Source organism: Engystomops pustulosus, chromosome 11 (assembly GCF_040894005.1).
Source record: "Engystomops pustulosus chromosome 11, aEngPut4.maternal, whole genome shotgun sequence".
Classification (NCBI taxonomy): Eukaryota; Metazoa; Chordata; class Amphibia; order Anura; family Leptodactylidae; genus Engystomops; species Engystomops pustulosus.
Window position 1 is genome coordinate 62,355,355 of NC_092421.1, and position 72,089 is coordinate 62,427,443.

General features: G+C 45.2%; 3 protein-coding genes across 7 annotated transcripts in view; all 3 read right to left on the reverse strand.

The window, feature by feature from the left end:
* Positions 1 to 12,768: 12,768 nt before the first annotated feature.
* LOC140106623 (glutathione S-transferase omega-1-like) lies at positions 12,769 to 27,284 on the reverse strand. 5 transcript variants are annotated; one of them, XM_072131152.1, is made up of 7 exons: positions 27,133 to 27,284; positions 18,924 to 18,983; positions 17,050 to 17,158; positions 15,654 to 15,876; positions 14,395 to 14,496; positions 13,504 to 13,610; positions 12,769 to 13,035 (listed from the first exon to the last, which is right to left on the reverse strand). In XM_072131152.1, exons 2-7 carry the CDS (start codon positions 18,952 to 18,954, stop codon positions 12,879 to 12,881), a joined length of 729 nt encoding a protein of 242 aa, XP_071987253.1. In that variant the 5' UTR covers positions 18,955 to 18,983; positions 27,133 to 27,284; the 3' UTR covers positions 12,769 to 12,878. The 5 variants fall into 5 exon arrangements, with proteins under 5 accessions (XP_071987253.1, XP_071987254.1, XP_071987255.1 ...); XM_072131153.1 differs by having other exon boundaries at positions 27,178 to 27,271; XM_072131154.1 differs by lacking the exon at positions 27,133 to 27,284 and adding an exon at positions 26,167 to 26,192.
* Positions 27,285 to 34,882: 7,598 nt separating this feature from the next.
* LOC140106627 (glutathione S-transferase omega-1-like) lies at positions 34,883 to 45,832 on the reverse strand. The gene is made up of 6 exons (XM_072131159.1): positions 45,589 to 45,832; positions 44,687 to 44,795; positions 40,923 to 41,145; positions 38,647 to 38,748; positions 36,697 to 36,803; positions 34,883 to 35,184 (listed from the first exon to the last, which is right to left on the reverse strand). Exons 1-6 carry the CDS (start codon positions 45,617 to 45,619, stop codon positions 35,028 to 35,030), a joined length of 729 nt encoding a protein of 242 aa, XP_071987260.1. The 5' UTR covers positions 45,620 to 45,832; the 3' UTR covers positions 34,883 to 35,027.
* Positions 45,833 to 66,044: 20,212 nt separating this feature from the next.
* LOC140106625 (glutathione S-transferase omega-1-like) overlaps positions 66,045 to 72,089 on the reverse strand; it is an 11,557-nt gene continuing 5,512 nt past the window's right edge. The window contains exons 2-6 of the mRNA XM_072131157.1: positions 71,690 to 71,798; positions 70,626 to 70,848; positions 69,845 to 69,946; positions 67,592 to 67,698; positions 66,045 to 66,381 (exon numbers count right to left, since the gene is read on the reverse strand). Coding sequence (XP_071987258.1) covers positions 66,225 to 66,381; positions 67,592 to 67,698; positions 69,845 to 69,946; positions 70,626 to 70,848; positions 71,690 to 71,798 — 698 coding nt within the window. The 3' untranslated portion in view covers positions 66,045 to 66,224. The remainder of the gene's footprint in view (positions 66,382 to 67,591; positions 67,699 to 69,844; positions 69,947 to 70,625; positions 70,849 to 71,689; positions 71,799 to 72,089) is intronic.

A 72,089-nucleotide genomic window follows, 5' to 3' on the forward strand; every position in this document is an offset into this window, starting at 1 on the left:
CGACCGCTGTGTTCTGCGCTTAGTGGCGCACATATCCATAGCAAAGGCTGAAGTGGCAAAATTCAGTAGGGGTTGGATTTCTATTAGGCAATAACTCAGTGTCATCTCATCTGGCATAGTACTGTGCTTCCTTTGATACTTGGCTAGAAAATAGCCATAGGAGAATACAAACAGCTTCTTGAAGCCTACAGTAGCGTTCTATATATTTGATTTCTGGTTGATCTGCTGGTGGCTGTAGTTTCTGCAGTGCATGTACTTGCCAATTCTGAGCAATTTGTAGTGAGACTTGCGACCGCTGTGTTCTGCGCTTAGTGGCGCACATATCCATAGCAAAGGCCGAAGTGGCAAAATTCAGTAGGGGTTGGATTTCTATTAGGCAATAACTCAGTGTCATCTCATCTGGCATAGTACTGTGCTTCCTTTGATACTTGGCTAGAAAATAGCCATAGCAATAGGATAGCATTGTTTGGTTTTAAAAACTCAAAAAAAAACAAAAAACACAAAAAAAAAAAAAAAAAAAAAACACAAAAAAAAAAAAAAAAAGTAAAAAAAAAAATAAAGTTATAACTCTCATTTTAAAAATGTTTAACCCGAGGGCTAGGGGTAGAGGACGAGGGCGGGGACGTGGGCGTCCAACTACTGCAGGGGTCAGAGGCCGTGGTCCTGGGCGGGGTGAGACACCACCTGCTGATGAGGGAGCAGGGGAACGCCGCAGAGCTACACTCCCTAGGTTCATGTCTGAAGTTACTGGGACTCGTGGTAGAGCACTGTTGAGGCCAGAACAGTGCGAACAGGTGATGTCGTGGATTGCTGACAATGCTTCGAGCAATTTGTCCACCACCAGTCAGTCTTCCACGCAGTCCACCCATGTCACCGAAATCGCCACTCCTCCAGCTCCTGCACCTCAGCCTCCTCCCCCCCAGTCTGCCCCCTCCCAGGAAAATTTGGCATTTGAACCGGCATACTCTGAGGAACTGTTTTCTGGACCCTTCCCACAGTCACAAACCACTTGTCCGGTTGCTGCTGAGCAATTTTCCGATGCCCAGGTTTTCCACCAGTCACAGTCTGTGGGTGATGATGACCTTCTTGACGTAGTGGAAGTGTGTAAAGAGGTGTCCGACGATGAGGAGACACGGTTGTCAGACAGTGGGGAAGTTGTTGTCAGGGCAGGAAGTCCGAGGGGGGAGCAGACTGAGGGATCGGAGGATGATGAGGTGACAGACCCAAGCTGGGTTGAGAGGCCGGGTGAACACAGTGCTTCTGAGACGGAGGAGAGTCCTCGACCTGAACAGGTTGGAAGAGGCAGTGGTGGGGCCAGACGGAGAGGCAGGGCCAGAGCTGGTGCATCAGCGCCACTGTCAACTAGTGAAGCTCCCGTGGTGAGGGCTCTTGCGGCGAGGGCTAGATCTTCAGAAGTGTGGAGGTTCTTTAAGGAAACACCGGATGACCGACGGACTGTGGTGTGCAACATTTGCCAAACCAGGCTCAGCAGGGGTTCCACCACTACTAGCTTAACTACCACCAGTATGCGCAGGCATATGAATGCTAAGCACCCCACTCAGTGGCAACAAGCCCGTTCACCTCCGGCCGTGCACACCACTGCTCCTTCCCCTGTGTCAGCTGCTAGTCAGCCCCCTGCCCAGGACCCTGCCACAAAAACCCCATCGTCGCCTCCACGATCCTCCACAGCATCCACCAGCGTTCAGCTCTCCATACCCCAGACGCTGGAGCGGAAACGCAAATATAGTGCAACCCACCCGCACGCCCAAGCCCTTAATGTGCACATCTCCAGATTGCTTAGCCTGGAGATGCTGCCCTATAGGCTAGTAGAGACCGAGGCCTTTCGCAACCTCATGGCGGCGGCCGCCCCTCGGTATTCGGTCCCCAGCCGCCACTACTTTTCCCGATGTGCCGTCCCAGCCCTGCACCAGCACGTGTCAGACAACATCATCCGTGCCCTGACCAACGCCGTTTCTGACAAGGTCCACCTGACCACGGACACGTGGACGAGTGCTGCCGGGCAGGGCCACTATATATCGCTGACGGCACATTGGGTTAACTTGGTGGAGGCTGGGACCGAGTCTGACCCTGGGGCTGCTCATATACTGCCGACGCCGAGGATTGCGGGGCCTACCTCGGTCCAGGTGTTTCAGGCCTACTATGCCTCCTCCTCCTCCCACCCCTCCTCCACCTCCTCCTCCGAACTACCATCCGTGGGCACGGCGCCATCAGTCGGTAGCTCTAGGCACAGCAGCAGTGCCGTCGCTAAGCGACAGCAGGCGGTGCTCAAACTGCTGAGCCTAGGCGACAAAAGGCACACCGCCCAAGAGCTATTACAGGGCATCACGGCGCAGACTGATCTGTGGCTGGCACCGCTGAACCTCAAGCCGGGAATGGTTGTGTGTGACAACGGCCGTAACCTGGTGGCGGCTCTGCAACTCGGCAGACTGACACATGTGCCATGCCTGGCCCATGTGTTAAATCTGATAGTGCAGCGTTTCCTCAAGACATACCCCAATCTGTCTGATTTGCTCACGAAGGTGCGCCGCATCTGTGCGCATTTCAGGAAGTCCAGCCCAGATGCTGCCACTCTCAGGGCAGCGCAGCGCCGCCTCCAACTGCCCGCTCACCGACTGTTGTGCGACGTGCCCACGAGGTGGAATTCAACACTGACCATGTTATCCAGAGTTTACCAGCAGCGCAGAGCGATTGTAGACTGCCAGATGTCAACTTCCACCAGAACTGGTAGTCAGGTCAGTCAGCTTCCTCAAGTCTACAATGAGGAGTGGACGTGGATGTCTGATATCTGTCAGGTGCTGAGTAACTTTGAGGAGTCAACACAGATGGTCAGTGGCGATGCCGCCATCATCAGCCTCACCATCCCGCTGCTTGGCCTGTTGAAAAACTCTCTGGTCAGCATGAAGTCGGAAGCTTTGCGCTCGTCACAAGAGACGGGGGAAGAATATTCCCTTGTTGATAGCCAAAGCACCCTGAGGTCTGTTTCTCAGCGCATATCGGAGGAGGTGGAGGTGGAGGAGGATGAGGAGGAAGAGGAGGAGAATGTTGGTGAGACACAAGAGGGGACCATTGTTGAGTCCTTCACTGTTCAGCGTGTATGGGCAGAAGAAGAGGAGTTGGAGGAGTTGGAGGAGGAGGAAATGGACAGTCAGGCCAGTGAGGGGAGTGAATTCTTACGCGTTGGTACTCTGGCGCATATGGCAGATTTCATGCTAGGCTGCCTATCCCGTGACCCTCGCGTTCAAAGAATTTATTCCAGCACCGATTACTGGGTGTTCACTCTCCTGGACCCACGGTACAAGCAAAATCTTCCCACTCTCATCCCTGGAGAGGAAAGGAGTGTGAGAATGCATGAATACCAGCAGGCCCTGGTGCACAAGCTGAAACAGTATTTCCCTTCTGACAGCGCTAGCGGCAGAGTGCGTAGTTCTGCGGGACAAGTAGCGAGGGAGAGTAGGCGAGCAGGCAGCTTGTCCAGCACTGGCAAGGGTACGCTTTACAAGGCTTTTGCCAGCTTTATGTCACCCCAGCAAGACACTGTCACCTGTCCCCAGTCTCGGCAGAGTAGGGCTGATCTTTACAGAAAGATGGTGAGGGAGTACGTAGCTGACCATACCATCGTCCTAAATGATCACACAGCTCCCTACAACTACTGGGTTTCAAAGCTGGACATGTGGCACGAACTGGCGCTGTACGCCTTGGAGGTTCTTGCCTGCCCTGCCGCTAGCGTCTTGTCCGAGCGGGTTTTCAGTGCAGCTGGTGGCATCATCACCGATAAGCGTACACGCCTGTCGACTGACAGCGCTGACAGGCTGACGCTTATCAAGATGAATAAAGCATGGATTTCTCCTAATTTCCAATCTCCAGCAGGTGAAGGAAGCTCAACCTGAATAATTTATCCACTCCTCCTCCTCCTCCTCATTTTCCTCCTTCTCCTGCTCTTTGTACAGTAAAGCAGAGGAAACTGGCTATTTTTTGACAGGGCCCACTGGCTCTACCTATAGTACTTTATGCATTTAATTTTTCTGGAGGGCCACCTACCCGGTCCTCTGTTTGAAACAATTTTTGTGAGTGCCACATACAGGCACTCAATCTATTCCATTTTTCTGGAGGGCCACCTACCCGGTCCTCTGTTTTAAAAAATTTTTGGGACTGCCACATACAGGCACTCAATCTATTCCATTTTACTGCAGGGCCACCTACCTGCTCCTCTGGTTTGAACAATTTTTGGGACTGCCACATACAGGCACTCAATCTATTCCATTTTACTGGAGGGCCACCTACCTGCTCCTCTGGTTTGAAACATTTTTGGGACTGCCACATACAGGCACTCAATCTATTCCATTTTACTGCAGGGCCACCTACCTGCTCCTCTGGTTTGAACAATTTTTGGGACTGCCACATACAGGCACTCAATCTATTCCATTTTACTGCAGGGCCACCTACCTGCTCCTCTGGTTTGAACAATTTTTGGGACTGCCACATACAGGCACTCAATCTATTCCATTTTACTGGAGGGCCACCTACCTGCTCCTCTGGTTTGAAACATTTTTGGGACTGCCACATACAGGCACTCAATCTATTCCATTTTACTGCAGGGCCACCTACCTGCTCCTCTGGTTTGAACAATTTTTGGGACTGCCACATACAGGCACTCAATCTATTCCATTTTACTGGAGGGCCACCTACCTGCTCCTCTGGTTTGAAACATTTTTGGGACTGCCACATACAGGCACTCAATCTATTCCATTTTACTGCAGGGCCACCTACCTGCTCCTCTGGTTTGAACAATTTTTGGGACTGCCACATACAGGCACTCAATCTATTCCATTTTACTGGAGGGCCACCTACCTGCTCCTCTGGTTTGAAACATTTTTGGGACTGCCACATACAGGCACTCAATCTATTCCATTTTACTGGAGGGCCACCTACCTGCTCCTCTGGTTTGAAAAATGTTTGGGACTGCCACATACAGGCACTATCCAAATTAAATTGTCTCCATAGCAGCCTCCACACGTTGTCTCCATTGCTACCTCCAAAAGTCGTCCATATAGCTGCCTCCATACATCGTCCCTTTATCAAACGAGGTGTGTCAGGCAGAAATTTGGGTTGTTTTCATGGATTCCACATCAAAGTTGTTAACTTTGTCGCCACCCTGCTGTGTAATCCCCAAAATATACTGGCAAACTTTTACCATTTAGGGATATTATTTCAGCGCTTCTTGCGCATCTGTTTACATTCCCCTCACCCGGCATATCCTAAACTTATAAGAACGCTACTACACTTGATCTTATACAAAAGGTTCTTAGAAGTGCTGTTTGGGGAGTAGCCTAGAGACAGGGGCTTGGATTGGCGAAAGCTCGCCTGGCAGCGGAACGCCAGCTCCATGCGCATCATGCGCTTCTTGCGCATCTGTTTACATTCCCCTCACCCGCCATATCCCAAACTTATAAGAACGCTACTACACTTAACTTGGTGCAGGCTGGGACCGAGTCTGACCCTGGGGCTGGTCATATACTGCCGACGCAGAGAATTGCGGGGCCTACCTCGGTCCAGGTCTCAAAGGCCTACTATACCTCCTCCCACCCCTCCTCCACCTCCTCCTCCTCCGAATTACCATCCGTGGGCATGGCGCCATCAGTCGGTAGCTCTAGGCACAGCAGCAGTGCCGTCGCTAAGCGACAGCAGGCGGTGCTGAAACTGCTGAGCCTAGGCGATAAAAGGCACACCGCCCAAGAGCTATTACAGGGCATTCCACATCAAAGTTGTTAACTTTGTCGCCACCCTGCTGTGTAATCCCCAAAATATACTTGCAAACTTTTACCATTTAGGGATATTATTTCAGCGCTTCTTGCGCATCTGTTTACATTCCCCTCACCCGGCATATCCTAAACTTATAAGAACGCTACTACACTTGATCTTATACAAAAGGTTCTTAGAAGTGCTGTTTGGGGAGTAGCCTAGAGACAGGGGCTTGGATTGGCGAAAGCTCGCCTGGCAGCGGAGCGCCAGCTCCATGCCAAGATCCAACTAACATAGTTTTAACTGCAGCACCTTTAATCTACTACTAGTTCACTGCCTCCATACATCGTCCCCTTATCAAACGAGCTGTGTCAGGCAGAATTTTGGGTTGTTTTCATGGCTTCCATGTTAACTTTGTCGCCACCCTGCTGTGTAATCCACAAAATATACTGGCAAACTTTTATCATGTACCGATATTATTTGAGCGCTTCTTGCTCACCTCCTTTGGTTCCTCTCTGCCACCCATTGGTTTGAAGCCTGAGTCCATTTAGGGTATGTCGCCATGACACTCTCTAGCCTGCTGCCGCTGCCTCTGCATGCCGTCCCCTATAGTGTCAGGGTCAATTATTGGATGTTTTAGATGCTATCTAGCTTCATTCTGTCACTCTGTCATGGCCATGCTGTTGCCCATAATTTTGGCATAATGGTGCGATTATGCAGCCTCAGAGGCATCCATGCATGCTGCCCCTGCTGTTTCCTGTCCATTTCCGTGGTGTTTCCATCCTTTTCTGAGGTTCCCAGGTGTTTGGCCAAGCTTCCCTGTGCAGAGCCTTGGTCCCCTTGAAAAATGCTCGAGTCTCCCATTGACTTCAATGGGGTTCGTTATTCGAGACGAGCACTCGAGCATCGGGAAAAGTTCGTCTCGAATAACGAGTACCCGAGCATTTTAGTGTTCGCTCATCTCTACTCTTAACCCTTTCAATCCCACAAATTCATAGCTGTATTGTAGGGCCTGCGCCTGTCACAACAACAGGGAGAGCAATTGCACCAAAAGGAACCCATTGACCTGTGATTACTTTACAACTTCCCTGTAGGTTATCAGGCGGATTACAGTATAACCCAGGAATATGGATACAGTCATGGGATATAGTAGAGATGAAATTGTCATTTAGCGCTTTAATGTATAGATTTGTAAATATTTATCTACAAAGGACAAGGCCAATGTCAGGCTCGAGGGTTGTGGATCCTCTGGACCACTGCAGACGATGACACTAGCCACTACCTCCTAGTCCAATCCGGGGTCAGCAAGGGGGATCCAAGCAGATGGGTACGGGAACACGGCACACAGGACAGCAGCATGGAGGAACACTGGTACACAGGAACAGCAGCACGGAGGAACACTGGTACACAGGAACAGCAGCACGAAGGAACACTGGTACACAGGAACACGGAGGAGCTCATGTAAACACATAAACACGGAGGGACTCAGGAACGCATCAGACACAGGAATGCAGGAGACACAGGAACGCAGGAGACACAGGCAGGTAAATCACAGTAGAGCTTTCTCTCAGGCTGTGAGGCAAGGCAGTAAGGAAGGCGCTGGACTTTTATATTTCCTGAAGGTGCTCGGCAGAGAATCAGGAACAGGGAGAGGTGAGCCCGCAACCCGCGATATGGTTCGCGGGACCATCTGTGACAGCCAAGATACAAGTCTTGGCCTGTGTGATTGTATTTTTATTATATTTATATAATGTAATGATTGTTATATAATATATATTAATAAGGGCAAAGGAAATCTACCACCAGGATGAAGGATTATAAACTAAGCACACTGACATACTGGTGTGCGCCCCCTCTGGCAGGATCTGCTCTTTTTTACGCTAACTATGCCCTTGTTTTTAAAAAAACAAGGCTTTAAAAATTATGCAAATGAGCCTTAGAAGCACCTTATTCCCTTGGTACCGGAGTGGCTGGCTTGTTTGCAGCCTAGCACTTGACTGAGTCACGATCTCTTGATCCAGGTGGAACATGCCTCGTCTACTCTAAGTAGGTATCCGGCTGGTGGGTTACAGGAAAGAGGGAGATGGTAATTCCCTCTGGGGCACTCTCGGTACATGCATGTATAAGGGATCCCTGGTAGATAGTGGAGGGGAGGCCCTTGATGTTAGTGGGCTTGAGGGATCACACATAGACAAGAGATGTATAACATCAGCTCACAATTCCTTTATTCCTGAACAGCAAAGGTAACAGGCCAATCTGTTCAGGTTCACGGTAGCTGGTTGGATTATGTCGGGCAAAGGATGCTCACAGCCTAGTTTCTGTAGCTTTAGGCTGGAGAGGTCAGGGGCTCCTCTAGTGAGATGGTGTAGGCAGCCCCCATTAGGGATGAGGTCGCTGTAGGCCTTATATCTGCAGGCGTGTTTCTGGATTACATTCACAGACACACTCTCTCTCAGGAATCCATCTCACACTTGTCTAGTCTCAAGTCTCTAGAACTTTCCAGCCAATGGGTTTTATGAACTTCCCTTGGGGAGTCGGAGAGTTCAGGTGTCCAACCAGGGACCTTGTTACAAGCTTATAGGACTGTTCCTTCCCAGACATGGGGTTATGCAGCTGCAATATAGACAGAAGATGGCACACAGCAGTGATCAGGGTCTACGGACATTTGCTATCTAATATGAGTGCAATATTTCATGATGGTTACACTAACTGATCCATTACATATATACATATATATTACTCATAGCTATCCAGTCCTGTCCAAGGGCAGGTAGTCACAGTGACCAGCAATTATAGTGCAGTATATCATAGATTTTCATGATGAATAACATTAATAAAAAGCCAGAAGACTGTGACTTGACTTTAGCTCATCACAGATTGCTTTGGTAATCTGGGTTTGATTATCTTGAACCACAGGGGATCCAGCTGTAACACAGATGTTAAAGTGTGTCCACATTGTAATCATCTATTTGAGGTTTTCATTGCACAATATATTCATCTGTACAGACAGAGTTAGACTTAGCTGGTTTGTGGAATCCGTGAAACTGGGGACCCTAGACTGTATTTGCCCTGTGTGCTTTAACTGTATAGGCATCTAGTTGCTAATACAGTTTACAAGTACTGCAGGGTGAGGAGCTATAGACTCTGCGCTCTGCCCTTCTGACAGAGCAGAGGTGTGAATTAGAGGATTCCTTGGATCAAAATTTTGCTTTAGTCGCATTCCAGGAATTGAGACTTTTCATGCCCTCGATGTCAAAAAACTTGCATGGTCCCCACTGACTTCTACTAAAGGCACAATTATTTAGTCAGATGTTTAGAGTGCTGTGCATTGGATTGTATGATACACAGTGTTTATGTGTTATGCCAAATGTAATGCTAAATACTCTTGTTTATGGCTGCAAAATGCAATTTTTAAAGGAAACCTACCATGAGGAATCTACTATCAGAAGTAGATCTAATGGAAGATTCCTCCTGCCTGCCTCTGCCATAATCTGTAATTTAATAATCTTGGAATAATCTTAGTAATATGTAAATTAACTGCAGAGGCTACTGGGGCGTGGAGTAGCCTTGCCGGGGACTGGGGGCTAAGGCTACTCCACGCCCCAGTAGCTTCTGCAAGTTCTTGTACGGAGGATAAAGCCCTGGTTCTCATGTTTAAGTGTGGCCAGAGACTAGGACAGTGCTACAGAGACCTGGTTCCCACTATATACCAGGAGTTTTGTTCAAAAACCTAATAATCACCAAGACTACCAAAACTTGAGCCTCAGCTATAACTGAAGCAGTAAACTCATTAGAGACTTAGAATTGTCAAGCTGTATGTCCTTCACAGATTCCTACATAGGAATAGATAAGCAAAGGGAGCTTCCTCAGTGCATAGACCCTTGTCTGCAAAGGGGCTTTTCACTTTGGACAATGGCTACTTTTTAGAGTTCTGTAAAAAAAGAAACACATTTCGCACTCTGGATAAGAGATGGGAACCCCCTCTTAGATTAGAAACCTATTTCCACAGCTCAACAACCCCTTTAAGACATGTTCAGGTGTTTTTAAAGATAAATACAGAAAAGAAAGGCTCTTTATTTTGGCTACGTTGTCATTAGGATGGCCTGGTCTTTCTTTCCACGATTCTTTTGCCAGTTTCTCACCTGCGGAAAACTTACAACAATAAAATCTATGAAATGGGGAAAGAAGGGAAAAAGTAAAGAAATGACAGCATGGGTTATATAAGAAATGTACTTGGTGGTCACAATGGGGCAGTATTTCCTCATCCCCTTCTTATTGTGCCTCCATGGTGCGGACAACTACATCATCTCTTTCTACATGCAGATACTAGTGATAGGCCTAGATCAGTGATGGTAAAACTTTCGGAGACAGAGTGCCAAAACTATAATCAAAATCCATATATTTTTACCGTGAAGTGCCAACATTGTATTTTAAGCAGTAACTTATTGCTATCTGTTCTTCCACATCTTTCAATCGTATCGGCCCCCTGAGGCCACCAATACAGTTGAAAGAAGGAGGGCATATTCAAACTATCATTGTATCTTCTCTGCAGGGTCTCTCTGAACAGGAAGAATGGTGGGTCCAGCAGGATGACCTACAAAGATAATGCAGTTCTATCAACACTTTCTCACTTTTCCCGCAGTTCCAAACAGCCAAATGAAGTGTCGCTTTAAAATAGCGCAGCATCTCTTAAGTTGCCTGGGAAGATTCGGTGGATTTGGTCCTGTTTGGTGAACTCTGTCCTGGGGTCAAAGGCTCTGAGTGCCACCTCTGCCAGAGGTTCACCACCACTGGCCTAGATGAAGTCTAGATGCACCTTTGGGGACTATTTATTTTAAATTACTACTGTATTTTTCGGACTATAAGGCGCACCCGAGTATAAGGCGCACCATCAATAAATGCCTGCTAAAACGTCTAGGTTCATATATAAGGTGCACTGGAGTATAAGGCGCACCTGATTATAAGGATGAATGACCACCAGGTGGCAGACCTGTGCACAGTTCAAGGCAGCTGTTGTCTAAGTATGGTTCATATATAAGGCGCACTGGACTATAAGGCGCACCTTTGATTTCTGAGAAAAATCAAAGGATTTCTAGTGCGCCTTATAGTCCGAAACATACGGTACAACTATCAGGATTTAAATATTTTTTCCATAAAAGTTTTTAATGAGAACTTTTGCTCAGTTCTCTATAGAAGCTTTTCTGTGCACTTATTGCAGGGTTTTTTTTTCTCCTTTCAGAGAGATTCATCAGAGAAGCCATCTGACAGTTGGCTAAAGAGATTAGATACAGTCATTTAAGTTGAATTTTTATCAAATTTAGGAGAAAACAGGTAAAAAGGAAAAAAAAAAAAAAAAACACTGTGAGGTCAGGCTACTTCTCTGCAAAGTGTGGCAGAGACCGAATTTGCTTAAAAGTGTGGAAAATGTAACACTTCCAAATAGTTGAAGTTGTTGAACGTGTGATTCCTTCAGTGGTTACTCCAATTATCCTTCTATATCTTGGCTCAACATTTCTTTGAACCATTAGGAAAATACACTATGAATTACTGTTACTTTGTAATCAATGCTTATAATTCCAGAAGGAACTTCGTTAAACCCTTGTGATGAAAGAATAATAAGGACATTAATGTAATAGTTGGTGGTGAATGGTGTGAACGGATGTTACAAGAAAATTATATGGTAGACAATCGATTGGCTGATGGTACGGGACCTGAGAAGACCCAGCACGTCAGTTGAAATTTTTTTTGTGATCCTTTTATTCAACAATCATTTTCAGTACATTGGATTAAAAACACACAACATGATCAATGTGTTTTGGCCTGAGCCTTGTTCATGATCTAGTGCAGTGATGGCGAACCTTTTGGAGACCGAGTGCCCAAGCTACTACCAAAACCCACTTATATGTCACAAAGTGCCAACATGACAATTAAAGCAGTAACTGATTGATCCCTGCTGTATCACAGGTTTTAATCGTATTGGCGTCCTTAGTTCACCAATACAATAGAAAGATGATGGAGAAATTTGGATTGTGGCTTCCTACCAGGGTCCCTGAAGAGGAAGGATCAGGGGACCCAGAACAGGAGGTCCAATAACAATACATCTCTATCCACACCTTCTTGCTCCTCCTTTAGTTCTGGCAGCCAAATAGCGCTGAGCATGGCACGTCCTGGGCTGTATTGGATCACAGGAGAAAGCCTTTAGTCCTTGCTGGCAAACTCTGTGTTGGGGTGAAGGCCTGAGTGCCCACAGAAAGGGCTCAGAGTGCCTCCTCTGGCACCCGTGCGATAGGTTCGCCACCACTGATCTAGTGTATAGAAACGGAATGTAAGGGTCTGGATGAGTTGGTATTCTTAGAATCTTTCAATTAATTTGTTGAACCCACTGGGGGTGCGGGTGTTGTCGAGTTTGAAAATCCAGACATTTTTCCATCTAATGATTTGAAGTGTTCTTTTCTGGTGTGAGGCTGGGGTTTGTTTAATTGGGGCAAGTGAGAATAAGTTGTAGGGGTTATTCAAGGTCAGAACCTTCCTTTATCCACATCTGTTCACATTTGTCCAAAGATTACTTTCCTACAGTGTACTGTGTGTGCAGTTTTGATTCTTACTGAACTTAGGGCACGTGGTTTTGTTTTTCTGTAAGGCAATGCTGCCTACAAAAAGTCTTAGTGGCTCCCTGTTCATTTCAGAAAGGGAGGGATTTAGGAAAATCCATAACAAAACCTACTGTATTACTTAGTCATAAAGGGGATCCTCTGTGGAATCCAGAGATAAATCATGATGGAAATTCACTGTAAATGTGCATGCTTTTAGTCTAGATTTAAATTCAGGTATAGACAGTCCAAACCCATGTAGATGTACCATAGGCCCTCAATCGGCAGCACATTCCCGGGTTATATGTAATAAAAGTCTCTGGTTTCTTTAGCTTTGTCCCAACTATTTTCAGAGGTTTTATTTAGGATACAACACTGATAGAAGGTCCTCAGGTTGTATATTAACACACAATGACAGTTTGATAGCTGAAAAGTTCTTTTTATTAATTACAGCTTTAAGGTCTTTGAGGTTTACATAAGAAGTGTTTGAATATATTAAAAGGCACAAGATCACAGCTATTGGTGACATTAGTCAAGGCCATAATCCACTGCATCCACACTGTCCTGAAAATACAGTTTGATAAAGTTACTGAGAACCTCTGGATCTGTGAAGGTGTCTTTAACCACCGGGTCCTGCAGCATCAGACTGCGCCAGGCATTGATACGTGGTGCCTTCTCCAAATACCTAAGTGATTAGAGAAAAACAGAATTACCTTGAAACCCAAAAGCAAAACCATTTAAAATAACTAATTTGCTCTATACATGAAATGTTCTACAGCTACAACTGTACAACCATTTGTTTCTATATGTTCCATGTGCAGGCTACAGCCCCAATATCAACTATGGGTCTCCCCCTGTGTGAGGGCTCCTTCTGATTCACAGGACATCAGCATTTATTATATTCTAATGGACAGATCAGTCATATAGTTGGCAAGTTTATACAAGAATTAACTATGGAGTTATAAAACGCATGACTTCTGAGTGGAGTGTGTAGAATATCCAGTGAGACTCCGCTCAACTCAGCTTTTTTGCCTACTGCTTGTAAGATCTGTTAGAGAGAAACCTGTGATAAGCAGAAGGCAGGGAAAAAGACGGAAACTACATCACACAGGGTACTTGGACCCGTCATTTTTATATTTTTCCCTTTACTTACTCTAGAACATCAAAAATATTGAACCGTTCAATCCAGGGCCAGATCATGTAGTCAATCATGGACAAAGATTCTCCACCAAAATATGGAGTGTTCTTCTTGGTCAGTAGCTGCAAATTAAGTGAAGAGTAGTTAAGTTTTGTTAGTAATAGGAGTGTATGACTTGTGCACTGACTTCCCCTCCAGTGGAGAAGAAAGGGATATGGTGCTATGAACCAACCAATAGGAGTCCCTATGTATTATGTGCTCTATATGCCCATCTGTATGGATTCCTGTATATGGTGCAATGTGCAGGAGATCAAAAGATAATGCATACAGTATAATTATCTGAAGGCTACAATTTCTCTATTAGGCGAGCGCCTCTCACCTGATACACAGATTAGCACTGATGATGCCCCAAGATAGATGATTTCCTGGTTTTGGTTTTCTTTCTCATGGGGTTACATTATAGTCATGTTGTAAGATGTATTAAATGATCCGCTACTGAATTATAAGTTACTTTGCAACAGATGGCTCTAAAGGCCCAGATTTTACTAAAGCCAATTTGCATGATGTTAAAATAGTGCAAGTAATAGTGGACACTTAGGCCCCATTCAGGCTAATGTTTGGGCAGTAATGGGCGCTGGGAGCAATACGGTGGTGCTGCGCCACTCCATACACAGGGAAAAGATAGAACATGTTCTATCTTTCCCCGTGTGCATGGCCGGGCGCCGTGCATCTCTATGGAGAGGAGAGGGGTCACCCAGCCCGCCCAGCTATGCCCCACCTACGGCCAGGAAGTCACATGTTTGTGTGAATGTAGCCTTACTGGTGAATTTATACCAGGATAGAGAATATTATAACACATCACCAGGAACTTTTTAACTTGCATCTTATAAGATAAATGTATCTTACCTCTTCAAGTTTTTTAAACTTCTCAAAAAACTGTGCCTTTAATTCAGTTGTATCTTGATTATCTTTTTTGGCAAACATAATCTTATACATTGCGGTGGTGACCTGAAAACACAACAGAGAAATCTTTTGTTAAGTTTGTCAAGTTAGTCTGTTTATACCTCAGCCAAGACAAGGGGGCATCCTCTATGCCTAGAGGCATACCATCGCCATACACAGGAGACATGCTCTACAACTAGAGGAGAGGAGGTTCTACCATCACCATAGGGGACATCCTCTACACCTAGAGGAGAGGTGGCACTACCATCACCATAGACAGGGGGCGTCCTCTACACCTAGAGGAGAGGCGGATCTACCATCACCATAGACAGGGGGCATCCTCTACACCTAGAGGAGAGGAGGTTCTAACATCACCATAGACAGGGGGGATCCTCTACACCTAGAGGAGAGGAGGTTCTACCATCACCATAGACAGGGGGCATCCTCTACACCTAGAGGAGAGGAGGTTCTACCATCACCATAGACAGGGGGCATCCTCTACACCTAGAGGAGAGGAGGTTCTACCATCACCATAGACAGGGGGCATCCTCTACACCTAGAGGAGAGGCGGTTCTACCATCACCATAGACAGGGGGCATCCTCTACACCTAGAGGAGAGGAGGTTCTACCATCACCATAGACAGGGGGCATCCTCTACACCTAGAGGAGAGGAGGTTCTACCATCACCATAGACAGGTGACATCCTCTACACCTAGAGGAGAGGAGGTTCTACCATCACCATAGACAGGGGGCATCCTCTACACCTAGAGGAGAGGTGGTTCTACCATCACCATAGACAGGTGACATCCTCTACACCTAGAGGAGAGGAGGTTCTACCATCACCATAGACAGGAGCATCCTCTACACCTAGAGGAGAGGTGGTTCTACCATCACCATAGACAGGGGGCATCCTCTACGCCTAGAGGAGAGGAGGTTCTACCATCACCATAGACAGGGGGCGTCCTCTACAGCAACCAAGTACTTGAGATACCAAACACCAGAACTACAATCTCTCTTTTTCGGTACCCCTACCCTGACCCCTGCTGGTTTTAAAAACATTCCTGAAAACCCCCTTTTAAACGTTTAGTTACAAACCATATGTTGTTCATGTTTCCTGGACAAAACACTACTCAGAATTCCTCTTTGTGCAGAACTATTGCCCTACACTAAAAAGATGATCACAGTATTGGACAGTAGTCCATCCAGAAAAACATTCCACCTACCTGAGAGAAATGTTCCAGAAGAATCTTCTCTTGTGCTTTCTTATAGGGGTCTGCGGGGGTCAGCTTTTTCCCAGGATAGGCTTCATCCAGGTAATCACAAACAATTGGAGATTCATAGATAATTTTACCATCAGAGGTTTCCAGAGATGGGACCACTCCAAAAGGACTTTTCTCAAAAAACCACTCCGGCTTACTCTTTAGGTTAATGTTGATGACTTCATGTCTGGACAGAGAGAGAACCGGTTAATGAAAGAGAAATCTGGTTTCTAAATCCACGTTATATTCTCCTGTATTGTGTCCACAGCATAATACAAATCCATAAGATGCATATTTATTTCCTGGGCCTCAATGCAAAGTGTCCTATTGGACAACCAACTATTCTAGTGACCCAGATTAGGGGTCATTACAGATTCTTGCGTTGGGCCTTACGCGATACTGGGCCAGTCCTACAGGGCTTCCTGCATAAAATATATGCCTGTTCTGAGCTTATGTAACATAAGTGCCATCTATTGGCCAGAATGGGCCATGCTGCAATTTTTTTTTTATTACTATTATTGTTCAAACCCAGTGGTTACTGTTCATGTCCCCTGGCAGTGAGCAGGCTGTCCTATTGGCTGGCAGCCTAATACATTCCAGAGGCAGACTCCAATTAGTCTTTGGTCTGATACAGACATTGCGGATGATTAGCTGTGATAAAACATAGCCAAGATAGGTACAGAGAAGAACCCAGCCTGCAGTGATAGTGCTCTCACTGTAAACTGTCATTGCAGGGCTAAAGAAGAGATTTCCAGCCCCAGCATGAAAAGTGAAACTCTGCACCCTGTAGCCAGCTTTGCTATCAGCCTTGCCTGCCACCAGAGACTTATATTCAGTCTGCTGTTACTGGTGTTTGCTTTTCAGCAATAAACAGGCCGAGCTGAAACTTATGTGTCCCTGGATGGACATTCACCATCATTAGCAGAAGATGCCCCCCGGAACCTTACCAATGTGCTGTCCCCCTTCTTTCTTTGTCCCTGTCAGCCCTGACAGGTTTGGAGAAAGCCGTATACCTGGAGAGAGCTTCTGTGACCTCCAGCTAGACCCATACCCATCCAGCCACTGACCTCCTGGACTACTCTCATAGCCCCATACTCTGTTAAGCCCTGGTGGGCACCTCACCACAGATGGGGGCAGAGGACATTCTGTGGCTACTCAGACAGCAGGACAGAATCCTAGAACCACATAGACACTTTATTTCTGCTGTAGATTAATTTGGGTTATTTTTTTAAAATATGTCTACCCCTCCAAAAGTTATGACCCTTGGGAGGTTATATGCATTACCTCATGGCACCCTTGGCTTCTATAAACTAATTTTGTCATTTTCTTCTCCAGAAATATTCTAAAATATGGAACCTACTTGATTCCTTTGGCAGCCAAGACAAGTCTTGCTCTTTGAGCATAAGGGCAGAATCTCATGCTATAAACCCGGATCAGACCTTCTGGTACCGGTCCTGGGGCTGGGCAGCCTACAAGAAACAAATGAATATAATAAATAGTAATGATAATAATAATAAATCTTTATTTGTATAGCACCATCATATTCCACAACGATGTACAGATCATAGGGGACTATTGCAATATTATAAGGCGGCGTCCCTTCATAACACAACACTACCGCACAGGGCGCAGTCCTTGGCCTGGACGCACATTCTCTGGAAACGCATGTGCGTTCAGGCCGAGGACCGCACCCCCTGTGTGTTATGAACGGAGGCCTAGCGGTACGTGTGAAGCGGCCTAAGACATTACAGAGTAGTAACATGTCTTAGATGAAACAATAGCTCCCTAATCGCAAGAGCTTACAATCTAATATACATTACAGTGTGAAAGATAACTCTAAGGAAGAGGGTGCAGATCATATTTTGTAATTGGAAAGGACAGTAAAAAAATGTAAGTAAAACAAATGCTCCAACCGTGCACCATCGTAGCCTCTCCACGTACATACACAATTCTCTATAGGGACACGATCATAAGATGGTGACATGTAATAGCTTTCATTGTGGTTTTTACCAGAGACTTTCAAAAGTTTAAAGCACACCCACTTCTACAACAACAAAGGGTTAAGTCTTCCCTAGCCTAATCCTGACCCACCCAAGGCTTAAAGAAAAAACTGAGGTCCTTTGGTTATGTTGTAGGGCCTGGTAGGGCTTGGCTTCAAAAACTGCATTTGAAAAACTTAATGTGTGGACACACCTTCAGGGCGCATTCACACAATGCGTTTTTGACGCATTCCAAAGGCTTCATCACATGCCTTGATCACATGCTAAAGTTACATTGCGTTTCAACTGCATCTGCTAAAATACAATGTAACCTCAGCATGTGATCAAGGCAGATGCCAGCGGAATGCGTCAAAAATGCATCAAAAAACGTGGCGCAACGCATTGTGTAAAAGCGCCCTCATGGTGTAGTCACGCGGCTTTGCACATTTGCCAGGTGTTTGGTTGGTTTGAATGCTGTATTAACATTTTTCACAGCGCCTTCCACAAAATGAAGAAAAACGGATTCAAACCAGCCAAATGCAAACATGGTGAACATGCACCAACGCATGCGTTTTCGGTGCGTTTAATAACGCACCAAGAACGTACCGTGTGACAGTACCCACATTTTATAAACACGGTTCAAGCTCGGCAACCGCTGTGGATAGGAACTACTCGTATCCACACGTTCAGTTTTTGATGCCCAAACCAGGAATGGAGTTAAAATAGAGGAGGAGCAGCGCTTCTTAATGACAAGTCCTCACTCCTCACCCATTATGATCCACACCTGCTTTTGGCTTCAAAAACTGCATCTGAAAAACTGACTGTGTGGCTGCGACCTCAACATTTGCAGAAATATATTTGTCCTAACGCATCCGAATTTGGGAGTAGTTCCTATCCACAGCGGTTGCTGAGCATGAACCGTGTCTATAAAACACAATTCAAGCACCCTGTGTGAACATGGCCTTAGATGTCTTCCAATATGCGTTGCTTGTGACAGTAGGCCGTGAACACAAGTCAACAATTCTGTGTATTCGCAAATAGCTGCACCAAACCAGAGAACCGGCTCTGCTACATGTGTAGGAACAGTGATTCAATGTTATAAAAGTGTCTAAGATATGGAACCAATACAAATACAAACAAACAGTATGTAATCCATCTCACCTGCCTCGCAAACAACGTGGCGACTGTATATATGATTATTTCTGTGTATATTGGCATGGTTTTATTTATTATATATTTGCAGTCTGACACTTACCCTTGGCCAAGCTTCTCTGTGATCCGCTCATGGCTGCAGAGTGTCAGTCCCTGGAGATTCCTGTATAACAGGTAGAATATGTGGATGAGCTCTGTGTATACTGTATGTGTGTCCTGTGTATAAGAGCCGCTCGCCCTGCAGTCTATATCTGTGTCTGGAGCAGATCCCGCCCCTTCCCTCTCAGCCAATGAACAGTAGGTACATAAGCGTTTCATGTATGTTATACAATCCTATAGGCAATGACGCTGCAAAAACCTTTTTAGAAATGTAACACAATGTAAATATTCACTGTATACATTTCATTGGTTTTCAGTTAGGAGATAAGGGACCAGAGCCCAATTGTCTGCATTTCTATAGGGGGCTGGGGAGCGCCATGGAGATCCAGCAGCTAACGCTTAGTAATTGTGGCTTATTATCATTGATAATTGCTGATATATTCGCCTACGTGTTGCACTGTGGTACTTACATACATCTGATAGAGCCCGTGCACAGATAAGTTGTCATAGATCAGGCTAATTTTACAGAGCTGCATAGGGATTGTTTGAAATGGGCTAAAAAAAAAGGAGCAAAAAAGGCTTGTTTTTTGGGTTGTTTTAATGGCAGGCGTCACTGTACAACAACCTGGCAAAAGACAGGAGGCTCCACTTTATATAGAAATAAAATGGAGCACAACATTTAATATACAATATAAAATATATAACATTAAATAAACATGAGGTAAAGTGGCCAACTCCTTTAAGACTAAGGGTGATGCCACATGGTTCCAACCGGAATGCAAATCTGCCGCAATTCACTAAGATGGTGCGCTCGATATCCTGTATGTGTTGATTCCCCCCTGAGGGCGCGTTCACACGTTCCGCTAGAGCACAGTGGGCGGGGCTCGGGCCGATCGCATATGCGTTTCCCGGGAAACGCATGCAATTAATAACCCGGTCACATGCGTTTCTCTGGAAACGCATATGCGATCGCCCCAAACTCCGTTCCCTGTGCACTAGCGTCACGTTATGAACGCGGCACTAGCGGAACGTGTGAACGCGCCCTCAGGTCCGCCGGAGTTCACCTTCTTACTATATGTCCTATCTTTCCCCAGAATACGGCGCCATGCGCCATACATCACCATGGAGAGGGGCAACAGGCTGAGCCAACTCCTCCTCTCCTGGGTGCCGACGTGGGTGCTGCTACGGTACACCGGGCACACATTGTGTGAATGTAGCCTTAATGTAAGTTTTTTGCTGCCAATTTTAGACTCAATTGTGGGAAGGTTCCCAAAAGACATTTTTTTTCCAGAAAAAACAGCTGGATATACATTTTGCACTCTGTAGGATTCATACAGTACGTCCTCTCTGTTTTCTTTCTACTGTACAGTGACTCAGCATTATCACTGTATATACACATCCCCACTACTCACAGGTTTCTGGTCCCCTCCCAGAACTGGCAGTCACAGTGACTAGCAACCTACAGTACAGGATATCACAGATTTTCATTAATAATGGTAGTAATAGTAATAATAGGAAGCTAGAATATAATTTCTGTACAGGCGGTCCCCTACTTAAGGACACCTGACTTAGAGACAACCCATAGTTACAGATAGACCCCTCTGCCCACTGTGACCTCTCTGGATGTTACTATAGTCCCAGGCTGCAATGATCAGCTGTAAGATCAAAAAATTTTGAAACTCCAATTGTCACTGGGGCCAAAAAACTTTTTTGTCTGGATCTACAATGATAAAATATACAGTTTCGACTTGCATACAAATTCAACTTAAGAACAAACCTATGGAACCTATCTTGTATGTAACCCGGGGAATGCCTTTATTACGCATTTTCCAGATGGCTGTGAACCAAATTTAGCCCATTACAGTGATCTCTGGTTATCAGAAATTGGCTTAATAAACCACCACTGGTATGTTGTAGGAATCTGAGAAGCTTTTAGATGATGTCTCTTTCGTGCGCTGGTGGCATCATCCAGAAAATCAACTTTGAAGTGAGATGTAAATCGGTTTTATGAAGTCAAGAAGGCGGAGAGTTTAACACTGAAGTCAGGCTTTGCCAACCTTAAAACGCCCACTGTGCTCTAATTATGGTCCTGCTTCCAGGGACATCATTGATCAGATCTCTTGAAGTGTGACGCATGATGTCAATCACATAGGTGAAGGTGCTCTGAGGCAGGGAGAGCTTGACTTGTGTTCTACGCCTCTGTGACTTTATATAACCAATTAACATCTCACTTTAAAGTAGATTTTCTGGATGATGCCACCAAGCTGGGCCATGAAAGAAACATGAACTATAAGATGTTCATCTGCTTGACAACATACTGGTAGTGGTTTATTATTTATTTCTCATGACAGGTTCCATATAAACTATATAGGCATCTGAGGCTGCCAATACAATTTACAGGAGCAATTTACACCCTACTGTACAACTTTGAGCAGTGTGCAGTGAATTACTGGATCCAGGGCCGGATCAAGGTTGGTGGGGGCTCCTGGGCGCAAAATCTGGTGGGGGCCCCCACATATGTTCCACAGGTACACATACTCCTTCTCACTATCCCCCTAGTAACACAGCTACATACAGCCGCCTCGCCCCCAGTAACCCAGCTACGTACAGCCGCCTCGCCCCCAGTAACCCAGCTACGTACAGCCGCCTCGCCCCCAGTAACCCAGCTACGTACAGCCCCCTCGCCCCCAGTAACACAGCTACATACAGCCCCCTCGCCCCCAGTAACACAGCTACATACAGCCGCCTCGCCCCCAGTAACACAGCTACATACAGCCGCCTCGCCCCCAGTAACACAGCTACATACAGCCGCCTCGCCCCCAGTAACACAGCTACATAAAGCCGCCTCGCCCCCAGTAACACAGCTACATACAGCCGCCTCGCCCCCAGTAACACAGCTACATACAGCCGCCTCGCCCCCAGTAACACAGCTACATACAGCCGCCTCACCCCCAGTAACACAGCTACATACAGCCGCCTCACCCCCAGTAACACGGATACATACAGCCACCCCCCCCCCCAGTAACACAGCTACATACAGCCGCCTCGCTCCCAGTAACACAGCTACATACAGCCGCCTCGCTCCCAGTAACACAGCTACATACAGCCGCCTCGCTCCCAGTAACACAGCTACATACAGCCGCCTCGCTCCCAGTAACACAGCTACATACAGCCGCCTCGCCCCCAGTAACCCAGCTACGTACAGCCGCCTCGCCCCCAGTAACACAGCTACGTAAAGCCCCCTCGCCCCCAGTAACACAGCTACGTACAGCCCCCTCGCCCCCAGTAACACAGCTACATACAGCCGCCTCGCCCCCAGTAACACAGCTACATACAGCCGCCTCGCCCCCAGTAACACAGCTACATAAAGCCGCCTCGCCCCCAGTAACACAGCTACATACAGCCGCCTCACCCCCAGTAACACGGATACATACAGCCACCCCCCCCCCCAGTAACACAGCTACATACAGCCGCCTCGCTCCCAGTAACACAGCTACATACAGCCGCCTCGCTCCCAGTAACACAGCTACATACAGCCGCCTCGCTCCCAGTAACACAGCTACATACAGCCGCCTCGCTCCCAGTAACACAGCTACATACAGCCGCCTCGCCCCCAGTAACCCAGCTACGTACAGCCGCCTCGCCCCCAGTAACACAGCTACGTAAAGCCCCCTCGCCCCCAGTAACACAGCTACGTACAGCCCCCTCGCCCCCAGTAACACAGCTACATACAGCCGCCTCGCCCCCAGTAACACAGCTACATACAGCCGCCTCGCCCCCAGTAACACAGCTACATAAAGCCGCCTCGCCCCCAGTAACACAGCTACATACAGCCGCCTCGCCCCCAGTAACACAGCTACATACAGCCGCCTCGCCCCCAGTAACACAGCTACATACAGCCGCCTCGCCCCCAGTAACACAGCTACATACAGCCACCTCACCCCCAGTAACACGGATACATACAGCCGCCCCCCCCTCAGTAACACAGCTACATACAGCCGCCCCCCCCCCAGTAACACAGCTACATACAGCCGCCTCGCTCCCAGTAACACAGCTACATACAGCCGCCTCGCTCCCAGTAACACAGCTACATACAGCCGCCTCGCTCCCAGTAACACAGCTACATACAGCCGCCTCGCTCCCAGTAACACAGCTACATACAGCCGCCTCGCTCCCAGTAACACAGCTACATACAGCCACCTCGTCCCCAGTAATACATCTATATATTTATCTCAACCCCTACCAGCCATGCAATCCCTTGTAACACACATGTCTTATTTCAGTTCAGCTCCCCTGACATTACTTCAATCATCCTTCTTTCTTGTCAGGCCCCTCACCTCCATACAAATGTATACAGACACCGCCGGCCCCCTCACCTCCATACACATGTATACAGACACTGCCAGGCCCCCTCACCTCCATACACATTTATACAGATGCAACACCCCTGCTGATGCAAGGCAGAGGGGTTGTTGCGAATATATCCCAATATGCAGCTCGCAACCTGTGTGGAGTCTGATCAACCCCACAGCAGGTCACAACACAACACGGGGAACACTGCAGCGGTAGATCCTGCCTGGTAAGGCAGGAGTTAATTGTTTAATGTGATGTCATTCCATCAGCCAATCACACCTGTTCTAATGTTGTATTTTAAGCTGGGATGTAATTGGAGGAGTGTTGAGGGGTGAATGGTGAACTGTTTGTCTGTCTGTACCTTTTCTTCATTTTCTCCTCCTGCTGGCCAGCAAACCTTTGTCTCTGTCCACTATTGTTTCACCAAACAAACCAGTTCAGCAGTCACCACTCAGCATTACCTGATCTTACCTGTGTGTGCAAAACCTGAGCAGATGGTGAGCTGGGGTTATATAGCTGCACCTGATTACTGCCAGGTGATGCTGAGCTGAAGCCATGTGGTTTATGTTTGTATTTCTTACTTTGGTTACTTTGTGTATATTGTAAACTCCCCTTTATTTTTATATTGTGTATTATATTGTATTGTGGTGTTATACATATTAAGTAAGAAATATATATTTGTGTGATGTTTGTTGTTAAAGGTGCAACCCAGGGGTGTATCCCTTTAAAACTCAAGGGAAATAGTTGGGTATTTAATGACACCTGTGTGTACATGGATTTTCTCTAGGTCAGAGTTTCTGATCTGACCACAGGGGAGCTGCTTGTTCCAAGGTAGCTGCAATCTGTCCCCTGAATTATCTGCATTTTTGTTCTGTACATTTTATTTTTGTGCAAATAAATGCAAGCCTTTTCTTTGGGCCTGAAGCCTGAGTAAAGATTTATTTTTTTTAACAGCCAGAAGACCCCACATCTCAACATATGTGACAGTGTAACTTCTGCTGTGACCACAAGGTCTCAAGTTAAAAAGGTGTCTGATGCAGAATCTCTGGGTGACATATTTCCATTGCACGATGATGTTTTCCATGGTAGTGGCAAAGGTCACCTTTGGCCGGCGCCACACAGGGCGCTTTTGTCTGCGTTTGCAAACGCAAACAAAGTCGCGCCCACCGGGGCGGGCCTCGGCCCGATCGCATCGGCGTTTCTATGGAAACGCCTGCGATCGGGAACGATCTATGGAAACGCCCGGTGGGCGCGACTTTGTCTGCGTTTGCAAACGCAGACAAAAGCGCCCTGTGTGGCGCCGGCCAAAGGTGACCTTTGCCACTACCATGGAAAACATCATCGTGCAATGGAAATATGTCACCCAGAGATTCTGCATCAGACACCTTTTTAACTTGAGACCTTGTGGTCACAGCAGAAGTTACACTGTCACATATGTTGAGATGTGGGGTCTTCTGGCTGTTAAAAAAAATAAATCTTTACTCAGGCTTCAGGCCCAAAGAAAAGGCTTGCATTTATTTGCACAAAAATAAAATGTACAGAACAAAAATGCAGATAATTCAGGGGACAGATTGCAGCTACCTTGGAACAAGCAGCTCCCCTGTGGTCAGATCAGAAACTCTGACCTAGAGACAATCCATGTACACACAGGTGTCATTAAATACCCAACTATTTCCCTTGAGTTTTAAAGGGATACACCCCTGGGTTGCACCTTTAACAACAATCATCACACAAATATATATTTCTTACTTAATATATATAACACCACAATACAATATAATACACAATATAAAAATAAAGGGGAGTTTACAATATACACAAAGTAACCAAAGTAAGAAATACAAACATAAACCACATGGCTTCAGCTCAGCATCACCTGGCAGTAATCAGGTGCAGCTATATAACCCCAGCTCACCCAATGCTCAGGTTTTGCACATACAGGTAAGATCAGGTAATGCTGAGTGGTGACTGCTGAACTGGTTTGTCTGGTGAAACAATAGTGGACAGAGACAAAGGTTTGCTGGCCAGCAGGAGGAGAAAATGAAGAAAAGGTACAAACACACAGACAGACAAACAGTTCACCATTCACCCCTCAACCAGGAGTAACCACCACCTGACCAGTGGGAGTAATAAAACCGCTGGTCAGGAAAGTTCCAGAGGTTAGTCTGACAGGAGTCAGTCAGAGGAGAGAGACTGAGAAGAGTCATACCAAGCACCGTGACACTAGCATGCCTAGGCCGCAACCGCTAGCCACTCCGGTATCCCGGGCCCCGGCTGTCTCCAGGCCCCAAGAGAAAGAGGCTAGGCCCCGGTGGGGGATGTTGCACAGACACTGCCAGGCCCCCTCACCTCCATACACTTGTATAGACACTGTAGGGACCCCTCACCTCCATACACTTGTATAGACACTGTAGGGCCCCCTCACCTCCATACACTGGTATAGACAGTGCAGGGACCCCTCACCTCCATACACCTGTATACAGACACTGCAGGGACCCCTCACCTCCATACACCTGTATACAGACACTGCAGGGCCCCCTCACCTCCATACACATGTATACAGACACTGCAGGGCCCCCTCACCTCCATACACATGTATACAGACACTGCAGGGCCCCCTCACCTCCATACACATGTATACAGACACTGCAGGGCCCCCTCACCTCCATACACATGTATACAGACATTGCAGGGCCCCCTCACCTCCATACACTTGTATAGACACTGCAGGGCCCCCTCACCTCCATACACTTGTATAGACACTGCAGGGCCCCCTCACCTCCATACACTTGTATAGACACTGCAGGGCCCCCTCACCTCCATACACATGTATACAGACACTGCAGGGCCCCTCACCTCCATACACTTGTATAGACAGTGTAGGGCCCCCTCACCTCCATACACTTGTATACAGACACTGCAGGGCCCCCTCACCTCCATACACTTGTATAGACAGTGTAGGGCCCCCTCACCTCCATACACTTGTATAGACAGTGTAGGGCCCCCTCACCTCCATACACTTGTATACAGACACTGCAGGGACCCCTCACCTCCATACACTTGTATAGACAGTGTAGGGCCCCCTCACCTCCATACACTTGTATACAGACACTGCAGGGCCCCCTCACCTCCATACACTTGTATAGACACTGCAGGGCCCCCTCACCTCCATACACATGTATACAGACACTGCAGGGCCCCTCACCTCCATACACTTGTATAGACAGTGTAGGGCCCCCTCACCTCCATACACTTGTATAGACAGTGTAGGGCCCCCTCACCTCCATACACTTGTATAGACACTGCAGGGCCCCTCACCTCCATACACTTGTATAGACAGTGTAGGGCCCCCTCACCTCCATACACTTGTATACAGACACTGCAGGGCCCCCTCACCTCCATACACTTGTATAGACAGTGTAGGGCCCCCTCACCTCCATACACTTGTATAGACAGTGTAGGGCCCCCTCACCTCCATACACTTGTATACAGACACTGCAGGGACCCCTCACCTCCATACACTTGTATAGACAGTGTAGGGCCCCCTCACCTCCATACACTTGTATACAGACACTGCAGGGACCCCTCACCTCCATACACTTGTATAGACAGTGCAGGGCCCCCTCACCTCCATACACTTGTATAGACACTGCAGGGCCCCCTCACCTCCATACACTTGTATAGACAGTGTAGGGCCCCCTCACCTCCATACACTTGTATAGACAGTGTAGGGCCCCCTCACCTCCATACACTTGTATACAGACACTGCAGGGACCCCTCACCTCCATACACTTGTATAGACAGTGTAGGGCCCCCTCACCTCCATACACTTGTATACAGACACTGCAGGGACCCCTCACCTCCATACACTTGTATACAGACACCGTCACTTCTCCCCCATCCATCTGTAGTCAGAAGTTACAGCTTCTTTGCTTCCTCCATTGAGAAGAGACTGTCTCCGCCCCTTCCCGTGACATCACACCCTCCAGAAGCCAGTGCAATGTAGAAGTATCTGGCTGCATTCTGGAGATGTCTGCGCTGCCCTGTCCCTGTAAGTTGACTGTCAGTAGCTGGGAGCGATGTGCTGCAGCAGCTGCAGCACATTGCTCCAGCCAGAGACAGACAGCTCACAACTGTCTTTCACCGGGGACTGGTAATCTGGGATGGGGGGGGCACGGTGCCTTGTGCAGCTTGCTGATTTTGCAAGCTGCCTGTCTCTGCCTGACTGGGAGCGATGCTCTGCAGAACCTTATCTTTCACTATGTCCCCGTCTCTGATCCCATGCTGCCTGTCCTCACCTCCTGCCTGTCCCTGACTCCTTCTCTGCCTCACGATTCTGCATCTCATCTTGGCCTCCACCGCAGACAAAGTCACACCTGTGGAGCGACCTGGTGGTTTCCCACCGTAGCAAATCCAACCCGCTTTGCGGCGGGCTCTGGTGAAAGCCGGGTGCCACTTATACTCCGCTCCCAGGTGTTGGCTTACGCCATCGGCCACGGTGTTTCAATGGGTCCCCTACCCCTGAATCCTGACGTCATTTTGTGACGACCGATTCCCTATAACAGTGATGGCGAGCCTTTTAGCGATTGAGTACCCAAAATGAGACCCAAAAAAACACTGGCTTTTCCCAAAGTGCCAACATGGCAATTTAGGCAGTAACAAACTTATTGCTACCAGAATTTTGGAGCTCCAATCCGACCCTGTCCACACCTTTTCACTCTTCGGACAGGACCAACCAGCACAGGATGGGTCACTTTAAAATAGCAGGGCACTACTTGGACTGCCTGAGACTGCAGGAAGATGCCATGGGAGACAACCCGTGTGCCCACAGAGAGGCCTCCGAGTGCCATCTCTGGCACCAGTGCCATAGGTTCGCCACCACTGCCCTATAACTTGCAGTAAAGGTCATTGGATGTTGTACTACAGAATATTTAAGATACATATTTGCCATTAGCTGGCAATCCATCACGCTTCCAACAAAGTCAATTTCAAGATACAGATAAGCAATGCAAATAATCCAGCTAGTGCTGACTCTCTGTGATGCAGCAAGTCATTGAGCGGCTGTAGCAGGAATCACACTAGCTTTTAGTTCTGTAGGTCATCAACAACAGGTGGGGGTCCGATAGCAGATATCCCCACCACAGTACGGACTGACCACTCCAAGCGGATGGAGTCTTCTGCTTCCACCTCTGTACATTGTATAGTCCCAGGACAGAGCTCCGCATACTGGACTGTGTTGAACCCGAACTTTATTAACACACCCACCGTTGGGCACAAATCAGGCCACTCGTTCTACCGTTTTTTGGGACAAGGGTACACGATCTCCCAGCCAGTAGAACTTTTTGGGCTCTACCGGAGGCTGCAGTCCTTACGACTGAGGCTGCATTCACACGTCGGCATTAACGCATACGCTTGGAAATGCAATACAACAGTTGAGAAGAGGTGTGTTGTAAACACAAATATTAACTGGTAATTGTCTGGTGAATTTTGATGTCTGTAAATGCAATTTGTTGATATAATGGGGCTCATTTACTTACCCGGCCGCTGGAGTTCACCGAAAGTGCTTTGTACAATGACAATGCACTGTTTCACTAAGATCGTGCGCCCGATATCCTGCATGTGTGGCTTCCCCGCTCAGGTCTGACAGAGTTCACAATCATTTTAGTGGTGCATCTAAGTGCATGGGCTTGCAACACAATTTGAATGTTTAATCCCTCTTCAGTCCGAATCAGTAGGTTCGTCTTACGGCCCGCCCCCAATTTGTGTCGAGTGTACGCCGAAATCCCTGCGCATGGACATGTTAAATACCTGTCAAAGCCGTGCAATCCCTGAAAACGGCGAACAGTCCGATGAAAGTGCGATGCGCGACCCTTAGTAAATGAGCCCCTATATATATATATATATATATATATAAGGATGTGGATCAAGACTTGTGTTATATTATCACAGTGTGACATTAGAAAGCAAAAGCAAATCCTGGTCTGGCCTCTTTCCAGTTGGCTGATGGCGCAGGCTTGATGTCTTATTGTTTTGCTATTGTTGAGCGCTGTGGAGTGTATGTGGAGTGTGAATGGCATTAGGAATTTCGGGCAGCCATCCAAGCACATTGCATTACTTCATAGAGCTGTTTACATCGCTGGGAGGAGGAAACTATTCTACCCCATGTATCAGAGACGTAATGAGCATCAAGCCTATCATCCATATAAAGTAATAGGCAAACATATAAAATGATTTAGAAGGGTTTTATTTCGGTAGCTCACATTTGGAAAAGGGGCTGGTATATAAAACAACTTCAGCACTTTACCAAGTGCAGGAAAAAGTTATCTGACAATAGGGTCTCTGGATTGGGGTCTCCATTCAACCAAGTTCAAGGCTAGAGGTAGGTACTTGAGGAAATGCATGGGGGCGCAATCCTCAATAAGTAGAAAACAAAGGGCACATTTATCATACACTGGTGCTATCGTGTTTCCCCGAAAGTAAGACAGTGGGGGTAATTTACTAAGGGCCCGATTCGCGTTTTCCCGACGTGTTACCTGAATATTTCCGATTTGCGCCGATTGTACCTGAATTGCCCCGGGATTTTGGCGCACGCGATCGGATTGTGGCGCATCGGCGCCAGCATGCGCGCGACGGAAATCAGGGGGCCTGGCCGAACGAAAACCCGACGTATTCGGAAAAACCGCCGCATTTAGAAACTGAAAAAGTGTCGCTCGGGAAGCGCTTACCTTCACCTGGTCCGAGGTGGTGCATTCCGGCGCGTTGAGATGATTTTCAGCGCAGCAGCGCCACCTGGTGGACGGCGGAGGAACTACCTTCATAAATCCTGGCCGGACCCGAATCCTGTGCAGAGAATGCGCCGCTGGATCGCGAATGGGCCGGGTAAGTAAATCTGCCCCAGTGTCTTACTTCTTTTTACCCTCAAAAGTCCCACTATGTCTTACTTTCTGGGTATGTCTTATATTGGGGAAAAAAATGTCGATATCCCACACATCTCCCATAGGTTTACAGCCCCATACAGTATCCCACACATCTCCCATAGGGTTACAGCCCCATACAGTATCCCACACATCTCCCATAGGGTTACAGCCCCATACAGTATCCCACACATCTCCCATAGGGTTACAGCCCCATACAGTATCCCACACATCTCCCATAGGGTTACAGCCCCATACAGTATCCCACACATCTCCCATAGGGTTACAGCCCCATACTGTATCCCACACATCTCCCATAAGGTTACAGCCACGTACAGTATCCCACACATCTCCCATAGGGTTACAGCCCCATACAGTATCCCACACATCTCCCATAGGGTTACAGCCCTGTACAGTATCCCACACATCTCCCATAGGGTTACAGCCCCATACTGTATCCCACACATCTCCCATAGGGTTACAGCCCCATACAGTATCCCACACATCTCCCATAGGGTTACAGCCCCATACAGTATCCCACACATCTCCCATAGGGTTACAGCCCCATACAGTATCCCACACATCTCCCATAGGGTTACAGCCCCATACAGTATCCCACACATCTCCCATAGGGTTACAGCCCCATACAGTATCCCACACATCTCCCATAGGGTTACAGCCCCATACTGTATCCCACACATCTCCCATAGGGTTACAGCCCTGTACAGTATCCCACACATCTCCCAAAGGGTTACAGCCCCATACAGTATCCCACACATCTCCCATAGGGTTACAGCCCCATACAGTATCCCACACATCTCCCATAGGGTTACAGCCCCATACAGTATCCCACACATCTCCCATAGGGTTACAGCCCTGTACAGTATCCCACACATCTCCCATAGGGTTACAGCCCCATACAGTATCCCACACATCTCCCATAGGGTTACAGCCCCATACAGTATCCCACACATCTCCCATAGGGTTACAGCCCCATACAGTATCCCACACATCTCCCATAGGGTTACAGCCCCATACAGTATCCCACACATCTCCCATAGGGTTACAGCCCTGTACAGTATCCCACACATCTCCCATAAGGTTACAGCCACGTACAGTATCCCACACATCTCCCATAGGGTTACAGCCCCATACAGTATCCCACACATCTCCCATAGGGTTACAGCCCCATACAGTATCCCACACATCTCCCATAGGGTTACAGCCCCATACTGTATCCCACACATCTCCCATAAGGTTACAGCCACGTACAGTATCCCACACATCTCCCATAGGGTTACAGCCCCATACAGTATCCCACACATCTCCCATAGGGTTACAGCCCCATACAGTATCCCACACATCTCCCATAGGGTTACAGCCCCATACAGTATCCCACACATCTCCCATAGGGTTACAGCCCTGTACAGTATCCCACACATCTCCCATAGGGTTACAGCCCCATACAGTATCCCACACATCTTCCATAGGGTTACAGCACCTAGTACCGTAATGGCAATGGGATCAATTCCTCTGCGGTGCTGGGTAGAGGTGTGGCTTCTTCTCCCTCGTGCAGGAGCCACTGGTCCGATCAGAGGCTGCACATGAGGGCACGGAGGCTGCGTGTTTCTGTATGCCCCGGCCCCGCGATCTCCAGCGTCCGCCGGCATCGAGCTCCCGCCCACCCTTTGGCCGGCTCCAACCCGCCCCCCACATACAGTACCTCTGCTTTCCACCCCTCCGCTCCTGGAACCTGCATCATGCTTCCGCCCCCGCCGGCCGACATCAAACTGCCGCCACCAGCCACCAATCCCCCCTCCGTTCCCGGCTCCCCCCTGCTGTCCATGGTCCTGAAGCAGGTACCGTACAATTTGCTACCGGTACGTCTAACTTTCGGGGTACATCTTACATTCGGGTGTCTTACAATCGGGGAAACACGGTAATAACCCCAATGTATGATATTCGGCAGGAGGCAGCGCTGCGCTGGCAGGTCAGTTCTATGGCAAGTATAGTTTGTCATCTGTGTCCTTCCTGCGTGGAGGGGGCGTAAGGTGGGAAATAGGCATAATTACTGGTAAATGTGACCCAATGGAGCACATTTACTTACAGGGTCACCAGAGTTCACTGAAAGTGCATTGTCCATATATAATGCTGCGCGGGGCTATTCAATAAGATTGTGCGCCTGAAATCATGAATGTGCTGCTTCCCTGCTCAGGTCCGACAGACTTCACCATCTTTTTTGTGTTGCACCCATAGAGTGTGCGGCACAATTTTAAAGTTAAATACCGTGCTTGGTCCGAATCAGTTGGACCAACCGACGGCAAGCCCCTAATTCGTGTTGCATTGAAGCAGCGCAGATGCGCCACAAAAGGGTTGCGTGCCCCACAATCCCAGAGCAGACACTCCTTATATACCTGTGCAAGCCGTTTTAGCCCCAAAAACGGTGCCCAGTCCGACAAATGAGCCCCAATGTGTAGAGGAAGGAGCGCTCTACTACTGGCAATTGTTCTGTAATGGGAACAGGACTCCGGTACTAGAGCTCTGCTGCCATCTGCTGGCGACATTGAGAAGTGTTTACTCATGTCCCTTCTAATAGAAAAATAGTGTTCCATAAGGAACCAGTTTCTGGCTGTTTATTGATCTGTTAACCCCTCCATGTCGCAGCATTTTTATTTCATTTGGCTCTCCACCTTTAAAAATCCATAATTTTTTTAATTTTTCCGTGTACAGAGCTGTGCGAGGGCTTATTTTCTGCGTAACAAATTTTACTTCTCAGTCACGTTATTTATTATTCCATGCCGTGTACTGGAAATATTCCAAATGTGGTGCAATTGGAAAAAAAAACCCAGCATGTGCGTCACGTTCTCGTGGGCCCAGTTTTCACTGTGCGCTCCAAATAACACCTCTACTTTATTCTTTGGTTTGGCATGATCGCGGTGATACCAAATTTATACAGGTTTTAATGTGTTTTAATTAGAGATGAGCGAGCACTAAAATGCTCAGGTGCTCGTTATTCGAGACAAACTTTTCTCGATGCTCGAGTGCTCGTCTCGAATAACGAGCCCCATTGAAGTCAATGGGAGACTCGAGCATTTTTCAATGTGTCATTTTATTGAGAAATAATGTCTTCTGATAAGTTCGCAGATGTATTGAAACATCTGCAATGTGTTCTTCACTGAAGAACACATAGCAGATGTTTCCGTACATCTGCTAACTTATCAGAAGACACGCGTGCAGAACGGTGTTCTTTACAATAGTATGTGAAGAACAATATGTGTGAAGAACACATTGCAGATGTTTCCATACATCTGCAATGTGTTCTTAAGACATATTGGGGTTCATTTACTAAGGGCCCAAATCGCGTTTTACCGGCGGGTTACGCAAATTTTTCCGTTTTGCGCCGATTTTCCCTGTATTAGCCTGGGATTTTGGCGCATGCGATCGGATTGTGGCGCATCGGCGCTGGCATGCACGCGATGGAAATCGGGGGGGCGTGGCCAAACGAAAACCCGACGGATTCGGAGAAACCGCCGCATTTAAAAGTACCTAGGAGATGCAGGGCCCCATGGCAGACTTCTGAGTGAGACCCCTTAAACATAATATACATACTTGTACACTCATGACATATTAACACACATGCAGAGCATACACACATCACATTTACACATCCATAGATTTATACACTCATACACACATATGTATATACTTACTGCTTATCATAGGGCCCAGATGCTGCATACTACATGGGTGAAGTACAAATGAGAGACCATTAGTCCTGTAGTTTGTATGTCCCCTCCCCTAATATTTCGGAGTGCCTTGCTCAGGCACTGTGGATGATGTGGTCTGTTAAATACATATTAACCTGTAAAATGTGCAACATAATATGTATATAAAGACGCACATCCTCTATTCTTTAGTGTGCTGGGCGCCCTGACACTGTGGGCTACTACCACTGTAGTTATGCCCCTGGAGGACACTGTGCGAATGATTATTTGTTACTTCTCTCATTAGGCCGCCCACCTTATGCTATTCACTTCTTTCTGGTATTACCACCTGAAAACTATGTAATAAAACCAGGGAATGTGGAATGTGCTGTTATAAGTGTAAAGGTGCATTGACATGACCGTTGGAGCAACATATATCCCCCTGCAATGCGTCCCCCATATAGGGTTCAGTGGGCACTCCAACACTTGGCCGCAAAAATTATAGAGCATGTGGCATTATTATCTATGAAGAGGGCAGAGGACACCCTTCCTCCCAATGGGGGTCCCAACAGGTGGACCACCACCGAGCAGAATGTTACAGTATTTTCCGGACTATAAGGCGCATCGGATTATAAGGCGCACCATCAATAAATGCCTGCTAAAACGTCTAGGTTCATATATAAGGTGCACCAGATTATAAGACGCACCTGATAATAAGGATGAATGACCAGCAGGTGGCAGACCTGTGCACAGTTCAAGGCAGTTGTTATCTGTAAGTATGGATCATATATAAGGTGCACTGGACAATAAGGCGCACCTTTGATTTCTGAGAAAAGGATTTTTTGTGCGCCTTATAGTCCGAAAAATACGGTATCCTTGTTTGTAGGTATGTCGTAATGTTTTATAGAAACATGATGGGATGTGTCTGACCCAGTAATACAGGTATACCTCTTCATAAGACCCATTCATACTACACAGACAATAATGGAGCAATAGATTAAAATATTTATTGAAAGATTTTCCTGAAACGACAAAGATTTTCTATAAATCTATAGCTTAAAACATATACATTGCCATCTCTGTCACAATGAAATTTTCTATAATTTCCACAAAACCCTTTTTAAACCCAAAATAACTTTATTTAAGGCCATAATCAGTAGCATCTACGCTGTCCTTAAAAAATAGGTGGAAAAATCCGGTAGTCACTTCTGGTTCAGTATAGGTGGCCTTCACCCATGCGTCCTGCAGCATAAGCTTCTGCCAGGCGTTGATCCGTGGCAGCTTCTCCAGAAAACTAGAGACATAAATAATAATTTGTTTGTATTAATTTCCGTTGATGTCCCAATGTACACAATATTAATTTCTATAAGAAGCAACAGGAATAGATAGTATAAGTTTATTATAAAATATACATAATTGTTAGAATACCAGAACAGGTTACGTACAAGATAGGTTCCATTGGTTTGTTCTTAAGTTGAATTTGTATGTAAGTTGGAACTGGTATATTTTATAATTGTAGCTCTAGACAATTTTCTTTTTGCCCCAGTGACATTTGGGTTTTCAAAATTTTGTGCTGTCATAGAAACAAGGATTATCAATAAAGCTTCATTACAGACATAGAGAGCTCGATATCTGCTCCATTCATACTTATGACTCCCCCCCCCCCCCCCCCCATTTGAGTGATTGAGTTAGTTTAGTGGATTAGGTGGGTGAGATATTTATTAATGGCCCCATGATGGAGCACATAATTTTTGATGAATTTTGATTAAAGAAAATCTACCATCAAATCCATCATGATAAACCAGGGACAATTACTCATAGATCCAGGCACCGTGACTGTGGTGAGCTACTTATATGTGTTATCCATGGCCGCCTTCCTTCTAAAATCAACTTTTAAAATGATGGTAATGGGTCTGATGGGTGTTTCCAAAGCCCCTCAGTGATGTATTTTCATTTGTTGTTACAATGAGCGGAGAAGGTCTCCTCTAGTTAACTGATTAACTAAAGAACCATCAGGTTGACCCTTTCAACATCTGCATTTTTTTCCATGGCAACAGACTACAACGAAACATTTTGCAGTCTGACATTGCTGTCATATCGCTCTCCATTTATTGCCTGGTTCCTACAACCTATCTAATGTTTATTTATATTATTTATATTACCGTATTTTCCGGACTATAAGGCGCACTTAAAAGCCTTGGATTTCCGTGGAAGCCTTATAGTCCGGTGCGCCCTATGTATGGCGCTGGGCAGCGGACCATACTTACATAGGTCCCCGCTACCGGAGACCGGAGACAGCAGATCTCCAGCGGGAACTGCAGACCACGCGTGGTCTGCAGTTCCCGCTGGAGATCTGCTGTCTCCGGTAGCGGGGACCTATGTAAGTATGGTCCGCTGCCATCCTCCACCTCCCCCTCACCTTCCCCGCGTTCCCCGTCGCGTCTCGGCGTCGCGTCCTGTCGCCGCGTCCCGTCGCGTCCCGTCGGGTCTCCGCTCCGCCCCCGGACCTCCGCCACGCCCCCGGACCCCGCGCCTTATAGTCCGATGCGCCTTATATATGGAATTATTACATATATAAGGCGCATCGGACTAATGCGCCTTATAGTCCGGTGCGCCCTATAGGGCAAAAAATACGGTAGTAAGACGAGGAGAACAGCTACAAGAATTGTTATTATTATTATATTACTTCATGAGTCTTTATGGAATTATTATGACTTTTTCCAGACAATCTCACTGTTTTGTAGTAGAAACATTTAGCTCACAACAAGAACACTGTGGCATAGCAAAACAATATTTTATATCTTACTGTGTGATTTCACATATATGCAAGCGTTCAAACCAGGGCCAGATCATGTAATCAACCATAGACGCGGCTTTTCCACCAAAGTAAGGAGTTTTCCTCTTAGAAAGTGTCTGTAAATACATGTTAAAAATACACAATTGAAGTATTATACCTAGAAGATGAAAATCCAAATCCATGTTGCAGTATAATGCATGAACAATCAGACCCCCCTGGGTTCAAACATCCTTGATGGCTTAAAAAGCAGTAACTAAATAAAAAAGTTAAAAAAGGAAAGAATTTAATGGTCCCCTTTCCATAAGACACATATATAGTTGTAACTATAGTTGTAAAGTGCAAAATATTGCTTAAAAGTGCCTGCATCGTATAGTTTGAAGGTCAGAAGGATCCAGCACTACTAGACCCTCCTCACTCTGTCCTGGAGCTAAGAGAGCTGAGCCTCTGCACCTCCCCTGGCAAATCTTGGGCAAATCCCAAACAGCCCTCAACACCAGTTTCTTTCACTTGAAAAAGGGGTTTTCAGCAACCTCGAAATGTGTTGTCCAAATCAAAACATAAAAACGAAAAATGTGTTGTGACGTTTCTATAATAAAAATCCTAATTTTATTATAATAGCCATACGATTCCTTCCCACTTCTGGTGTGTGCGCCTACCATCCCCATTTGAGTTTGTCACTCTCCCGGTATCCCAAAAAGTGTTTCTGCAGGACCTGGAGTGATGTCATAAGCATGTGACTGATCACATTCTTTATGTATCACTGCAAGGTCCTTCAAACCTCTCATGGGACTGGATAAAAAGAAGTATGTGTCTAGCAGTGCAGAGTGTGTTCCTGTGTGTGTCTAGCAGTGCTGTGTGTTCCTTTGTGTGTCTATATCAGTGCTCAGTGCATTCCTGTGTGTGTTTAGCAGTGCCATGCATGTTCCTTTGTGTGTGTATAGCACCACCGTGTGCTTTCCTGTGTGTATATAGCAGTACCACGTGCATTCCTGTGTGTATAGCAGTGCTATGTGTGTTCCTTTGTGTGTTAAGCAGTGATCAGTGCTTTGCTGCGTGTGTTTAGCAGTGATGTGTGTTTTTTTGTTTGTATAGCAGCACAGCATGCGTTCCTGTGTGTGTTTAGCAGTGATGAGTGCGTTCCTGTGTGTGTTTAGCAGTGATGAGTGCGTTCCTGTGTGTGTTTAGCAGTGATGAGTGTGTTCCTGTGTGTGTTTAGCATTGTTGAGTGCGTTCCTGTGTGTGTTTAGCATTGCTGAGTGTGTTCATGTGTGTGTTTAGCAGTGAGGAGTGCGTTCCTGTGTGTGTTTAGCAGTGCCGAGTGTGTTCCTAAGTGTGTGAAAAATACAGTGAATAAATAAAATCATAAACATGTTAGGTAAATTTGCATTACAAAATGCCTGATCTATCAAGATATTAAAATAATTTTCCCATCCAATGTCCAAATTACTGATTTTCTAATATTATGCCAGTCATAAAAATTTTTACCAAAAATTAATAAAAAGGTCAGGCAGTTTCCAAAATGGTATCAATGAAAATGTCAGCCCGTCCCGCAAAAATTAGTCATACACTGAAATATGAAAAAAGATGCTGCGAAAAAATGGCAGCATAAAGATACACTTATTTTTTGGGAAGTTTAATACATCTGATGGTTTAAAAACAAAATAAACAAGATAAATCTAGTGTCTCCATGGTCATGCTGATCTTAACAATAAAGGAGCATAGTGAAATCAGTAAAAGCAAAGTCCTCTACAAAACTGTGTTTTTATCAATTCCACCACACTTAGCATTTTTTCTAGTTTCCCAGTACTTAGCACAGAATAATAAATGGTTCCACTCAAAAGTACAATTTGTCCCACTGAAAACAAGTCCTCATATGGCTCTGTAAATGGAATAATGTGAAAATGTGAAAAAAAAATCAAAACATAAAAGCTAAAAACGTCACTATTATACATGTCTTACCTCTTCAATTACTTTGAATTTCTCAAAACACCTTGCCTTCAACTCAGTGAGATCTTGATTTTTCTTCCTCGCTTGCAGAATTTCCGAAAATACGGCTGTAACCTGCAGTAAAATATCCACTGATATTATTCTATAGAAACGCATAAGAACAGTCCCACTATATACAAAAAGTCACATCCTTGGACTTCAAGTTATGCAACCTTACTGATAATACTGACAATAAAAGTCAACTATCCTAAAAACTACCATAAATTGCACTGCACTGGTTGACCACTTATTTCATTTCTATGCATAGGTACTGTATATACTTGTGTATAAGCCAAGTATTTTAGCACAAAAATGTGCTGAAAACCCAACCATCTTATACACGAGTGTATAAAAAACTAAATTTACATACTCATCTTCCGATGCTCCGTGCAGCTCCTCTTCAAGTGTAACAGGGCAGAAAGAGACGCATCAATGCGCTCTGACTATGGCGCACACCATGACATCAGTAGTGGTGACACCGTGTGCACCGCGGGCAGAGAGCATGGACACGACTCTTCCCAATCTGTTTCACGTGAAGAGGAGAAGGAAGAGGAGCTAGGTCATGTATCAGAAGCTGAGTATGTAAGTTTTTTTTTTTTTTAATACACCAAAGGTCTGCTGCAGGGTATTTTATTACTGGGGGAGGCTGCTGGGCATTTTATTGCTGGGGAAGGCTGCTGGGCATTACAATGCTGGGGAAGGCTGCTGGGTATTACATTACTGGGGGTGGCTGCTGGGCATTACATTAATGAGAGAGACTGCTGGGCATTACATTACAGGGGGAGGGATGAATGGCATTTTATTAGTGGGGGAGGCTGCTGGGCATTTTATTACTGGGGGAGGCTGCTGGGCATTACAATGCTGGGGAAGGCTGCTGGGCATTACAATGCTGGGGAAGGCTGCTGGGTATTACATTACTGGGGGAGGCTGCTGGGCATTACATTAATGAGAGAGACTGCTGGGCATTACATTACAGGGGGAGGGATGAATGGCATTTTATTACTGGGGGAGGCTGCTGGGCATTTCATTACCGGGGAAGCTGCTGGCGATTACATTACTCAGGGAGGCTGCTGGGTGTTACATTACTGGGGGAGGCTGCTGGGTATTACATTACCATGGAGGCTGCTGGGCATTACATTAATGAGAGAGACTGCTGGGCATTACATTACAGGGGGAGGGATGAATGGCATTTTATTACTGGGGGAGGCTGCTGGGCATTTTATTACTGGGGGAGGCTGCTGGGCATTACAATGCTGGGGAAGGCTGCTGGGTATTACATTACTGGGGGAGGCTGCCGGGCATTACATTAATGAGAGAGACTGCTGGGCATTACACTACAGGGGGAGGGATGAATGGCATTTTATTACTGGGGGAGGCTGCTGGCTATTACATTACTTGGGGAGGCTGCTGGGTGTTACATTACTGGGGGAGGCTGCTGGGTGTTACATTACTGGGGGAGGCTGCTGGGCATTACATTACCGGGGAGGCTGCTGGGTATTACATTACCGGGGAGGCTGCTGGGCATTACATTACCGGGGAGGCAGCTGGACATTACATTACAGGGGGAGGTTGTGACCAAAGCATTTACCACCCTAGGCTTATACTCGAGTCAATACATTTTCCCACTTATTTGTGGTTTACTTATACTCGAGTAAATATACGGTAATCAATACCAAATCTGAGGGGCTCAAATAACCAACACCCCAAAATTAGTTGCACAACCTGTGGGTCTGCATAGTATATGATGTCAGAGGCAGTCAGCTACATCTGTTGTACAGTGGTCCCGACAAGCTATTGCTGGGAGTCCCTGTTTTCTTGAATGTTCCTTATCCCATGTACAGTATGGCATCTACAGGGAGTACAGACCCATCTTCCTCACGTACATTTTTCACAATGCAGAACAGGCATCTTCTGGAGAAGAACTAAAGGGGTGCCAGGTGTCAGATGCCCACCAGTCTGAAACTGATGGTCGGTCCTAATATTAATATTAAAGACTTGGCTATATCAATATTTGAAACTTGTAACTACAAAATAGTTGCCCCTTTCCAGCTCCCATGTCACCGGAGCCCAGACATAAGTTTTGGGTGGTCATGGGACCTGTGTGAGCCAATGAATGGTTTTCTTGGGCAAGGAGATAACAAATGGAGTCCCAGTACACTAGACAAAACCCTAACATCTCAAGTGTGCCCAATACAATTTCATATATTTTTGATCTCCAGATCTACAGTCAAAGTCCCCCGAGTACTTACCTGAGAGAAATGTACCAGAAGAATCTTCTCTTGTGCTCTCTCATAGGGGTCAGTGGGGCTAAGCTTTTTCCCAGGATAGGCTTCATCCAGGTAATCACAAACAATTGGAGATTCATAGATAATTTTACCATCAGAGGTTTCCAGAGATGGCACCAACCCAAAAGGACTTTTCTCAAAAAACCACTCCGGCTTACTCTTTAGGTTGATGTTGATGACTTCATGTCTGCACAGATCAAGATGACTGGTTAGGGAAGAGAAATCATGTTTCTAGACATATAAGTGACAGTCACATTGTAGGCACAGATAAAGAATGTATTGAGAATCCAAAACTCACAAAAACTTTGTCTATGTGTGTCACTTATTGTGACTGTGGCATAGTTTTCTCAGTTTTATTGGTGTTGGTTACACATGAGTATATACAGTGAGGGTCATTTACTAAGGGCCCGATTTTCGTTTTCCCGACGTGTTACCCGAATATTTCCGATTTGCGCCGATTGTACCTGAATTGCCCCGGGATTGTGGCGCACGCGATCGGATTGTGGCGCATCGGCGCCGGCTTGCGCGCGACGGAAATCGTGGGGCGTGGCCGAACGAAAATCCGACGTATTCGGAAAAACCGCCGCATTTAAAAACCGAAAAAGTGTCGCTTGGGAAGCGCTTACCTTCACCTGGTCCGAGGTGGTGCATTCCGGCGCGTTGAGATGATTTTCAGCGCAGCAGCGCCACCTGGTGGACGGCGGAGGAACTACCTTCATAGATCCCGGCCGGACCCGAATCCTGTGCAGAGAACGCGCCGCTGGATCGCGAATGGGCCGGGTAAGTAATTCTGCCCCAGTATGTTCTAAACAGTCAATTACTTGGTACAACAGCAGCTGAAAAGGACTGCTGAAATTGGTGGATGGTAGACCTAATTTTAGTGACCAGAGCCAGACAGCTGCTAATAAAGCAAATAAAATTATGGGATGTATCAAGAGAGGAATAGATTCTCATGATAAAGACATAGTTTTGCCCTTATATAAATCCCTGGTCAGACCACACATGGAATATTGTGTACAGTTTTGGGCACCAGTGTATAAAAAGGATATAGTAGAGCTGGAACGGGTGCAGAGAAGAGCAACCAGGATTATTAGGAGAACGGGGGAATTAGAATACTGAGGGGGGACCTCATTAAAATGTACAAATACCTGAATCTCTCCAAAGATCTTTCTATGCCTAGGCCTGTGACCAGGTGGTTCTATCTTCGCCATAGACGGGGGGAATCCTCTACACCTAGAGGAGAGGCAGACCTGCTAATGACAGGGGGCATTCTCCACCCCAAGAACAGAGGCAGTCCTACCATCTCCATAGACAGGGGGCATCCTCTACACCTGGAGAAAAGGCGCTTCTACGATCACCATAGACAGGGGTCATCCTCTACACCTAGAAGAGAGGCTCTACTATTACCATAGACAGGGAACATCCTCTACACCATAAGGGAGGCAGTTCTACCATCACCATAGACAGGGGACATCCTCTTCACCTAGAAGAGAGGCTCTACTATTACCATAGACAGGGGGCATCCTCTACACCTAGAGGAGAGGAGGTTCTACCATCACCATAGACAGGGGGCATCCTCTACACCGAGAGGAGAGGAGGTTCTACCATCACCATAGACAGGGGACATCCTCTACACCATAAGGGAGGCAGTTAATCACCATAGACAGGGGACATCCTCTACACCTAGAGGAGAGGTGGTTCTACCATCACTATAGACAGGAGGCATCCTCTACACCTAGAGGAGAGGTGGTTCTACCATTACCATAGAGAGGGGGCATCCTCTACACCTAGAGGAGAGGTGGTTCTACCATCACCATAGACAGGGGGCATCCTCTACACCTAGAGGAGAGGTGGTTCTACCATCACCATAGACAGGGGGCATCCTCTACACCTAGAGAAGAGGAGGCTCTACTATTACCATAGACAGGGGGCATCCTCTACACCTAGAGGAGAGGTGGTTCTACCATCACCATAGACAGGGGGCATCCTCTACTCCAAGAGGAGAGGTGGCTCTACTATTACCATAGACAGGGGGCATCCTCTACACCTAGAGGAGAGGCAGTTCTACCATCACCATAGACAGGGGCATCCTCTACACCTAGAGGAGGTTCTACCATCACCATGGATAGGGGCATCCTCTACACCTAGAGGAGAGGAGGTTCTACCATCACCATGGACAGGGGCATCTTCTACACCTAGAGAAGAGATGGTTTACCATCACCATAGATAGGGGCATCCTCTACACATAGAGGAGAGGCAGTTCTATCATCACCATAGACAGGGGGCATCCTCTACACCTAGAGGAGAGACGGTTCTACCATCACCATAGAGAGGAGGCATCCTCTACTCCTAGAGGAGAGGTGGTTCTACCATCACCATAGACAGGGGACATCCTCTACACCTAGAGGAGAGGCGGTTCTACCATCACCATAGACAGGGGGAATCCTCTACTCCTAGAGGAGAGGCGGTTCTACCATCACCATAGACAGGGGGCATCCTCTACACCTAGAGGAGAGGTGGTTCTACCATCACCATAGACAGGGGGCATCCTCTACACCTAGAGGAGAGGTGGTTCTACCATTACCATAGAGAGGGGGCATCCTCTACACCTAGAGAAGAGGTGGTTCTACCATCACCATAGACAGGGGGCATCCTCTACACCTAGAGAAGAGGAGGCTCTACTATTACCATAGACAGGGGGCATCCTCTACACCTAGAGAAGAGGCGGTTCTACCATCACCATAGACAGGGGGCATCCTCTACTCCAAGAGAAGAGGTGGCTCTACTATTACCATAGACAGGGGGCATCCTCTACACCTAGAGGAGAGGCGGTTCTACCATCACCATAGACAGGGGCATCCTCTACACCTAGAGGAGGTTCTACCATCACCATGGATAGGGGCATCCTCTACACCTAGAGGAGAGGAGGTTCTACCATCACCATGGACAGGGGCATCCTCTACACCTAGAGAAGAGATGGTTTACCATCACCATAGATAGGAGCATCCTCTACACCTAGTGGAGAGGCAGTTCTATCATCACCATAGACAGGGGGCATCCTCTACACCTAGAGGAGAGACGGTTCTACCATCACCATAGAGAGGAGGCATCCTCTACTCCTAGAGGAGAGGTGGTTCTACCATCACCATGGAAAGTGGGCATCCTCTACACCTAGAGGAGAGGCAGTTCTATCATCCCCTTAGACAGGGGGCATGCTCTACACCTAGCGGAGAGGTGGTTCTACCATCACCATAGACAGGGGACATCCTCTACACCTAGAGGAGAGGCGGTTCTACTATCACCATAGTTAGGGGGAATCCTCTACTCCTAGAAGAGAGGCGGTTCTACCATCACCATAGACAGGGGGCATCCTCTACACCTAGAGGAGAGGAGGTTCTACCATCACCATAGACAGGGATTCTTTACTGTAAGAGCAGTGAGACTATGGAACTCTCTGCCATAGGAGGTTGTTATGGCACATGTCTTTGCACATTTTCAAGAGAAGCCTGGATGCCCTTTTTTTAATTCTTATAGGTTGGACTTCATGGACTTAATGAATTATGTCTTTGCTTGTACACAATAGGACCATTTATTTATGTATTACATTTTTCTGTAAATTTCTGGTCTCTTATTTATTGTACACTGAAATTACAGGATAATGAAAAAGCTTATTTTAGATATAAAAACTAATGCAGACTTGTAAAACCTTCATAAAATTAGGAGCCTACTTGATTCCTTTGGCAAGCAAGACAAGTAATGCTCTTTGGACATAGGGGCAGAATCTCATGCCGTAAAGCCAAATGACCCCTTCTGGTACCGGTCCTGGAGGTGCGCTACCTAAAACCAAAAAAGTTTATTAGAGCCTATGGAGTAATTGACCTTGGGTCGAGAAAAGACCAAAAATGTGCCCATCTGACTCTCTCAAATGAGTCTGCAAATAGGATTTGTATAGGATTATATAATATATTCGCACCTAAGCCAGCAGACATATCACATCACAGAGGGGGGTCCCAAGCAGGGACTCTTCTTCTATTACATATATATGCCCTCACACCTGGAGCGGAACTGGCCCCTGCTGATGTACCATTTGCGGCAGTTGACCACTGAATACATGGCATGTCACCTGACAACACTGAACCGATCCAGGTTTGGATGTCTTTTACACAAGTACATTTGTAAAAGATTGCAAGAGGTTGGAATTGGTCCAGAGCTTTCTGTGACAATGGTTAATAATCAGACATTGTGTCATTTATTGATAGATATTGCCCTTTCTCTTTAACATGTTGAAATACTTAAGTGATCAGTGCCAAGAGACAAATCCAGACTTTACAACATATGACCAAAACTACATAACTTTACAGCCATCCACTACAACAATAATCTATATAGTATATCTATATAGTGAGGGGCACGTTGGTATGGATGACAGTGACCACCCAACTCGGAACAGACTTTACACGAGCCTCAAGAACTACGCAAAATCATAATTTCTATAGCAGATGGAGCATCATCACATGAGATGGTTGCAGTATATATAAGAGGGATATGACCCATTTTGAACCATCAAGCAAACCCGTTGACCCTATAAAACCCATGAAAAAATAAATGCTCAGTTTTTGTTCACACTTACCTTTGGCCAAGCTTCTCTGTGATCCGCTCATGGCTGCAGAGTGTCAGTCCCTGGAGATTCCTGTATAACAGGTAGAATATGTGTATCAGCTCTTTGTATACTGTATGTGTGTCCTGTGTATAAGAGCCGCTCGCCCTGCAGTCTATATCTGAGTCTGGAGCAGATCCCTCCCCTAGTAGCTAATGATCACCCAGAAGCAGAGGGAGGTCGGCCCCATCTCTCCTCTTATATGTAATGTTCTACCTGAATTGTAAATTGCTTATATAAGCAGCAACCACTGACAAAACTGGGGGATTTATCATATATTTTGCCAAATTAGAAGAAAGTTTTTTTAACATATATATCACTTAACGTTGCAGTTACATAGCGTTGTGCACATAAGGAGTGACACCATTTCTGACTATTATGTGACTTTTATTCTGTATTTGTAGCAGTGTTAAATGGTAACAGAAGATTCCATGCAGGTCTGTTACATATAGCATTTGATTGTTGGTGCTAAATAATGTCTTCATTTGCACAATTGGTCTAACTGGCTGTGGGTAGGTCAAAGTTCAAAGGATGCAATGTGGATCTTAAAGAACATTTACTATCAGTTCACTGATCAGCGTCCTAATTACACGGTTCAGATACAGTGATCGGGGCAAGATGGCTGCTGTTCCTGACGGCCATCCATTCTGCCCCATGGACCAGAGGGGTTTTGTCGCCCCCCCCCCCCCCCCCAGTTCATGATAAGACCAGTCAATAGCATCGATTTTACTTACAACATCAGTAATACCAATCACCATGTTTGTAGACACGGTGAACGGGCAAGGTGGCGGCTGTTCTTGACAGCCACTAATTTTGCCTTGCGGTCCAGAGGGGTTTTGCCGCCCCCTCTGTTCATGTTCGCCGCTATTAGCTGGTCGATCTGGAAAAGCCAATAGCAGCAATATTTGTGACAATGGGCATCGCTCGGGTGAATAAGAGCAACACTCGCCGATAATTGTTTCTGTCTAGGACAGCACCAATCATCAGTGGTAGGGGCCATGTCTGGTGGCATCATGCCATCTCCCAGAGAGCTCCGATTGACCGATCTGTTCCCCCACTGCTGGATAAGGGTTGCCGTTTGTATGTGGATAACTTTTATCCCAGCGTTCCCATTCCTGACACCGTACAGCACCCTATGGAAAACAAAGATATGCTACAAAAATGGTTGGCCGTGTACATTGTACAGATGATGTGGTACAACTCTTACGAGCTGTTCCAATGTGCATGTCCTGCCATATCATTTCTCCATTTTCAAGAGGCAGATATTAGGGAACTAATATTTGGAAAAGAAGGACAGGGCCCCAGTACCTCTGGTTTAGATGTCCCCTTGTTTTGTCAGGACAGCATTTTCCCGGTAAATTCTGCTGCTTCTAAAGGAAGGACTCAGAAAAGAGTCTGTTCCAAAAGAGCAGTTAGGATTGACACTATGGGGGTCACTTACTAAGGGCCCGAATCGGTCTTTTTTGTCGGGTTTTTTGCGCACACGATCGGATTGTGGCGCATCGGCGACGGAAATCGGGGGCGTGGCCGTCGGAAAACCCGACGGATTCGGAAAAACCGTGGTATTTAAAAAGAAAGTGACAACATTTTAGTTGGTCCCCTGGTATATTCCGCCTCCTTTTACGCAACACATTCACAATTCACGTGCAACCTTGGTTGTGAATTCATTTCGGTAAAAGGAATTATTGTAACAACTGTTAGGTCAAATTGATCACTATATATTTAGATTACACTAGATTATTTAGGTTTTCTTTTTCCCCTCCAAGCCTGTGGATTTCTTAGCAGATCCTTCATAATTATCCAATTAGCCACATAACGTGCGCCACATAATGGGCACTGAACTTTCCAGAAATAATTGCAATTTCCATCTTGGACTCCATTGCACATCATATTTGGAAACCACCTGTATGTTCAAAATGTTCATTTCACCACATGTATTACAATACACCACATATTATACCTTGCTAAATTCTCCAAGGGGTGTGCATTCAACAATTAGGGTCACTTTTCGGGTTCCCCTCTGTTTTGGTACCACTAGGGCTCTCCAAATTTGGCTTCTTAAAGACACACATCCCACTTCCCCCCTACTGTGTGCCCATACAACATTTTATATGCACATGTGGGGTACTTCTACACTCGGGAGAAATAGTTTTACACATTTTTGGGGGTTATTTCATCTTTTATTCCTTGTGGCTTACAAAAACTAGGGGTAAACATGACCTTTATAGGAAATTTTTCACCTTTTCATTTTTAGGGCCTAATTGGATCATTCACCTGTAGGATCAATTACATATAACTAGAGATGAGCGAACACTAAAATGCTCGGGTACTCGTTATTCGAGACGAACTTTTCCCGATGCTCGAGTGCTCGTCTCGAATAACGAACCCCATTGAAGTCAATGGGAGACTCGAGCATTTTTCAAGGGGACCAAGGCTCTGCACAGGGAAGCTTGGCCAAACACCTGGGAACCTCAGAAAAGGATGGAAACACCACGGAAATGGACAGGAAACAGCAGGGGCAGCATGCATGGATGCCTCTGAGGCTGCTTAATCGCACCATTATGCCGAAATTATGGGCAACAGCATGGCCATGACAGAGTGACAGAATGAAGCTAGATAGCATGTAAAACATCCAATAATTGACCCTGACACTATAGGGGACGGCATGCAGAGGCAGAGGCAGCGGCAGCAGGCTAGAGAGTGGCATGGCGACATACCCTAATTGGACTCAGGCTTCAAACCAATGGGTGTCAGAGAGGAACCAAAGGAGGTGAGCAAGAAGCGCTCAAATAATATCGGTACATGATAAAAGTTTGCCAGTATATTTTGTGGATTACACAGCAGGGTGGCGACAAAGTTAACATGGAAGCCATGAAAACAACCCAAAATTCTGCCTGACACAGCTCGTTTGATAAGGGGACCATGTATGCTTACAGTTCATGCCAGTCGCTGCACTGGCTGCCAGTCTCCTTTCGAATACAGTTTAAAATAATAATAACCCTCATCCATAAAGCTCTGTATAATGCTGCACCCCCCTACCTCTCCTCTCTTATCTCAGTCTATCGCCCAACCCGTGCTCTTAGATCCGCCAGTGATCTTAGATTAACCTCTACCCTAGTGCGGACCTCCCACTCGCGTCTCCAAGACTTCTCTAGAGCTGCACCAATTCTATGGAATGCTCTGCCCTGGACTATCAGACTAATACCTAACCTCCAAAGTTTCAAACGTGCTCTTAAAACCCATTTCTTTAGGCAAGCCTATAACACTCATTAACTGCATGAAGTTTTAACTCTTCTACTAACCCGTCCTGTGTCGTCCTCCCATCTGTTATCCAGCAACCAACAGGCACCAGACTTCTCTGCAGTCCCATTCACCCTGGACCTGGTATATAAGATGACGGCTGAGTGGTTCAAGCGACAGCAATTCCATTTATTATATTTTGTTCTATTCCCTAAGAAGAATGGCTTGACCGTTAAATATTCTTTTACCTCGTGTTACCCCATCATCTTCATAAACCGTAAGCTCTGGCGAGCAGGGACCTCACTCCTGTTGTTCCATACAAATGTTGTGCTCTGTTACAATACATTTGTATTTGTTTCCTATGATTTGTAAAGCGCTACGGAATATGATGGCGCTATATAAATAAAGATTATTATTATTATTATTATGGAGGCAGTGAACTAGTAGTAGATTAAAGGTGCTGCAACTATGTTAGTTGGATCTTGGGATGGAGCTGGCGCTCTGCAGCCAGGCGAGCTTTTGCCAATCCAAGCCCCTGTCTCTAGGCTACTCCCCAAACAGCACTTCTAAGAACCTTTTGTATAAGATCAAGTGTAGTAGCGTTCTTATAAGTTTAGGATATGGCGGGTGAGGGGAATGTAAACAGATGCGCAAGAAGCGCTGAAATAATATCCCTAAATGGTAAAAGTTTGCAAGTATATTTTGTGGATTACACAGCAGGGTGGCGACAAAGTTAACAACTTTGATGTGGAATGCCCTGTAATAGCTCTTGGGCGGTGTGCCTTTTATCGCCTAGGCTCAGCAGTTTCAGCACCGCCTGCTGTCGCTTAGCGACGGCACTGCTGCTGTGCCTAGAGCTACCGACTGATGGCGCCATGCCCACGGATGGTAATTCGGAGGAGGAGGAGGTGGAGGAGGGGTGGGAGGAGGTATAGTAGGCCTTTGAGACCTGGACCGAGGTAGGCCCCGCAATTCTCTGCGTCGGCAGTATATGACCAGCCCCAGGGTCAGACTCGGTCCCAGCCTGCACCAAGTTAAGTGTAGTAGCGTTCTTATAAGTTTGGGATATGGCGGGTGAGGGGAATGTAAACAGATGCGCAAGAAGCGCATGATGCGCATGGAGCTGGCGCTCCGCTGCCAGGCGAGCTTTCGCCAATTCAAGCCCCTGTCTCTAGGCTACTCCCCAAACAGCACTTCTAAGAACCTTTTGTATAAGATCAAGTGTAGTAGCGTTCTTATAAGTTTAGGATATGGCGGGTGAGGGGAATGTAAACAGATGCGCAAGAAGCGCTGAAATAATATCCCTAAATGGTAAAAGTTTGCCAGTATATTTTGTGGATAACACAGCAGGGTGGCGACAAAGTTAACAACTTTGATGTGTAATCCATGAAAACAACCCAAATTTCTGCCTGACACACCTCGTTTGATAAAGGGACGATGTATGGAGGCAGCTATATGGACGACTTTTGGAGGTAGCAATGGAGGCTGCTATGGAGACAATTTAATTTGGATAGTGCCTGTATGTGGCAGTCCCAAACATTTTTCAAACCAGAGGAGCAGGTAGGTGGCCCTCCAGTAAAATGGAATAGATTGAGTGCCTGTATGTGGCAGTCCCAAAAATGTTTCAAACCAGAGGAGCAGGTAGGTGGCCCTGCAGTAAAATGGAATAGATTGAGTGCCTGTATGTGGCAGTCCCAAAAATTTTTCAAACCAGAGGAGCAGGTAGGTGGCCCTCCAGAAAAATTAAATGCATGAAGTACTATAGCAAGAGCCAGTGGGCCCTGTCAAAAAATAGCCATTTTCCTCTGCTTTACTGTACAAAGAGGAGGAGAAGGAGGAAAATGAGGAGGAGGAGGAGTGGATCAATTATTCAGGTTGAGCTTCCTTCACCTGGTGGAGATTGGAAATTCTGAGAAATCCAGCCTTTATTCATTTTAATAAGCGTCAGCCTGTCAGCGCTGTCAGTCGACAGGCGTGTACGCTTATCGGTGATGATGCCACCAGCTGCACTGAAAACCCGCTCGGACAAGACGCTAGCGGCAGGGCAGGCAAGAACCTCCAAGGCGTACAGCGCCAGTTCGTGCCACATGTCCAGCTTTGAAACCCAGTAGTTGTAGGGAGCTGTGTGATCATTTAGGACGATGGTATGGTCAGCTACGTACTCCCTCACCATCTTTCTGTAAAGATCAGCCCTACTCTGCCGAGACTGGGGACAGGTGACAGTGTCTTGCTGGGGTGACATAAAGCTGGCAAAAGCCTTGTAAAGCGTACCCTTGCCAGTGCTGGACAAGCTGCCTGCTCGCCTACTCTCCCTCGCTACTTGTCCCGCAGAACTACGCACTCTGCCGCTAGCGCTGTCAGAAGGGAAATACTGTTTCAGCTTGTGCACCAGGGCCTGCTGGTATTCATGCATTCTCACACTCCTTTCCTCTGCAGGGATGAGAGTGGAAAGATTTTGCTTGTACCGTGGGTCCAGGAGAGTGAACACCCAGTAATCGGTGCTGGAATAAATTCTTTGAACGCGAGGGTCACGGGATAGGCAGCCTAGCATGAAATCTGCCATATGCGCCAGAGTACCAACGCGTAAGAATTCACTCCCCTCACTGGCCTGACTGTCCATTTCCTCCTCCTCCAACTCCTCCAACTCCTCTTCTTCTGCCCATACACGCTGAACAGTAAAGGACTCAACAATGGTCCCCTCTTGTGTCTCACCAACATTCTCCTCCTCTTCCTCCTCATCCTCCTCCACCTCCACCTCCTCCGATATGCGCTGAGAAACAGACCTGAGGGTGCTTTGGCTATCAACAAGGGAATATTCTTCCCCTGTCTCTTGTGACGAGCGCAAAGCTTCCGACTTCATGCTGACCAGAGAGTTTTTCAACAGGCCAAGCAGCGGGATGGTGAGGCTGATGATGGCGGCATCGCCACTGACCATCTGTGTTGACTCCTCAAAGTTACTCAGCACCTGACAGATATCAGACATCCACGTCCACTCCTCATTGTAGACTTGAGGAAGCTGACTGACCTGACTACCAGTTCTGGTGGAAGTTGACATCTGGCAGTCTACAATCGCTCTGCGCTGCTGGTAAACTCTGGATAACATGGTCAGTGTTGAATTCCACCTCGTGGGCACGTCGCACAACAGTCGGTGAGCGGGCAGTTGGAGGCGGCGCTGCGCTGCCCTGAGAGTGGCAGCATCTGGGCTGGACTTCCTGAAATGCGCACAGATGCGGCGCACCTTCGTGAGCAAATCAGACAGATTGGGGTATGTCTTGAGGAAACGCTGAACTATCAGATTTAACACATGGGCCAGGCATGGCACATGTGTCAGTCTGCCGAGTTGCAGAGCCGCCACCAGGTTACGGCCGTTGTCACACACAACCATTCCCGGCTTGAGGTTCAGCGGTGCCAGCCACAGATCAGTCTGCGCCGTGATGCCCTGTAATAGCTCTTGGGCGGTGTGCCTTTTGTCGCCTAGGCTCAGCAGTTTGAGCACCGCCTGCTGTCGCTTAGCGACGGCACTGCTGCTGTGCCTAGAGCTACCGACTGATGGCGCCGTGCCCACGGATGGTAGTTCGGAGGAGGAGGTGGAGGAGGGGTGGGAGGAGGAGGAGGCATAGTAGGCCTGAAACACCTGGACCGAGGTAGGCCCCGCAATCCTCGGCGTCGGCAGTATATGAGCAGCCCCAGTGTCAGGCTCGGTCCCAGCCTCCACCAAGTTAACCCAATGTGCCGTCAGCGATATATAGTGGCCCTGCCCGGCAGCACTCGTCCACGTGTCCGTGGTCAGGTGGACCTTGTCAGAAACGGCGTTGGTCAGGGCACGGATGATGTTGTCTGACACGTGCTGGTGCAGGGCTGGGACGGCACATCGGGAAAAGTAGTGGCGGCTGGGGACCGAATACCGAGGGGCGGCCGCCGCCATGAGGTTGCGAAAGGCCTCGGTCTCTACTAGCCTATAGGGCAGCATCTCCAGGCTAAGCAATCTGGAGATGTGCACATTAAGGGCTTGGGCGTGCGGGTGGGTTGCACTATATTTGCGTTTCCGCTCCAGCGTCTGGGGTATGGAGAGCTGAACGCTGGTGGATGCTGTGGAGGATCGTGGAGGCGACGATGGGGTTTTTGTGGCAGGGTCCTGGGCAGGGGGCTGACTATCAGCTGACACAGGGGAAGGAGCAGTGGTGTGCACGGCCGGAGGTGAACGGGCTTGTTGCCACTGAGTGGGGTGTTTAGCATTCATATGCCTGCGCATACTGGTGGTAGTTAAGCTAGTAGTGGTGGAACCCCTGCTGAGCCTGGTTTGGCAAATGTTGCACACCACAGTCCGTCGGTCATCCGGTGTTTCCTTAAAGAACCTCCAGACTTCTGAAGATCTAGCCCTCGCCGCAGGAGCCCTCGCCACGGGAGCTTCACTAGTTGACACATTTGGCGCTGATGCACCAGCTCTGGCCCTGCCTCTCCGTCTGGCCCCACCACTGCCTCTTCCAACCTGTTCTGGTCGAGGACTCTCCTCCGTCTCAGAAGCACTGTGTTCACCCGGCCTCTCAACCCAGCTTGGGTCTGTCACCTCATCATCCTCCGATCCCTCAGTCTGCTCCCCCCTCGGACTTCCTGCCCTGACAACAACTTCCCCACTGTCTGACAACCGTGTCTCCTCATCGTCGGACACCTCTTTACACACTTCCACTACGTCAAGAAGGTCATCATCACCCACAGACTGTGACTGTTGGAAAACCTGGGCATCGGAAAATTGCTCAGCAGCAACCGGACAAGTGGTTTGTGACTGTGGGAAGGGTCCAGAAAACAGTTCCTCAGAGTATGCCGGTTCAAATGCCAAATTTTCCTGGGAGGGGGCAGACTGGGGGGGAGGAGGCTGAGGTGCAGGAGCTGGAGGAGTGGCGATTTCGGTGACATGGGTGGACTGCGTGGAAGACTGACTGGTGGTGGACAAATTGCTCGAAGCATTGTCAGCAATCCACGACATCACCTGTTCGCACTGTTCTGGCCTCAACAGTGCTCTACCACGAGTCCCAGTAACTTCAGACATGAACCTAGGGAGTGTAGCTCTGCGGCGTTCCCCTGCTCCCTCATCAGCAGGTGGTGTCTCACCCCGCCCAGGACCACGGCCTCTGACCCCTGCAGTAGTTGGACGCCCACGTCCCCGCCCTCGTCCTCTACCCCTAGCCCTCGGGTTAAACATTTTTAAAATGAGAGTTATAACTTTATTTTTTTTTTTACTTTTTTTTTTTTTTTTTGTGTTTTTTTTTTTTTTTTGAGTTTTTAAAACCAAACAATGCTATCCTATTGCTATGGCTATTTTCTAGCCAAGTATCAAAGCACACTACTATGCCAGATGAGATGACACTGAGTTAGTGCCTAATTGAAATCCAACCCCTACTAAATTTTCCCACTTCGGTCTTTGCTATGGATATGTGCGTCACTAAGCGCAGAACACAGCGGTCGCAAGTCTCACTACAAATTGCTCAGAATTGGCTAGTACATGCACTGCAGAAAGTACAGCCACCAGCAGATCAACCAGAAATCAAATATATAGAACGCTACTGTATGCGTAAGTAAGCTCTTTGTATTCTCCTATGGCTATTTTCTAGCCAAGTATCAAAGCACACTACTGTCAGATGAGATGACACTGAGTTAGTGCCTAATTGAAATCCAACCCCTACTAAATTTTCCCACTTCGGTCTTTGCTATGGATATGTGCGTCACTAAGCGCAGAACACAGCGGTCGCAAGTCTCACTACAAATTGCTCAGAATTGGCTAGTACATGCACTGCAGAAAGTACAGCCACCAGCAGATCAACCAGAAATCAAATATATAGAACGCTACTGTATGCGTAAGTAAGCTCTTTGTATTCTCCTATGGCTATTTTCTAGCCAAGTATCAAAGCACACTACTGTCAGATGAGATGACACTGAGTTAGTGCCTAATTGAAATCCAACCCCTACTAAATTTTCCCACTTCGGTCTTTGCTATGGATATGTGCGTCACTAAGCGCAGAACACAGCGGTCGCAAGTCTCACTACTAATTGCTCAGAATTGGCTAGTACATGCACTGCAGAAAGTACAGCCACCAGCAGATCAACCAGAAATCAAATATATAGAACGCTACTGTATGCGTAAGTAAGCTCTTTGTATTCTCCTATGGCTATTTTCTAGCCAAGTATCAAAGCACACTACTGTCAGATGAGATGACACTGAGTTAGTGCCTAATTGAAATCCAACCCCTACTAAATTTTCCCACTTCGGTCTTTGCTATGGATATGTGCGTCACTAAGCGCAGAACACAGCGGTCGCAAGTCTCACTACTAATTGCTCAGAATTGGCTAGTACATGCACTGCAGAAAGTACAGCCACCAGCAGATCAACCAGAAATCAAATATATAGAACGCTACTGTATGCGTAAGTAAGCTCTTTGTATTCTCCTATGGCTATTTTCTAGCCAAGTATCAAAGCACACTACTGTCAGATGAGATGACACTGAGTTAGTGCCTAATTGAAATCCAACCCCTACTAAATTTTCCCACTTCGGTCTTTGCTATGGATATGTGCGTCACTAAGCGCAGAACACAGCGGTCGCAAGTCTCACTACAAATTGCTCAGAATTGGCTAGTACATGCACTGCAGAAAGTACAGCCACCAGCAGATCAACCAGAAATCAAATATATAGAACGCTACTGTATGCGTAAGTAAGCTCTTTGTATTCTCCTATGGCTATTTTCTAGCCAAGTATCAAAGCACACTACTGTCAGATGAGATGACACTGAGTTAGTGCCTAATTGAAATCCAACCCCTACTAAATTTTCCCACTTCGGTCTTTGCTATGGATATGTGTGCCACTAAGAGCTAAACACAACGGTAGCAAGTCCCCCTGCTAATTCCTCACAAAATGGTACTAGATGCAAATTAAAATAAAAAAAGTAGAACGTTATTGTAGCCCTAAGAAGGGCTGTTGGGTTCTTGTAGAATCACTCCTGCCTAACAGTAAGCTAATAGAACACCCTAACGCTTTCCCTGACCAGCAGCAGCTCTCTCCCTAGCGGCATCCAGACACAGAATGATCCGAGCAGCGCGGGCAGCGGCTAGTCTATCCCAGGGTCACCTGATCTGGCCAGCCAACCACTGCTATCGACGTGTAAGGGTACCACGTCATGCTGGGTGGAGTGCAGAGTCTCCTGGCTTGTGATTGGCTCTGTTTCTGGCCGCCAAAAAGCAAAACGGCGGGAGCTGCCATTTTCTCGAGCGGGCGAAGTATTCGTCCGAGCAACGAGCAGTTTCGAGTACCCTAATGCTCGACCGAGCATCAAGCTCGGACGAGCATGTTCGCTCATCTCTACATATAACACATTGCGAAATTATCTAAGGGGTGTGCGTTCAAAAATTAGGGTCACTTTTCGGGTTGTTCTCTGTTTTATACCACAAGGGCTCTCCAAATGCATGTAAAATATTTCTGTTAAATTTGGCTTCTAAAAGGCAAACATCACTCTTTTCCTCTACTGTGCGCCCATACAACATTTTATGTACACATGTGGGGTACTTCTACACTCGGGAGAAATAGGTTTACACATTTTGGAGGGTTATTACATTATTTATTCCCTGTGGCTATAAAAAAAAGTAGGGGTAAAAATGATCTTTATGGGAAAATTTTCACACCTAAAGTTATAAGCCTCCTAACATCCTAAAAAAAGGAAAGGATGTTTGAAAAATGATGCCAAGTTGAAGTAGACATACGGGAAATGTTAGTTATTAAGTTATAATGGTGACATGACTAACTTTCCAAAAAGCAGAAAATTTTGAATTTGGAAAACATGGGGCCACATGTATCACTCGTTTTTTCTGTTGTTTTTGCGCCTTTTCATTCAGGCGCACCGTTTTTGCGCCATGTTTGCGATTAAACGTCAAATTAGCCGCGCAGCTAAAATAAGCAGCTTTCCATCATCTATCCTTCTAATCCAGATGTTTTGCTGCGCCTAATGATATTCATCACTTGCCACCTTTACAATTAGGCTCACAAATGGGCGCAAAAACACTCCAGCCCCAAGGTGGCGTTAAAAGTTGAAGACGGCACTAAGCCACTGCACACATGTAACATGTCTGCATTCTGACACTTCCGTGACCATTGCAACAGAAATTTTTGCTAAGCTGTGCTCATGTGATTTTAAAATAAATCATTATATTAATTTAATATAAAAATGAATTACATAATTTTAATTCCATTATTAATTTTCATGTTGCTTAGATGCACATATCTCAAAAACCTTTTCATGGATGGTGTGTTTTTTTTTTATGTTTTTATATTTAATAAATGGAAAGATTTTTGTTTTCAAGAAAAAACTTTATTAACGTTTTTTAAAAAAATATATTGATTTGCCTGTTATATGTAAGATCACAAACATATCAAAATAACCTCAAACAAACATTGCCCTTGTTACAAAAATCTCACAATGGCTTATTTTGGAAAAAGCTTGGCATTCATCTCTGCTACTTGTTGGCTCAAGTCAAGCACAAGTTTCCTGATGTTGTCGCACGAGTCTATGACGTGTTGTTTTAGTTGTTCAAGTTTCTCATCCAATGTCAAAGGATTTCTTGCATCTCCCTGTATTGTTTCCACTACCAGGGGTGATACTTCCTCCATGTGTAAAGTAATAACTTCGTTGTCATTCAAGACTCTATATTTTGTTGAAAATAAGAAAAAAAAAATCAGTAAACACACAGATAAAATTAGACTTGCATAACTTTAAAATGTTCATGTCATGTATACCTTTCAAAATTACTTTTATAAATTTAAAATGTTTAATTAAATTACAATTTTGGTTACTGACATTTGAAACATTTCATTTTAGCCACCTACTGGAGGTGTTTCTTGTGGCAATTCTAAACACAATGATGATGTTCCGTGTGTGTTCTTGTGGGTTCTTGTTGTTTTTTTTCTAGAACAAAACAAAAAAAGGGCTTAATGTTTGCAAAATTATAAACAAAAATACAATGCTGTGGCACATCATTGTTTTTTTTGCTTAAGCTATTATATCTTCAAAATGAAAATTTACTTTTGCTAATCAATCAACAGTATTTGTAATTTAATTTAGGTTAGTTGAAACCAGTTTTAAAATTTTTTAACATAACACCGAATAGATTTTTCAAAATTGATTATTTATGAAGCACATCAAGTTTCTTAAAAGATCAAAAAACCATAGCTAATGGTTTCCTCTGACCATGGCCCTCACAATCAAATAAGTCTCCAAGTATGTTTAGCAGTGTAGGAGGAAACAGGAGGATCCAGAGGAATCCCATGCAAACACGGAGAGAACATAGAAATTTGTAGCAATATATTTCATTCCTTCATACATATACATTCCTTCATCAGGACCTTTTTGCCAGGTCCAGCAAACCTGGGTCATCGCCTCAAAATAAACTATTAATAAACCATGACAGTTATACTGTCACCATGGTTCACAGGAAAAGTTAGAGAAAAAGACAGTTCAGCTCACCACTCTTGTATCTCCGCACCGTTCTTTCGTGCCGATGCACGGACGTGCTGTGCGGGGACCAGAATAGCATATACCAATAGGAAAGTTTAGTCCAGCATCGGAGTAGAAAAAAGTTTGTCATTAATCCATAATTAAAACTCCACTTTTATTTGAAAAAATCCTTTAAAAACATTAGAGACGTCTCATGGCATGGCAAGTCTGACGCGTTTCGGACTGCTTTAGTCCTTAGTCGTAGCCTAATAATTTGCTCTTGCACAGAGTATTTAAGCATGCTGTCTACTAAACGGAAGTACACGCCCATGTTTGCACATTATAGTTTAAACAATAACACAATCAAATTTTATCCACATATCAATAAATGTATAGCAGATCGTTTCTGTAGTTTAGACCTAAGGGATAACGTGTTTTTAAAATCAATATCCAGAATGCTTCCCGTGATTTTAACGCCTTGGTCCAATCCCCTCCTCTTTTGGGGCGGAACACTCGTTCTATGGGAATGATTTTTAATTGTGAAGTGTCTCCTTTGTGAACTTCATGCAAATGTTTGGAGAGCCCTGATATATTGGTTTGTGTTGCATTGTTATGTCTTTTGGCTGCCGATAAATATATTACATGGTCACTGTTGCAGTTAACTTGAGATTTTATGGGATATTGTTTAGAAGTAGCTGTGGAAGTAAAAATTGTGGTTTTCTGTAAACTAATACATAAGTTACAGTGGGTCCCTCCACATTTTGCACTGCCTTTGTATTTTAACCATGTTTCTTGTGTTTGTCTTTGTGTGACAAATAAATTGGGAGATAATAAATTGCCTAGACTGGATGCATTTCTGGACACAAATCTTATGCCTTTATCCAATATCTGACACAGTTTTTCATCTTGGTATAAAATCGGTAAATGCTTTTTTACAGTGTGTATGACCTGTTCATATTGTCTACTGTATGTTGTACTAAATGTTATCACCTCATTATTTTTTGCTTCAGATTTCTTCTTTCTGTTATGGAAGTATTCCGCTCTTGATTTGGCACTAACATCTGTCTCTATTCTTTTTAAATGTTTTTTGTTGTACCCCCGATCTTGTAATCGTTTTGATATATTCGTGGCTGCGTTGGTGGACATAGTGTCATTGGAGCAAATGCGTTTCGCTCTTATGTATTCACCTTTTGGGAGGTTGCGGATTACATGTGATGGATGACAACTAGATGCATGTAAAAGAGTATTACCCGATATAGATTTTCTGTACAGGTTTGTGTGAACGCATTGTTTAAGAATATCTCCTGATAATGTAATGTCCAAAAAAGAAATAGAAGTTTTGGAACAAGAAAATGTAAACTTCAAATTAAATGAATTTTTGTTGAGATAATGTACAAATTCCTGTATGCTGTCTGATGCACCTGACCATATAAGTAGACAGTCGTCTATGTAACGTCCATACCAAATTATTTGAGATGAAAAGGGATTGTTGGTGTTATATATATATGTTCCTCTTCAAACCAGGACATGTATAAGTTGGCTAACGTGGGGGAGAATTTAGCCCCCATAGGACAACCCTGTTTTTGAAAATAAAAAAACCATCAAAATTGAAAAAGTTATTTTTGAGCAGAAAAAGTAAAACATCCAATATAAAATTGATGAGATCCATTGTAAAAGTACTGTATTTTCTCAAATTATGTTTTGTAGCTTTGCCAGTCTGTGAGGAATACATGTATATAATGCTACTACATCACATGTGGTCCAGATGAAATTTTCTTTCCATTGTAGATTATCCATAGCATGTAAGGCTTCAAATGTATCCTTGATGTAGCCCGGTGTTCTTTTTACAAACGGTTGTAGGATATTATCCAACCAAGCCGCTATTTTCTCTGTTATTGAACCTACCCCAGATATAATAGGTCTCAGGGGTGGAGGGAAAACGTTCTTTTGAGTTTTCGGTAATGCATAGAAAATGGGAGTGTTGGGATACTCAGGTATCATGTTATCTATTGTTCTTTGTGAAAAAATATTTAAATATACACCTTCTTGTAGTATTCTTTCCAGTTGTGTTTTTATATCATTGGTTGGATCTTTCTGTACTGGATTGTATACTTCTGGATCTTGTAGCATGTCAAGTATTTCTTTCTTGTAGAGATCTTTATCCATAACGGTTATTGTTCCCCCCTTATCTGATGCGCGTATTATTATGTGGGGATTGACTTGAAGTTCCTTTATTGCTTGTTTTTCCTGAAAAGTAAGATTGTTTCGTTTTGTGTCTGTTTGTTGTTCATGTAGTCGAGCCAGGTCATTTTCCACATTATGCTGGAACTGGTCCATTATGCTTGCTCTAGAATTCACAGGATAAAACATGGTATTGGACACTATGACAAAGTTGTCAGCTTGTTGTGCTGGAAAATAATCCTCTATGGTTATATCTTGGAGTTCTATTAGTTGCATCATTAGATTTTGTTCTTGGTATATAGTATTGACAGGTAAATTTGACTGGCCCTGTACATTAAGCACGTTTTTGTTCTCAGAAATAACCTGGGCATTGTCTCCTCGATCAAAAAAATGTCTTTTTAAGGTTAAAAGGCGTATAAATTTATTGACATCTTTAATGGTCTCATATAAATTTAAATTTTTTGATGGCACAAAATTAAGACCTTTACACAACACCGATATTTGAGATGATGTAAGGATGCACGCTGACAGATTTATAACCGTTTGATCCTCGTTTGGCTTGTCACAGGTCTGTACACGTAAAAATGAAAAAGTTATGGATTTTTGAAGTTGGAGAGCGAGAAATGAGCCGAAAAACCCTGCGTCCTTAAGGGGTTAATGCATAATAATTGCTGTGATATGTTGTTTACATCTTGATGTAAACATTGTAATCCTTCTGTAAGGACTGTTGCTATTTTATCTAAAGACACACAAATTTTGTCCTGTGTTTTAATTAATCCCTCAAGCAGTGAAGTGTGTGAAGATATATATTTTTCCAAAAAAACTTTTTGAGCATCATTAAATATTTGCAAAACAGGAGTTGGGTTTGAACTGGGTGACACATCTGCATCAACAAGAGGGGCAGATTGTGGTGAGTTGTTTGTCGGATTACTCTCCAGTATCGATGGGGTTAAAGCATCTTCAACATCCATCTGAATTGGTCCTGCAAAAAAATAAAACAAGCATTTTTGGATGCAACAATTCACAAAGAAATTTTGGAAAAACAAATAACAAAAAATTACCTTCAGCAGTGTGACGGCGGAGAACATCAAATGGCCCCAATCCACTCAACTGATGTGGATGTAGTGTGGTTGCAATTTGCTCTTCCAAGTTGTCAAATAACAAAGACGCCGAATTTCCAGGAGTAGCATGCTGGGAATCATTTAATGAATTTGTAATTTTGATTTTGACTCGTCGCCTTAAATCATGCCATTTTTTACGAAGGTCATCAACAGAACGCTTTTCAACACCAATGGCATTGATTTGTTCACAAATTTTAGACAATATTGAATTTTTAACACTAGGGGGGGTCTTTGCAGATTTTCGGACAAACAAAACCTCGAAATTTGCTACAAACTGAAATAGATAAGAAAAAATTAATTAAAAAAAAAAAACAATTTTACAGTAATAAATAAAATCTCAGGGTCTGTGTAGCATAAATGACCAATCCAGAGCTAATCTTAAAGTTAACAGTTGAAACTTGCATCCTACTTATTGTTTGGATGTATTCGGCTGCATTCACACTTTGCGTTTGCATTGCAGTCAAAATGCATTCCAACAGCTGCAGAGAATTGTTGTCGTGTCTAAAACTAAAGTAATATTAGCAATGTCAATCACTCCGTTTACAATGTTTAAAAAAAAAAACATCTTTAAATTACAAGAGGTAATGGACAGAGACTTAAACACGACTGTGACATTAAAAATGTTTTAATAAAAATACACATTTGTATTTACAACAAATACAGAACATGGAAGAGTCAATATAAACACGTACCTTGGATACTAGAAGATGTTTTTCTTTTTTAGTAAAAAATTTTTTACGAATACGGACTGCATCCAATGCACTCCCAGGGGAATCCACACTAGACTGTTTGCTAATATTGGGAGCTGATAACAATTCAGATGCTTCATCAGACACAGGGCTTGGAGCTAAGGATGTGGTGGCTCTTGGCAAGCTGCCAGTGGTTGCTGCAGGTCGAGACGTCCTTGGATTTGGGGTACGCTTGATGGTCTCCTCATCGTTTGGCAACAGGTTTCTGCTCATGTGATAGTTAGAGTGAGATTTAACACTTGCGCCTTAATATAGTTTGCTACGCCAAGGCATGCTGGGAATCACAAGTGATCCATATGACCATTAGAAGCTACTCATCACAGATGTTTGGAGCTTGTGATAATTCAGGCGCAATAATGCGCCAAAAAAAAAAGGTGCAGTAAAAATAAAAAGGCGCACAAAAGTGATACATGTGGCCCATAGTTTTTTTCAAAACTTTTGCCAAATTTCCATTTATTTCATAAGTAAATGCTAAACATATTGCTTAAATTTCTCAACCAACATGAAGTACAATGTGTCACAAAAAAAACATTCTCAAAATCAACTGAATATGTTGAATCGTTCCAAAGTTATGACCACTTAAAATGACACATGTCAGATTTCAAAAAAAGGGCTGTGTCAGTAAGGTGCAAAATGGCCAAGTCGTTAAGGGGTTAAAAGGGTTTTTTGGCACACGATCAGATTTTGGCGCAATCACGCCGGCTTTCATGCAACACAAATTGGGAGCAGGCCGTCAGACAATCCAATGGATTTGGACAAACTGCAGGATTTAACTTAAAAATTGTGTCGTAAGCCTGCATGCATTTACAATATGTATATAATGGTGCACATCCTCGATTCTTTAGTGTGTCTGGGGACCCTTGACACTGTGGGCCCCATAGTAGCTTTTATGGCTGCTACCACTATAGTTACAACCTTAGAGGACACTATGTGAATGATTCTTTTCTCATTAGGCTGGCCTTTTAATGCTCTATTCTCTTCCCTGTTCCCTCTATCCTTCCTCTGGCCCCCGCAACACAATCGTGGGTTGACCGGGGGTAGCCATGTCAGCCGGAGGTCAAATGAAAACCTCTGTGTCTGATAGTGGTATGTACGGTGGCCTATTAGACCTAATCCAGGACTGGGTCTAATAGGCAAACTGTAAGTAAAACACTGACACAAGGCCGGCACCAGAACTAGGCATACCTGGGCTGGGGCCCAGAACTGCTGGAGGGCCCACATAAAGCTGTACATAAGGAATCCATGGGGGTGAGGAGAGGTTGTAATTAATTAATCCATGGGATGAGGGGGCTCATATAAAATAACCATGATTGGGCTAATTGGTATGATACACTAGGGAACAGAAGACTGTTTTAGTTTTTGAATTTTTAATGCTGCCACATGAGTTCACTGTACAGGGGCCCAGTGAGGCTCTGTCGCCCAGGGGCCTACTGAAACCTGGAGCTGACCCTGCACTGACAGATACAATACAGACAGAAGATATAATATAGAAGTACTGCAATGTATTGTATTGGGGATCAAGGTATCCCTAGTGTAAGTCCCCTAGTGGCACAGTAAAAAAACTTTTAAATAAAAGTTAATAGCAAATAAACACAAATTAAAAACAAAAAATGGAAAAAGTGATGTGTCCTTAAAGAGGACCTGTCACCCTAAATAATCTCTCTAGGAGCACTTACTAAGTAAGCAGCTCCCTAGCCCTACCCCAGTAATAGCATTCTTAAATCACTAGATTTATCAGCGATCCAGCGTATTCATGAGGGGGTGGTCCGAAGAGGTGGTGACTGCAGCATGAAACCAGTCGGTCTGCCAGTCTATGGCGTGGGTGAGGGGGTCCGGGGGGAGAAGCAGAGGAAAAGGGAAGGCCTTGGAACGCTCCTTCATGAATACACCGGACCTGTAAGCTTGGTCTGGCATGCGGAGAGCTATGTAATGCAGTGTTTGGGATCCCCCATACCACAAAGTTCAAATCCTGGATAGACAGTTGTAGAGATACCCAACATCTCAGAGGATCTCAAAGTCTCTTTGGAGTCTGATGATGACGATGACAGACGGCGGAAAAAAAAACATTTTTGGATAAAGAAACTGAAATTATTGTGGAACAGGTATTTTATAAATCTTTTATGCTCATTTTGTTAAATGGGTTTGTCCATGAAAGAAAATTCTCAAATTTCAATCCCCTAGTGATGTTTACATAATAAATCTAATTTTTAATCCCTTACTTTACAATTTTTCTCAGTTTTATTACTATTTTAGTTCATATCAGCTCAGTGATGGTCGATGTAAGATTCCACACTGTGAGTGGAATCTCTAAGCAGACACCTCATGATTTCTCTGTGCTATGAGATGCTGTGTACTCACAATGTACTTAGATTATGAGGGTAAAGGGTTTATCTACACTTTTATTTAGCTTCTGAACATTTTACTAGTATCTGACACATAGATAAAGACAGATGAGAAAGGTCAGAGATGATGAGATACATAAAACACACAATAAAACAGTCAACACTGCTACATCTATAACACACACAGAGTGCCCCCTGTTCCTGGATAAAGACATTAGGGATCATTTACTAAGGACTTTTGTAAGACTTCGCACATTCTTGTTGGCTAAAATGGCTTACACAAATATTTAAAGGGCACCTACCACCACGATTCTAGCTATAAAGGTAGAACGGGTGGTAGGTGGATGAATGGGACGTGAGGGTAGCCCTTTTTTGGGCTAATCCTCACGCCCGGCTATCCTTTATTAAATTTTAATGCAGGTATATGCTAATTTTTTTAAGCGGCTACTGGGGTGTGGAGTAGCCGGACATGAGGCTACCGTCGCGGCTACTCCATGCCCCAGTAGCCGCGTTCCTCCGCCTACCATGCAATCTTGGGCGCGCAGCTCCTCGTAGCTGCGCGCCCTCGTCCGAGTACCCGGCGTTCTGCTCATGCACAGTAGTGTCGGCCTCGGAGGTACGGCCGCGCACCCATTGGTATTCGGACGAAGAGCTGCGCGCCGAAGTTTACATGGTAGGCGGAGGAACGAGGCTACTGGGGCGTGGAGAAGCCGCGACTGTAGCCTCATGTCCGGCTACTCCACGCTCCAGTAGCTGCTTAAAAAATTTACCTGCATTAAAGTTTACTAAAGGATAGCCGGGCCGTGAGGATTAGCCCAAAAAAGGCCTATCCTCACGTCCCATTCATCCACCTACCACCCATTCTACCTTTATAGGTAGAATCGTGGTGGTAGGTTCCCTTTAGGAAGCGTCTGTGGCGCTATTGTGTCGCACACGGACCCTTTTGTGGCGCAGCTGCGCTGGCTTCCATGCCTCACAAATTAGGGGGCATCCTTGTGGTCGGTCCGACTTATTCGGACTGAGCATTGTATTTAATATGCAAATTGTGTCGCAATGTTAAAGGTGCCCCACAAAAAAATTGGTGAATTCTGTTGGGCCAGTGTGGGAAGGCGACAGAAACATAGCTCCTGGCGCACATTCTTAATGAATCGGTCGCACCCAGCATTATACACGGAAAGAGCACTTTTAGTGACCGATGACAGGTTCCCTTTAATAGGCATCTTGTAATGTTTTGTAGAAACATGATGGGATGTGTCTGACTCAGTAATACAGGTATACCTCTTCATAAGACCCATTCATACTACACAGACAATAATGGAGCAATAGTTTAAAATATTTTATTGAAAGATTTTCCTGAAACTACAAAGATTTTCTATAAATCTATAGCCTAAAAACGAAAAAAAAAGTCCATAAACCATACTGTATGCCAAGCTGCTTGCCATCTGTGTCACTATGAAATTTTGTATAATTTTCACAAAACCCCTTTTAAACCCAAAATAACTTTATTTAAGGCCATAATCAGCAGCATCTACGCTGTCCTCAAAAAATAGGTGGAAAAACCCAGTAATCACATCTGGTTCAGTATAGGTGGCCTTCACCAATGGGTCCTGCAGCATAAGCTTCTGCCAGGCGTTGATACGTGGCAGCTTCTCCAGAAAACTAGAGACATAAATAATAATAATAATAATTTATATGTGTTCATGTCCATTGATGTCCCAATGTACACAATATTAATTTCTATAAGTAGTAATAGAGGAATAGACAATACAAGTGTATTATAAACTTACATCATTGTTAGAATACCAGTATTTACTACGCCTACATGTTGGAAGGTCAAGGGTCAGGTCTGCCCCTGCATTCTGCGCTATTCAACCTCCACAATAGACATTGAAAATCGAAGGAGCTTTACTTCATGCAAACTCATGACCACCCCATTCCAGTGATTTAGTTAGTATAATGGTTTAGATGAGCGAGTTGTATCCATTAATGGTCCCATGATGGAGGACATAATTTCTGATGTCTATTTACTTAAGAAAATCTACCATGAAAATCCATCACAATAACCAGTGACACTTACTCATAGATCCAGGCACCGTGACTGTGGTAATCTTCTTATATGTGTTATCCATGGTCTCCTTCCTTCTAAAATCAGCTTTTAAAATTATGCTAATGACTCTTAGGAGCTCTGGTGGGTGTTTCCAAAGCTCCTCAGTGATGTATTTTCCCCCGCTGTTACAATGAGCAGAGAAAGTCTCCCCTCCCCCTACATTTCCTGATTTTTCTAGATTACACAGGTAGGAGGAGGAGGAGGGAGAGAGCAGGGGAGGAAGGAAATATGTTCTGCTTATTGGAACAGCTTGTGAGGCTGCTGGACTGATGTGCACTGGAAACACCACCAGAGCCCTTCAGGCACGTAAGCATAATTTTGAAAGTTGATTTTAGAAGGAAGGTCGCCATGGATAACAAAAATAAGAAAAAAAAATATTTAACAATGCGGCATAGGTGATCTTAGCAAGTGTCCTAGCAATGAGGGCATGAAAACAAAGGGACTTAATAAGAACTTGTTAACTAAAGTACCATCAGCTTGACCCTTTCTACATATGCATTTGTTTCCATGACAACAGACTGCAACCAAATATTATGCAGTCTGATTGCTGTCAAATCGCTCTCCATTTGTCGCCTGGTTCCTACCAACCTACCTAATGTATATTTATATAAGTAAAATGAGGAGGACAGCTACAAGAATATTATATTTCTGTACAGTACTTCAGAAGTCTTTATGCAATCATTATGACTTTTTCCAGAAAATCTCACAATTAGCTCACAACAAGAACACTGTGGCATAGCAAAACAATATTTTATATCTTACTGTGTAACTTCACTTATATGCAAGCGTTCAAACCAGGGCCAGATCATGTAATCAACCATAGACACGGCTTTTCCACCAAAGTAAGGAGTTTTCTTCTTAGAAAGTGTCTGTAAATACATGTTAAAAAATACACAATGGAAGTATTATACCTAGAAGATGAAAATCCAAATCCATGTTGCGGTATATTGCATAAGCAATCAGACCCCCTAGGGTTCAAACACCCTTGAGGGCTTGAAAAGCAGTAACTACCGTATATTCCGGAGTATAAGACGACTTTTGAAGACAGAAAAATCTTCTGTCTTCTCTGGGGTCGTCTTATACGCCGGTAATCGCGCCCGCGCTGAGCCCTCTCCATAGCCGGTAAGTCTTCGCTGCATATTGCTAGCACCGATCGCGGGCGTTTTCACAGCGTTGGCTGCCGGCAAAGCTGCCGGCAGCCTCAAAAAGATAGCGGGTCGCCATCTTACCTGGGATCGCCCCTCCCCTTGACGTCATCGGGGGCGGCGATCCGTCTCCATGGTAGCCTCGGGTCTTCCGAAGACCTGAGGCTATTTCGTTTTAACCCCTTCATTACAATGTGCTGATAGCACATTGTAATGAATGAGGAAAATCCCCATATACTGCCATACTGTAGTATGGCAGTATATGGTAGGATCGATCAGACAACCTAGGGTTAAAGTACCCTAGGGAGTCTGAAAAATAGTATAAATAAAAATAAAAAAAAGTTTAAAAAAATTATAATAAAAAAACCTAAAATTTCAAATCCTTTCCCTAGAACTGACATAAATATAAATAAACAGTAAAAATCATAAACACATCAGGTATCGACGCGTCCGAAAATGCCCGATCTATCAAAATAACGTTTTTTCAATGCGTTTAATCCCGTAACGGAAAATAGCGCCCAAAGTCGAAAATGGCACTTTTTTGCCATTTTGAAAAATATAAAAAAATCTATAAAAAGTGATCAAAAGGTCGTACAGTCCTAAAAATGATATCATTAAAAATATTATCAAATTTCGCAAAAAATGACACCACCCACAGCTCCGTACACCAAAGTATAAAAACATTATAAAACCTATACAAATTTGGTATCCCCTTAATCGTACCGACCCAAAGAATAAAGTAGACATGTCATTTGGGGCGCTCAGTGAAAGACGTAATATCCAAGCCCACAAGAAAATGGCGCAAATGCGTTTTTTCACCATTTTCATTGCATTTGGAATTTTTTTCCCGCTTCTGAGTACATGGCATGGAATATTTAATAAAATAAAAATTTAAGGTACAGTATGGTAACATTTACAGTAAAATGGACGATGGTAATGTTGTTGTTGTATGCCTTATGTTTATGAGCGACAGTTTTCCTGCTATATACCTGCATGTCATAAGAATTTTAATTAAAAAAAGGACCATGTTAAATTCAAATCTGTTTTTTTTTTTAATTTTTAGCGGTGTCTTATACGCCGGAATATACGGTAATTAAAAAAAAAGTTTAAAAAAAAGAAAAATATGAATGTTCCTCCCTTTCCATAAGACACATATATACCTTATTTTTGGAACTATAAAAGTGTAAACTGTTGCTTTAAAGTGCATGCATCTTATAGTCTAAAGGTCAGAAGGATCCAGCACTACTAGACCCTCCTCACCGTGTTCTAGAGATCGGGTAAAGGGCTTCACACGATCACTACGAGAGCATCAGCCACTGTACCTCTCCCAGTATCAATAAAAGCGTTTCTGCAGAACCTAGAGTGATGTCATAAGCATGTGACTGATCATTCTTTATGTATCACTGCAAAGTCTTTAAACCTTCCCAGTACAGCGACCGAATGATAAATGGTGCCAATAGAAAGCACAATTTGTCCCTCAGAAAACAAGCCCTCATATGTGTCAGGCTCCAGGGGTAGTGGACCCACCGCGGAGGATGACCTAAGCCGACACCTGGGACCGGAGTCTAAGTGGCACCCGATTTTCAGCAGAGCCTGCCGCTAAGCGGGTTGGTACCACCCGGTTGTTCCATAGGTGCGACTTTATCCGCAGTGGCAGCCAAGGCGAGGCACATAAACGGAAGGCAGGTTCATGGTCAGGGACAGGCAGGAGGTCAAGACAGGCGGGCAGAGCCCAAAAGTTCAGGGTCAGAGGCAGAGCAGAAGATCAGGGCTGGCAGCGGAGGAGCGTAAAGGGTAACAGGTCCGGGGTCACAATGGGAAAACAATGGAAACATAAAACCTAAAAACTTCACTATTATACATGTCTTACCTCTTCAATGACTTTGAATTTCTCAAAACACCGTGCCTTCATCTCAGTGAGATCTTGATTTTTCTTCCTCGCTTGCAGAATTTCAAATAATACGACTGTAACCTGAAGTAATACATTAACTGATATTAGTCTGTAGAAAAACATAAGAACAGTCGCACTATATAAAAGTCACGTTCTTGGACTTCAAGTTATGTAACTTCACTGATAATACAAAAAAAATCCATCATTAAATGCACTGCCCTGACAAGCTGGGAGTCCTGTTCTCATGAATGTTCTTTATGCTATGTATGGCATCTACAAGGTGTACCCATTTTCCTCACCAGCATGAGCACCATGCACTATTGGCATCTTCGGCAGCTGAACTAAAGGGGTGTCAGATGTAAAGACTGGGAAAACCCTTGTAATACTTTTAACCACAAAATAGTTACCCCACTCCAGCTCCCATGTTGCTCTGGTATCGGTGCCCAGACAGAAGTTTTGGGTGGTCCTGGGACTTGTTTCAGCCAATGAGTGGTATTCTTGGACAAGGAGATAACAAAGGAAGTGAAATCACCTATAAAATGAATGTGATATCCCGTGGTCCTAGGAGGCTACTCAGTAGCTGAAGTAGGTCCCATGACACCCCAAAACTTCTTGCTAGCTGAACTAAACCAAATGTACTGGAGCGACACAGGAGTGAGGTCAGTATAGGTTCCTTTCTTTTCCAAACCCAGTCCCCTGTGGAAACATCTGAAGTATGTTCAATAGAATTTCATATTTTCAAAGTCCCCCGAGTACTTACCTGAGAGAAATGTACCAGAAGGATCTTCTCTTGTGCTCTCTCATAGGGGTCAGTGGCGCTAAGCTTTTTCCCAGGATAGGCTTCATCCAGGTAATCGCAAACAATTGGAGATTCATAGATAATTTTACCATCAGAGGTTTCCAGAGATGGGACTAATCCCAGAGGACTTTTCTCAAAAAACCACTCCGGCTTACTCTTTAGGTTGATGTTGATGACTTCATGTCTGCACAGATCAAGATGACTGGTTAAGGGAAGGGAAATCATGTTTCTAGACATATAAGTGACAGTCACCTTGTAGGCACAGATAAAGAATGTATTGAGAATCCAAGACTCACAGAACTTGGTCTATGTGTGTCACTCAGCTGAACTGAACTAATTCTGCGTTAAGTTCAGTACAGTGGAGTTCAGGCTGATTAACAGGGCAGGTTGATGTGCAAAATGACCCTTAAATAGTCACAAACTTTTCAACAAACTTTGCATATTGGGGCACATTTAAATACCTGGAGTTCACCAAAAGTGCATTGTCTGACCATAATGCTGCGTGTCAAATGCTGGCAAATCACTAAGATCGTGCGCCCGATATCCTGCAAGTGTCGCTTCCCCGCTCAGGTCCGACAGAGTTCACCATCTTTTTAGTGGTGCATCTTAAGGCTAGGGCATGTGACACAATTTAAAAGTTAAATACGACGCTCGGTCCGAATCAGTTGGACCGTCCGACGGCACACCCCCTAATATGTGTCAAAAGGAAGCCAGCGCAGCTGCGCCACAAAAGGGTCGCGTGCGCCAAAATCCCACCGCAGACACTTCTTAAATACCTGTGCAAGCTGTTTTAGCCCCGAAAAAAGTGCACAGTCCGACAAAAGTGCAGCACGCGACCCTTAGTAAATGAGCCCCACTATGACATATGACCATGCAGAAGCTTCTGAGTGACAGAGTGATGTAGCAAACTGTCCTCTAAGTTTCTTATTTCTTGTACCTTGAAATCACAGGATATTGTTAAAGAGTTACAGTTGTTATAAAAACTAATGCAGACTTATAGAACCTTCATAAAAATTGGAGCTTACTTGATTCCTTTGGCAAGCAAAACAAGTAATGCCCTTTGAACATAGGGGCAGAATCTCATGCTATAGAGCCGAATTACCCCTTCTGGTACCGGTCCGGGAGGTGCGCTACCTAAAACCAATAAAAAAGTTTATTAGACCCTTTGCTCTACTTGGCAGTGGTCCTAGAAAAGAAGACCAAAAATTTGCCCATCTGACTTGGATCTTTGTCCGGAGAGGTGGCCACTCTCTCTCAAGTGAGTCTTTGATTCGGATTGGTTCACAAAGGGTTATAAGATACATGAAAATATGTAAGAGATTGCAAGTGGTTGGAATTGGTCCAGAGCTTTCTGTGACAATGGTCAACAAACTGACATTGTGTAATTTAGTGATAGATATTGCCCTTTCCCTTTAACATGTTGCA

What these genes read in the sequence shown, in the direction of transcription:
- LOC140106623 (XM_072131152.1), bottom strand. Translation starts at nt 18,954, where the DNA reads ATGAGCGGATCACAGAGAAGCTTGGCCAAGG. An exon ending in TTGGCTGCCAAAGGAATCAA is followed by an intron (nt 15,877 to 17,049) that starts GTAGGTTCCATA and finishes CTCTCTGTCCAG; the next exon opens with ACATGAAGTCATCAACATTA. An exon ending in AGTTTAAAAAACTTGAAGAG is followed by an intron (nt 13,611 to 14,394) that starts GTAAGATACATT and finishes CTTAATTTGCAG; the next exon opens with CTACTGACCAAGAAGAACAC.
- LOC140106627 (XM_072131159.1), bottom strand. Translation starts at nt 45,619, where the DNA reads ATGAGCGGATCACAGAGAAGCTTGGCCAAAG. An exon ending in TTGCTTGCCAAAGGAATCAA is followed by an intron (nt 41,146 to 44,686) that starts GTAGGCTCCTAA and finishes TGATCTGTGCAG; the next exon opens with ACATGAAGTCATCAACATCA. An exon ending in CATATATGTGAAATCACACA is followed by an intron (nt 35,185 to 36,696) that starts GTAAGATATAAA and finishes TTATGTCTCTAG; the next exon opens with TTTTCTGGAGAAGCTGCCAC.